Raw genomic sequence first — 72,089 nt, 5'->3', positions numbered from 1 at the left:
GTCAATTAAGTGTGTATACCAATTACAGCCCTAGCAGGAATATCATTTCTGTACAATGTCTGATGGCAGGCATGCTGGGAGGTTGTAACCTAAAACAGACACAGATGATTAGTGTAAAACAGGAGTGCAGGAGCTTGGGTACTGGATGGCATCCAGCTCTGAGAAATGGCTCTTCATCATTGCTGTCGTAAACACCCTGCTAGCACCCAGACATAGGCAGGTGTGAGTGTGTGTAGAGTATACAGAAAACATATTCAGATTACAAAACAACTGTTTAAAAGTTCAAAATGCATGTTAAAAAGGCAGTACACATTTTTGGCATTTAACAGACACTTTTATCAAAATTATAACTGAACACAATTTTTTGAGCAGTTAAGGGTTAAGGACCTTGCTCACGGGCCCAACAGTGGCGACCTGGCGTTGGTGGAGCTTGAAACAGCAACCATCTGATTAGTAGTCCAGTACCTAACCCACTGAGCTACCACTGCCTGTATACAGAACACAATAATTCAAATGCATAAAAGTCTTTTGTTATAATCTTATGTATTTGTAATTTTAGAATTTGTGTTGTATGTTACATGTCTTTTTAATGACTGTTTACATATAAGCAAAGGAAAAATCAAAGTTGTACTTAGTTGTGGTTTTAATAAGGGAATGCTGCATGTGAGCAGAGGTAAAACAATAAATATGACCCTCTTCCCTACAGCACGCCACATGAATTTGCAGATTGCGTGGCTTTTCTGTGGAATTACTGTAGGTAACTGAACAATATCAGCTGGTCTTGGTCAATTTGTCTGTTGATTGTCTGTCTAAAGACAGTTAAATTTAACTAATACAATATAAGCCACTGCATATAACCAAATATGATTTGCTAACCTACATGTGCTTAAATACAATCTGTTTTAACAATGTTAACATCATCTATTTAGGATTCAGGTTAATATTAGTGTATGTTTACATACCCATTTTTCACAGACTTGGATCATTCTGTAAAATGTAGTTACAACTAATTTGTTATTTGTTAATTCATTTGAACTTTTATTTAACTGGCAAAAGTATAAAGAAAATATTTCCACAGTTTTTTTTCTGACCAACTTAATTGTATTTTGAAAATATAAACAAATTTAGAATTTGTTGCCTGTGAAACAAAAAAGTTGGGACACAGACATGTTTAACCCTGTGTTACGAAACCTTTTTTTAATTGGACCTTTTTTAAATATTTGGCATATGGCATCTCAAAAGACAATGGTCACTGTGGCCATTCAAGCACTCGTGTCTATGAAGCCACACGAGCAGAATGAGGCTTAACATTGTCTTGATGAAATAACCATGGCTGTTCCAGAAAAATATGTCACCTGGACTTATCTGACCAGTCTTTTGGTCTGAGATAAACTAGGGCTAAACTAGAGTTTCTACAACCCCAAATCAGAAGTTGGGACAGCATAGAAAATGCATATAAAAAAAAACTTCTTACATTTACTTTGACTTTTATTTGATTGCAGACAGAATGAACCTGATATATTTCATGTTTTATCTGCTCAACTTCAGTTCATTTATTAATAAACATTTATTCCTGCATTTCAGGCCTGCAGCACATTCCAAAAAAAGTCTGGACAGTAAAGCATTTACCACTTTGTAATGTTGCTATTCCTTTTCACCCCACTTAAAAGACGTTTTGGCACCGAGGATACCAAGTGATTTAGTGTTATAGATTTTATTTAGTCCCATTCTTCCTGCAAACACGTCTTAAGATGTGCAACAGTACGGGGTCATCGTTGTCGCATTTTTTGTTTCAAAATTTCCCACACATTCTCTATTGGGGACAGGTCAGGACTGCAGGCAGGCCAATCCAGTACCCGTACCCTCTTTTTTCGCAGCCATGCCATGTAATGTGTGCAGCATGTGGTTTTGCATGGTCTTGTTGAAAAATGCGTGAACGTCCCTGGAAAAGATGACGTCTTGAAGGCAGCATATGTTGCTCTAAGATCTCAATGTACTTTTCTGCAGTTTCTCACAGAAGTGTTAATGACCTGACATAGGGCACTGACACAGCCCCATACCATGACAGACCCTGACTTTTTGACTTGTTGCTGACAACAGTCTTGGATGGTCCTTTTCGTCTTTGGTCCGGATGACATGGTGTCCATTTTTTCTAGAAAAGACCTGGAATGCTGATTCATCTGACCACAATACACATTTCCACTGTGTGATGGTCCATTCTAGATGCAAATCCCTTCCAATCTTTCTTTGAGGTACATTGTTTTTAAACATTTCAATAATTTTCTCACACATTTGTTGACAAACTGGAGATCCTCTGGCCATCTTTGCTCATCAAAGACTCAGCCTGTCACAACTTTTTTTGGAATGTGTTGCAGATCTGAAATGCAGGAATGGTGGTATATTAACAAATGAAATAAAGTTGAGCAGACAAAACATGAAATATCTTGAGTTCAATTGCTGTCTGCAATTAAATTAAAGTCAAAGTAAATGTATGGAACACTGCATTTTTAATTTATTTGCATTTTCCATACTGTCTCAACTTTTTTCTGATTTGGGGTTGTACATAGAATGGAGACTGAGATGTTTCTAATATTATGTACGGTAGATGGTATAGACTTAAAATTTTCAAAACCTTGCATTGAAAATGTTCTTTTTCAACTTATTGTTAATTCTCTCAACCCGTTTGGCCTAGAGTCGTGAGCCATGACCATTCTCTGCTTACAAAGACAGCCTTAGGTGGATTCTCAATTTCACTCTTTTGATTCACCCTTATACACAATGAAAACATTATTTAGAGTAACTCTCTCTAGACAGAATCTCACCTCTGCCAGGCCCTGAGGTGTGTGTTTCTGGATCTTCATTACTCATTACTGTGTGCAGTTAAATGCTATTGTCTGATCCTAATCCAGACAGGAGCAAGGTCATTTAGTGAAGTTAACCTTGGAGCAAAGCATTCTTCTTTAATATACAAATAAGCAGGTACATTGTAGGTATACACACACATTACATTTCAACTCATTCAACTGCATGCACTCATGCACTGACATATGTATGCTAACACATAATGGGGGCATTAGTGCATCAGTAGAAGAAAGGAACAGAATAGAGAAAAAAAGGAGGGGAAGAGAAACACTATACAGCTTTCGGAAGTGTGTTGTACCTGGCAAACATCGAAAAAATGTAATTAATGACCATGATTGGTTCCAGTTGCATAATATTTCAAGCTGAACTCAAGCCTCCAGCAAAATGTTTTAATTTTCGATCTCAGTGAGGCTGTCAGTGAACACGCATAATCTGCACTCTAATGAACATGAGGCTGCATGATCAGCTCTTGATCAGATATGAAAGGGTTGCATGCACACACCTGTTTGTTTAAGGAAAACACTCAAATATCCACATAGTGAACACTGCTGCTTTTGAATAAGATTGGTAAGAACCTGGAGGGCTGCTGGGCTGGAGGATGTTCCAAGCTTATAGTGCTTTGATTTTCAGTTCATCTCTTGGGGTCTCTTCAAATGCTGACATGCTGCAGGCCCACCCACACTGCCAGTTTCTAAAATGTAGGATGACGGTTTTTATGGGTCCTCAGGCTTTATGATTAATTAGTTGGCGGGTCTTTTAAATACTGACAGCTTATGATATGCTTCCAACAGGCAGAAATTAAACTCTCTGCTCTACCAGCCACACATGATGGAATACCATGTTAATTGCTTCCAGAGGCTCTACAATGTCAAACTAACATTTTTACACCTTTAATGGCACTTAACCTCAGTCTAATGTGATCCGGATCATTGGAGTTAATGAAGCAGACTTTTCTGATGCTACTGCTACAATTTACAAATTGGCTAAAATGTCAATCGTTCACAAACCCATGATTTAAACCACTATTACTTATGTTCTTTACTCTTGAATGAAATTTTGAAGGTGCAGTGGGTGAAACTGTGGCTCTGTTGTTTAAAAGGTTAACTACAAGAGCGGGTCATGTTAATAAAACAGATTTTAGCAAAAGAAGTCTGACGTTTTTATTTGTAAGTGGTGGCATTAATTAATTTTGGAAGCATCTCTAGAATGTGACTATTTTTTACATTTTTTAAAAGCTGACCTTTGTCTGTTTTGGAGATTCTGTTTTCTCAGTCACCTTCCATTGAAATGCACCTACAGTGAGAACGTGTTTTCCTTTTTTATTTACACTAATAAGAGCAATTGGTTACTGACCAGCCTACCTTCAACTGGCAGTGAATTGCTAAAGTCTTATTAATGGGCAAAATTGCCATGGCAATTGACTGTGACAGTTTGTGGCTGTAGGGTGGCACAGTGGCTCAGTGGGTAGCACTGTCACCTTACAGCAAGAAGGTCCTGGGTTCGATCCCCAGGCGGGGCGGTCCGAGTCCTTTCTGTGAGGAGTTTGCATGTTCTCCCCATCTCTGCGTGGGTTTTCTCCAGGAGCTCCGGTTTCCTCCCACAGTCCAAAAACATGCAGTCACGTTACTTGGAGACACTGAATTGCCCTATAGGTAAGTGGGTGTGTGTATGTGTGTGTGTGTGTGTGTGTATGTGTGTCTGCCCTGCGATGGACTGGCGCCAGGGTCTTACTGTGCCTTGCGCCCATTGAAAAGCTGGGATAGGCTCCAGCGCCCCATGACCCTAATTGGATAAGCAGTTAAGAAAGTGAGTGAGTGAGTGAGTTTGTGGCTGTATTGTCTAGGTTATTCCATTTGACAGTGTCTTTAAAAGCAAACTAATATTAATGTGTTAATACCTACAACCCACATTTCCATAAAAGTTGGGACGTTAAGCACCCAGGTGCCGCAGCAGGATATTCCGCTAGCACACCAGCACCGAGATTCTGAACTCCAGTGAATCTAACAAAGTATGTTCATCATTGTTTCCTATTTCATTTCAGTTAAGTAATTAACAGTAATTAACTAGTACAAACAGTAATCATTTGTACTAGAGATGCACCACTCTTTTTCTCTTTCTTTTACAAACAAATGTAACATTTTAGAACATTATTAATTGCAAAATAAATAAAATTTTTGTTTATGTATAGCACCATAAAAACATAAAATATACATCGAAATGAAAGGTATTGTACATTAAACACAGTAAGTATAATATGTAAATGTGCTGCATCATTCAGTGTTTCAATTAAATAATTTATTTTACATAAAACTCAAAAGTAAAGAAACAGGGAATAATTATTAATTATAAAAATTTTTAAGAAGATCAATCTAACCCTTTCACTGACCAATAGCAGAGCTGCTCATGATAAACAGTAGCAGATCTGCCAAAATTATTGTTCTTATTATTCTGAACCTGCATACTTTGTTTTATTCATAATTAATGTTTAGCAACTATGCAGGCTGGTAAGGTTGACATTATTAAAAAATGAAACATGACATTTAAATAGGTTCATTGCACTGCATATTTTAAAGGAGGTTAAGTCTTATTTCTAATGATACCACAATAACTGACTACTAACAAGAAGGTGCTTATGAAGAATTGTTTTAAAATGTTTTTAATGATTTGTTTATATTAGTATTGTTTAATACTTTATTTTAATAAAATAGCGTTTATGTTTATGTGCGATTAACATAGATAGCCAGTTTTACAATTACTGAAAAATATATTATTATAAATGACCTAATCTTTAAAAATAGAAAGGACAATTTACACATACTCTAAATTAAAGAAATGTGTTGTCGGCATAAAAGTGTATAATGACCATGCATAATCATGCACAATGGCTGCTTTGGCCCTGTTGGAGGACTTGGAGGTACTGGTTGGCTGTGGCACTGGTTCTGTGTGCTTTTGCACATTTCTGCCTCTTTTTAAAACTGGAAACTGGCTTAGGTTCTTTTACTGCGTGTATGCCAGAACTAACACTGGTGATTGTGCTAGTAATCCTCTGCTATTCTTTTCTTTTTCCTTTGTTGTGCAATGCCACTGTTCAAGCTTCCAAAAAGTCTATATTGTTTTTCCCAAATTAAGCTTGTATTTATATTTCTGTGAAACTGAATACTGGGTTATCAAAGTGTTTCCACAATTTATGGGAAAATAAGGGTGTGGATTTGGGGATACATTCAACATATGGCCATAAGTATGTAGGCATCTGACCATGAGCTTGTTGATCATACCATTCCAAAATCATGAGCGTTAATACAAAGTACCTCACCACATTTGTGGCTTAAACTGCCTTTCCTTAAGATTGTGAAGTATGTTTTTAAGAATTTGTGTTCAGTCAAAATATCATATGTGAGGTCTAAATTGGGATGATATGTTTAAAATGATCTCAGATATGTTTAAAAGAGGGAAGGGGTGGCACAGTGGTCAGTGGGTAGCACTGTCACCTTACACCTTAAGGTCCTGGTGGGGCAGTCCGGATCCTTTCTGTGTGGAGTTTGCATGTTCTCCCTGTGTCTGCGTGGGTTTCCTCTGGGAGCTTCGGTTTCCTCCCTCAGTGCAAAGACGTGCAAGTGAGGTAAATTGAAGATACAAAATTGTCCATGACTGTGTTTGACATTAAAAGACTTGAACTGATTAATCTTGTATAACCAGTAACGTCCTGTCATGAATGTAACCAAAGTGTGTAAAACATGCTGTAAATTCTAATAAATAAATAATAAATAACAGAGGGTTGTGGTAGGAAATCTCTGCAGGCTAAATGAAGTCCTCCACATAAAACTAATAAGTCTTTATTTACCTCTACTGTATATCTGTATAACAGCTATTAATCTAGAGGTTGAAGGCCAAGATATGTTTTTTTTTCTATAACACCCATGCAGGCTAGTGCATATTCCATAAGTACTATTTGAGCAACATCATAAGAAAGTTTAACATGCTTTGCTGAAAGTCCTAAGTACTTCATTCTGAATACATGGGCTCAGATATCCTGACTGTCACCCTGATTGACAGGGTAATAGGGTTTATTTATTAACCCCTACAATGACATCTAGCATAAGGTATAATCAGGACTGAATTACATCACTTTTAATACTAGAGCATAGCCCCAGATAATAGGGCTGTTTCTTATCTCATCACATTAGTCCATGTGGCAAGGTGTTGCTGTTTAGAGCTGCCATACAACTTGTCCGAAGTCCCATGTTCAAACTTTGTCTTAGTCTACACAGAATTGCCCCTAGGTTTCATTAAGTGTGAGTATAGTTTACATTTACATTTACATTTTCAGCATTTAGCAGACGCTTTTATCCAAAGCGACTTACACAATGAGCAATTGAGGGTTAAGGGCCTTGCTCAGGGACCCAACAGTGGCAACTTGGTGGTGGCGGGGCTTGAACCGGCAACCTTCTGTTTACTAATCTAATACCTTAACCACTGAGCTATCACTGGCCCCTGGTCAATATATAGTTGACTGTATAAATGAGTAAGTAAATGTGTAAAACCTTGAAATTGACTAATGTCCTATACAGGGAGTATTTCTGCCTTGCACAAGGTTCCCAGGATAAGCCCTAGATTACGTATCGCTATAGACAAGGTGCTTACTGAAGATACATGCATAAATGAATGAATGAATGCAGTGTTGGCCTCGTACTTAAATTGGAGGGAAACTTAAAGTGGAAAGAGATTCCCTATCTGTTTTATGGCTTTTTCTTATGCACTTTAAGCATGGGGAAAGAAAGAAAAGCATCCTTTTTCAGATTCACATAAAGTTTAAGATATTTGATGATTCATAGGGAGGGGAAGAAAGGGGTGAATGTAGTGTGGAGAGGGGGTTGTATGGGGGTTAAACATGATGCAAACCATTTGGAGAGGGGAGTGAAGACTGCCAGCACAGCCTGCTCTGTTTAAACTGGAAAGGAAGTGACCGTATATACAGCATGCCAACAACTACGCTACCCCCCCACCACACACACACACACACACATACACTTGCACTATTGCAGAGGTCAGTTCCTGGCCATTGGCTGCAGAGGGTGTTTGTTATTGTAATATTAAGTTTCTTTACATCACCATCCCAGCCACTGTCTCTATTATTATCATTATTCCTATTATTACAATCGCAGAGACTCAGGGCAGACAGCAGGGCAAAAAGAAAGAGAGCACAAAGAGGACAGAATGCATGAAAAAAAGACAAACTAAAAATGAAAGACAGAGCTCGAGGGAGGATAAGAGGTCAGTGTTTTCCCTCAACACCCCTCCATGACTTAATCTCACAACTCTTTCTTCCAGACCTTCCCAGGACCACAGACGCTCAACACAAAAAAGCAGAGGGCTGGAAGAGTTGGAGGAAGACATGGTTTGACCACCAATGAGGATAAGGAACCTTTAACACCTCCTTATGCCAAATGTACAGTGAATTAAGAAAGTATTCACATTTATAGACTTTTTGCACACATGTATGTTTAAATTTAATTTTAAATTGAAACAGCATTTTTATAATAAAAACTGATGTATTAAGTAGGGCTGGCTTGATACCACTTTTTATGTTTGATACAGATGTTTGATACTGCAAACTGAGTATCTGCCGATACCGATACCAATCCGATACCGTCATTTCTCCTCTCAAACAACTATTTGTTTTTATTTTAACTTTTACACACAGAACATTTAGCAGCATTTTTGGTTTCACTTACGTTCAAGCTGTTGTTCACGTGACACATCTCACTTTACGGCTTGTCAATCAAACGCAATGAAGAACTTTGTAGTTCTACAATTACTGAATGTAGTCCATCTGTTTCTCTGCATGCTTTGTTAGCCCCCTCTTCACCCTGTTCTTCAATGATCAGGACTCTTCCAGGACCACTACAGAGTAGGTATTATTTAGGTGGTGGATCATTCTCAGCACTGCAGTGACACTGACATTGTGGTGGTGTGTTAGTGTGTGTTGTGCTGGTATGAGTGGATAAGACACAGCAGTGCTGATGGAGTTTTTAAACACCTCACTGTCACTGCTGGACTGAGAATAGTCAACCAACCAAAAACATATCCAGTCAACAGCGCCTTATGAGCAGCGTCCTGTGACCACTGATGAAGGTCTAGAAGATGACCAACTCAAACAGCAGCAATAGATGAGCGATCGTCTTCAACTTTACATCTACAAGGTGGACCAACTAGGTAGGAGTGTCTAATAGAGTGGACAGTGAGTGGACACAGTATTTAAAAAACTCCAGCAGCACTGCTGTGTCTGATCCACTCATACCAGCACAACACACACTAACACACCACCACCAAGTCATTGTCACTTCAGTGCTGAGAATGATCCACCACCTAAATAATACCTGCTCTGTGGTGGTCCTGTGGGGGTCCTGACCATTGAATAACAGCATGAAAGGGGGCTAACAAAGCATGTAGAAAAACAGATGGACTACAGTCAGTAATTGTAAAACTACAAAGTGCTCCTATATGGTAAGTGGAGCTGATGAAATGAACAGTGAGTGTAGAAACAAGGAGGTGGTTTTAATGTTATAGCTGATCTGTGTAGATCCTGCTTTGTGCACAGGGGTACAGTCATGCTGGAACAAAAAGGGCCTTCCCTAAACTGATGCTGCAAAGTTAGAAGCGTATAATTTCCCTTATATAATAATGTATTAACTCAGAAAGTAATTAGAGGGGGTGTTCAAATACTTTATGTCCATGTAGTACTTTTAGTCCATGTCTAAAGCTCAACTGGAGTCCATCTATTGCAGTTTTAACTAAATGGACACATACCAATGTTTACACTGAACTATCAACAATAAACAATCCAGTCCAAGGAATTGTCTGTTGGTCTCCACTATCAAATTGTGTCACGGCAGAGCAAAGGTATAAAACATTATCTAAGGCTATGCATCTTCCCAGGACCACATAGGACTTTTCTCTGGGAATGTGGACAAGAAGGGCCTTGGTCAGGGAGGTAAAAATTAACCCAACTGAAACTAAATCTAACTGTCAACCTCAAAAAGTCCTGTTTAAGGATGGGAGAACCTGTTGGATGGGCAACAATCTCTGTAGAGCTGTGGAATTGCTAAATGGTAAAGTTCTAACCACATTAGAAAAAAGTCAGAAAAATTGAACTCTTTGGTGGTGCTTCTTAGTGGCGGGGACATGAGAAGTGGTAAGAATTAAGGGACAGATAAATACAGCCAAATATTAAATATAAAAATTCCTGGTTTCTAAGTTCATGTTGTGACAAGGTTAGATGGTGTGGAGGAACTTCAGTGGCCTGCACAGAGCCCTGACCTGAACCCCACTGAACTCTTTTGGGATAATGCCGGCTGCAAGCCAGGACTACTTATTCAACATTAGTGAATGACCTTACAAATGCTCTTTTAAATGAATGAGAATGAATTTCCACTGATACACGTCATGAAATTGTAACAAGACTTCCCAAAAGATTTGGAGGCTTTTAAAATCACAAAGAAATGGATTTTATGTTAATACCCATGGATTTGTGACTGGATGTTTAACAAACTCATGGCCAGGTGTCCACATAATCTGGCCATAGTGAAGATACATTTTTATTAAATTATTATTAAAGCATAGACAGAAAGTTCAGTAATTACTCACAAGAGTTTTTAATTCACTAGTTTCCAATGTTTTAGTTGAGTTCTTAGTTAAGACATAAATTAAAACTATCAATAGTAAAAGATACAGAATTTTCTGTGCATATTATTGTTATTATTATTATACAATAAACTAATTTGTGTTCTTATTATAAAAAAAATATTTACTAACTTTATTTAACTTTTACTGACTTAAAAAAAAAAGAAGAAACCAAGATCAGGGCACAGTTCTACCAAAAGCATGTTCTGTATGTGCAAACTGTAACATTCACCAGTTAGCCACGTTAAAAGGTTAACATGTTAACTTCTGTGTTTTCATTTTGGCAAGCAGAGGAGCACGGAGGCGCAGATGATGTGTCAGCCTCTCCTGATTGACTCCAAAGCATTAATTCAGTTCTGTATATCACGGTTTCTCCCTTTCACACTTGCCAACTTTAAACACTTGCATTTCTCCAAGGCCGTGATACTTGGTCACTCTATCCGTTCTGGTGTTCTGATGGTGTGCAAAACTTAAGTTTTTTGGAAACTCATGCCAGTAATGCAGCATTTTTGGGCCTTACTATGGAACTGCTCTTGTAGAGTACATTGCCCCAGAGGCAGTATAACATCCCTTTTCTGGTGCGTACCTCACCTGTAAATCCATATTTTGTGCAGGGAGCACTAGTGGGGTAGGGGTTCTTTTTGTGTATGGCCAAACTGGTTCTTTAACATGAAGGTTCTCTATCTTACCTTTTTTTCTGAGAGCTGGCTTGACACAGATAGTTGGAGAACCCTGTGATTTTGTTACATTCAGTTCTCTGTGCCATCTCTGTTCTATGCACTTTCTTTATTGTGGGATGCGGATATTTTTGTGTCCATCAATATTTACTTTGTTTTTATTCATTTGCCCCACTCATATTTGGCTAAAGCATTGGCACCTTGGGGTGGAATGGGGCAGCACGGTGGCTCAGTGGGTAGCACTGTCGCGATACAGCAAGAAGGTCCTGGGTTTGATTCCCAGGTGGAGCACAGTCCAAAAACATTCAAGTAAGGTAAATTGGAGACACAAAATTGTCCATGACTGTGTTTGACATTAAAATTTGTCATGAATGTAACTAAAGTGTGTGAAACATTAAAATCCTAATAAATAAAGAAATAGAAAACACTGCCACCTGGGTTATTAAATGTGTGTGGATTCGCCTCATGATTCAGTAGGCATGTCCTGCCCTGTTATGCAAGTGTAGAGTGCAAAACAAGCTTTGACTCTCCAGTGTGACATACCACCAAATAACAACTATTTTCTTTAACTTTTCATTAATTTACTAATTCATTCATCAGTTTTGAGCAGGGCCAGTGCAATTTGGTTGAAATCAGGCAATCAACAAGCCTTTGGTGATCTTTTATTAAATGATGTTAACATAAACTGGATAGTTTGGGGAACACTGTGTGCTGAATACTGAGAGGCTTCAGTATGCTGATAACAAGCTCTGACAGAGTGCTGGGTATAATATGACAAAACTTAATGGACAAAAGTGTTGTGGTTAGAAATGTCATTTTAATGACAGCCTGTGTCTATGTTTGACTAATGTACAATCTTTAAGTCTATGTATGACTGACAAATCTTACAAAATTTGGCAGGTGGCACGGTGGCTAAGTGGGTAGCACTGTCGCCTCACAGCAAGAAGGTCCTGGGTTCCATCCCATGGTAGGGCGGTCCGGGTCCTTTCTGTGTGGAGTTTGCATGTTCTCCCCGTGTCTGCGTGGGTTTACTCCGGGGGCTCCGGTTTCCTCCCACAGTCCAAAGACATGCAAGTGAGGTAAATTGAAGATACTAAATTGTCCATGACTGTGTTTGATATAACCTTGTGAACTGATGAACATTGTGTAATGAGTAACTACCGTTCCAGTCATAAATGTAACCAAAGTGTAAAACATGACGTTAAAATCCTAATAAACAAACTTACAAAATTTGGCACAAAGTGGTCATAACCCACTTTTGGATTGAGTGTTTGGTGGATCGTTCTTTTATATGTAATCAAGAAACCCAAACCTGTTACCAATTCACCTGCTTATTGTAATATTTTCCAAAACACTGTAACTTGTTTGTAACTTTTGTAACTTCAATATTGTGTAAGTTTTCATCCCCGTCCTGGTGAGAAGCTTTAGTATGCTGATGACAAGCTCTGACAGAGTGCTGGGTATATAATAGCAAATCTCACTCTGCTCTGCTTCTCCCATCTGACTTGACGCAACAGCCAGAGAATCAGAGGGGCCGCAGTGCAGGTGTCAGGTGCTGGCTGTGGAGAAATAATGGCATTAAGGGGACTTGGAGACCATATAATTTTCCAAAGGGTTTGGAAGCAGGTAAAGGGCAATTCCAAGCAAAAGTCAGTTCTAGACTGAAAATATTTAGCATACAATAAATCTATATGTAAAATTGTACACTTCTAACATATATATATATATAATATATATATAATATATATAATAATATAAATACACAGAGTTCTTCAAAAAGTCTCTGCACTCTATTTATTTAGAATGTTAAAAACAAATTACATCGTTTTCCCAGCATTTTTAATGCCACCAGCAAAAAATGTTGTAGCCACTGATGCACTGCTGGTTTCACATCATCATCACATAAAAATCTTCTTCCCTTTAAAGCTTCTTTGAGCAGTCCAAAAAAGTAGAAATCAGATGGCGCTAAATACAGACTATAAGCTCTCTCTTAGTCTCTCAGACACAACCAATTACTACTCCTCCCGCCCTCACCGTTTCCAACCAAAATATAAAAGTGCAGAAACCTTTTTTAAGATGCCACATATAATTATTCTGACATGGTTTAAAGCCACTTGTCCCTGTAGAAGGTAGAATCAGTGCAACTTATTACAAAATATTTTGACTAACAGACCTATTCTTTGATCAGGATGATGAAACATTAATATCTCAATGACGGTGTTCACATCCAGGTTAAGAATGATCTCAAGAATGATCTCAAGAATGATCGCTAAAGGCTTATTGAATGGTTCAGTGAGCATTTAGTCAGCTGATATTAAACATTAATTGGAGATCTGTTTTAGATCTCACATCTCACATTTTCCTCAGTGATATTACACTGACACATCATTTTAATGATGACACCCTGTCCAGTGTATTTCTGCTTTGTAGCCTTTATCTTGGATCCAATAAAACCTTGATTTACTTGTCAGACTGTCTGATGGTAAAGAGTGATTGCTCAATCCAGAGAATAGTTCCTGTTGTTCTTAAAACCACTCCACCCAATGCTTGGTGCATGGTGATTTAAAGGTTATGTGCAACACTTGAATGTACTGTATATCTCACAATTTTCCTTCCAATCTAGTTGTATCCAATAACCCTATTGCATTATGCTTCCTCTCTTCTAATGTTGATCTCCACCCTGGTTGAGGAGAGCCGAGCCCCCTCCGACATGTGTGCAGTAGCCAACTGAATCTTTTCACCTGCACTAGGCGAGTTCACATGTGCATCAGCTTTGTGTATGAAGAGCCACACCCTGATCAACGCATTATCCCCCATCTCTGTGCAGGCACCATCAATCAGCCAGCAGAGGTCGTAATTGCATCAGTTATAAGGTCCCGTCCGGCACCCCCCCAGAACAACAGCCAATCGTTGTTTGTTAAGGCACCCAGCCTGCTGGATGGCAGAGCTGAGTTTTGAACCGACGAGTTTGAAATGTCAGCTCTGGTGTGCTAGCGTGTTTTATCGCTGTGCCACCTGAGCACTCACAAAAGACTTTTAAAAGAGTTGAGGCTGTTACAGCTGTTAAAATGTTGGGCAAGTCCATCTTTGGCTATTTAGTGTACATGTGGGATTGGCGATAAAGTGTACATGTCCCTTTAAGGTGTAATGTAAATGTTTAACATTTATACCACATTCCTAATATGTTTCCTAGAACTAATAATTTAGATAAGAATGTTGAACATTCGGGCACTGAGATGCTAAGTTACTTCATATGGGAGTGAAATATGATGTTGAGATTGATGGGCTCTTATTGCTTTTATCCAAGGCAGCTGGCACAAAAATGAGCGAGAGGAGAGATAAGACAACCACTCACATTGCCACGTACAGCAGCCCACTGCCACACACACACACACAGACACACACACACACTCTGCCTCTCATTTCCTGGGTTTCTGGCAGAGTGAGTCATATCCACAATCAGGAAAGGATGGAGAGATTCATCTGGTTTCACAAGAGGACAGAGTGGAGGAGGCCAGGGTGGCACTGGGGATCAGTAACCATACTAAACTTCTTTAAACAGCCAAAGTTTACATCAGATACTGCGTAGCTACTCATAAACATGCATTTGATTAAATTTGCTGATTCTTAGCTGAGCCCTGGCACATACGTAATTGTTTTTGCATTGACACAATATGTGCACTTCAGTTTAAAAGTTTACATATACTTGTACGAGACGTGCATTGGTGGGATCAAATGTTAACCTGCTGATTTTGTTATTTAATGTAATTTAAGGGCATATATCCAGTTCAAATTTATACATAATGTCTGACTTATTGTTTGCAAATATGAATGAAAAAAATACGTACAAGGGATCTTCAAAAAGTTTCCGCACTTTTATATTTTGGTTGGAAACGGCGAGGGCGGGAGGAGTAGTAATTGGTCGTGTCTGAGAGATTAAGAGAGAGCTTGTAGTCTGGATTTAGAGCCATCTGATTTCCACCTTTTTGGACCGCTCAAAAAAGCTTTGAGGGGAAGAAGATGCTTATGTGATGATGACATGAAAGCAGAGGTGCATCACTTAACCAAGAACATTTTTTGCTGATGACATTAAAAAGTTGGTATGACACTGGGAAAATGCATCAAAAGGTGACTATGTAGTGTAATGATGTAATTATTTTTGAAATTCTTAATAAATAGAGTTTTTAAAAGTGTGGAAACTTTTTGAAGACCCCTAGTATTTATATGGATAAAGATTAATACAGATACAGTATGTTTACAGTTAAAATATTACATGACTCCTTGTTTCCCTGGTTGACTTAGGAGTGTGCTTGGAATTATTGTCTTGAATCCATGACACCAATCACACAGTTAAGCAGCAAAAAACATCCCCCACATTATCACTAACCTACCTCCATACTTAATATTAGTTTTAAGCCTGGCCTGTTGTGACAAACTGCTGGTCCATATGGCCAAACAGTTCCAGTTTTGATTCGTCACCACATAGAAATGTGTCCCAAATTCTTCTGTCCTTCTGTCGTATTCTAGTCAACCATACCTGTGCTTTTTGTTCAAGAGTGGCATGAGTCGTGGTTGCCACTGACACATTTGTTCCAGCCTTTATCAGGTCATCCAGTAAGTCTTTCACCCACGGCCAGGCAAGTTTGCTGCTGTACCATAAGTTTGCATCTTTTGGACAGTACCCCCAGTGGTGTCTTTAGTAATGTTTAAGGTTTTTGAAGTTTTCTTATACCCATTGCCCTTTTGGTGCAATAAAATGATCTCCTCTATTAGCTTTTGTGACAGCTTCTTAGTTTTTACCATGGTTGCAACACACATTGAACACATCTCTGGGTAGAGTTTATGTTTTAAACCTGAAACAAATTAGCCGTTATTGAGTTTCCAATGAGTTAATTATGTTGTCAGCCAACTTGATTAACCTACTGTTAGTCATACAGACAAGCAGTAGGTTTTAATATAAGCAAAAATACACCGATCAGCCATAACATTAAAACCACCTCCTTGTTTCTACACTCACTGTCCATTTTATCAGCTCCACTTACCATATAGAAGCACTTTGTAGTTCTACAATTACTGACTGTAGTCCATCTGTTTCGAATTCTTTGTTACCCCCCTTTCATGCTGTTCTTCAATAGTCAGGACCCCCACAGGACCACCACAGAGCAGGTATTATTTGGGTGGTGGATCATTCTCAGAACTGCAGTGACACTGACATGGTGGTGGTGTGTTAGTGTGTGTTGTACTGGTTTGAGTGGATAAGACACAGCAGCGCTTCTGGAGTTTTTAAACACCTCACTGTCACTGCTGGACTGAGAATAGTCCACCAACCAAAAACATCCAGCCAACAGCGCCCCATGGGCAGCGTCCTGTGACCACTGATGAAGGTCTAGAAGATGACCAACTCAAACAGCAGCAATAGATGAGCAATTGTCTCTAACTTTACATCTACAAGGTGGACCAACTATAGGAGTGTCTAATAGAGTGGACAGTGAGTGGACACAGTATTTAAAAACTCCAGCAGCACTGCTGTGTCTGATCCACTCATATCAGCACAACACACACTAACAGACCACCACCATGTCATCGCCACTGCAGTGCTGAGAATGATCCACCACCTAAATAATACCTGCTCTGTGTAGTCCTGACTATTGAAGAACAGCATGAAAGGGGGGTAACAAAGCATGCAGAGAAACAGATGGACTACAGTCAGTAATCGTAGAACTACAAAATGCTTCTATATGGTAAGTGGAGCTGATAACATGGACAGTGAGTGTAGAAACAAGGAGGTGGTCTTAAAATCATTACTTTTCTCAAACAACTGAATAATGCTTGCATTGCCCAGCTAATCTCCTGACTTAAATCTCATTAAAACATGTATGAAGAATTTTAAAATGTTAAGTAAATCAAGAGAATTATAAGAAGCAAATTTAAACCACAATGCTGTAAAACATGATGCTTTGAAGATGTAATTAAACTGTGCTACTAAACTGTGCAATGAAGAGTAATATTCATTTGAGTTGTCATTTTTAACACATTGTTACTGCTATAAAGGGAAATGATTTGGGCATTTTTATTAATACAACGGTTAATGGCTTGTGTAATTTCACACTGTACTTGTGTGAAATTAAAACTGTTATATTCACTGAAAAAAATGTAAATAATAAAACCAAAACTTAATATGTTATCCAGATTAAGAAAGGGGACAAAGTGGCATAGCTGCTAGAGTGGGAGCTGTGCAGCAACATGGGTCCTGGGTACTTTTCCCCCCTATATTTTACAACCATTTGAATGTTTTCTTGCATATTTTAAAAACATGCTGTATCGGGTCGGTGACACCAGGTGACAAGAAAAACAGCAGTTGAAATGAAAGATTTAAATAAAAGTTTAAAATGATTCATATACAATATGTAAGATTAAAAACAATACATTACCAAGCCAACTTCTTCAATTTGTTGTTGGTCTGTGTGTGAGTGTGTGTGTAAGTATGTGTGTGCTAGGCTGTTGTGCTGCTGGTGGCTGGGCTTCAGGATTGTGTCGAGGGTGTCTGTAATAAATGTGCCCAAGCATGAGGGCCCAAAAGATATATCACAGACAGAGGGGAGCAGGGAGAGTGCATCAGGGAGGGGGAGTAAGGAGGATAGATGGGTGAGGAAAAAAGAGGAGAGGAGAGGAGAAGTGGGGAGGGGGCCTGGTTTCTCCTGGGTCCTGCTATGTTTCCCATTATGTAAGCCCTGGTCACCGGCAGCATGCCAGCAGGCAAAATAAAAGAGTCTCTCTGGCTTGGCACGGCTCGTATTTTCCTATCCTCGGCGCGGGGTCAGGGAGGGGTCAGGCAGCTGGATGGGGCGCTGGGGGGATTGTGGGGTCTGGGCTGGCCTCCAAAACCCAAAAGGCCCGGGGTTCAAGTACCAGCTGAAAGCAATCAGGGGGAAAGCTGGGAGTGCCACAGCTGCTCCGTGCGGAGCTGTACTGTGGCCCAACTCTCGCTCTTTCTCTTTTAATTTCTTTCTCATTCTTTCTCTCTTTTAGTGGATAAAACAACAGCATACTTCTAACATGAAGCTAATCGTCTGTATGTATATGAGGTCAAAGAAAGCCAAAATGGAAAACAATAATTCCATTACAGCCTCATGAAACCATACTGAAAAATACATGCTGTATATTTGAATTTGTATAATGACCAACAGATCCTGTTGGTGTCAGATTAAAGCTAACAATTAGTATAGACTCTGTGTTAAATGGATACATACCATCTAGCCCACCGCACAGTATACACGAATCTAGGATAATCACTTAACGTTGTGGCTCAACTGATGGGTGGAACAGATACACCCACATATGGCACCTTAGACTAACGCCTAGTCTTGTGACCCAAATTTGACCCCTGTAGGTCACCAGTACCTCAAAGATAGAGCAGCCCAAATGAAGTAGAGTGTCGTGTGCCCTACATAAAGCACTCAGTCAGCATGACCACAGTCAAGTGGAGTGAGAGTGGGGGCAAACCCAGAGTTCACGTGAAATGATCCCTGTCACAAGTCCATATAGTAATTTTGTGGAGACAGACATGAGGTCGAGCACACGGTCAGGCAGACGCCATCTCTCCTCACTCGAAGCACAGAGAGAGACAGCTATTAGTATCTGCTCCCGTGCCAACACGTTATCCAGCAATTCACCACACTGCACAGCCACAGTTTGGTCAGGGAACCACCTCAGCATAACCACAGTGTGTTCTGTATACACTCAACAAACACGAGCAACCAAACAGTGCTGAGGAATGGGTTTGAAAATGAGAAATAATTACATAGACCAGTATACAAAAACAAAAACATAAGCACCACTGTACAGACATTATGGTCAATGAAAAACATGTTCTCATGGTTAATAAGCTTTATTGTACAGTATTACACTGAAAATATAAAAACCAGGATATTATGTTTACATATGAGGATGATAAACACTTGAGGAGATAGGGCAGTTGTAGCCTAGTGGTTAAGATACTGGGCTAGTAATCAGAAAGTGGCCAGTTCAAGACCCATCACTGCCAGGTTGTTTGTTTATTTATTAGGATTTTAATGTCATGTTTTACATTCTGGTTACATTCATGACAGAAACGGTAGTTACTCATTACACAAGGTTCATCAGTTCACACAAGGTTATATCGAACACAGTCATGGACAATTTTGTATCTCCAATTCACCTCACTTGCACGTCTTTGGACTGTGGGAGGAAACCGGAGCTCCCGGAGGAAAGCCAAACAGACACAGGAAGAACATGCAAACGCCACACAGAAAGGACCTGGATCGCCCCACCTGGGGATCGAACCCAGGACCTTCTTGCTGTGAGGAGGACCCACTTAGCCACCGTGCTGCCCTCACTGCCAGGTTTTCACTCTTTAGACAGTATACTGTCACAACTGTAAGTCTTTTGGGTAAAAGTGGGTAGCACTGTCGCCTCACAGCAAGAAGGTCCTGGGTTTGATCCCCAGGTGGGCCATTCTGGGTCCTTTCTGTGTGGAGTTTGCATGTTCTCTTTGTGTCTGCGTTTGTTTCCTCTGGGAGTTCCCTCCCACAGTCCAAAGACATGCAAATGAGGTGAATTGAAGATATAAAATTGTCCATGACTGTGTTTGACATTAAACTTGTGAACTGATAAATCTTGTGTAATAAGTAACTACCTGTCCTTTCACCAAAGTGTGTAAAACATGATGTTAAAATCCTAATAAATAAATAAATAAATAAAATCAAGATCATTCTTCAGGTCACACACAGATCGTATACAGTTTTGCAGCAGGAAAATAACCCTGTCTGACTGTTCTTCCCCCAAATAATAGCAGTTGTGATTGTGGCTCTGCTAAGTTTAAACACACTGCAATGCTGTGCTAGCCCATTAGACTGCTGCACCAACCAAGGTTAAATTAATTAGTGCACAGCAGTGCCAAGTACTGTCACATTTATTTGTTTAATATCAATTCTTTGCATACTGCATGAGTAGATTAACTGAATTCCTGAATTAGCTAAAAAGCTAATTATACACAGTCGAGTCACATTATTATGACCACTTCCTACTTTCAACGGTGGCAGTGTGTAGCCCATGAAGGAAGTCACATTTCTTGAGCTGGCTTGGTGGGTATAAGATGTGCGATAGGCTGTCTGCACATATATCCCTCGTTGCTGTCATGGGTGAATATACCATGGGTAAAATTGTCTTCCCGGGGCGGATGGGGTCATCCAGCAAGACAATGCTACATATCACATGGCTAGAAATGTCCGACATTGCTTGGAAGAGCATGACCAGGACTTCCAAGTACTACCCTGGCCCCCTATGTGTACATTGCTATATAGACTTTTCGCAAATTTTGGTCAGTTTACTGATATACAGTATAACTATTTAACTTTTAATATATGTAATTTGATTGACAAAGTTAGCAAGGAGAAGAAAAGAGAAGGCAGTGCTTCTATATCATCCATAAATTCCATAACTCATACATTTTTGGTAATTAGTAAGGACTGACACTGGTTATTTGACTGATCTAGTCCATGTCAGTTTAAACTGTTTTGCATTAGGAGTTTATTAAAAAAGGATATAAACACATATAAGGACAGTATAAGAACATCCCTCCTAATAATTGAGTTCAGGTGTTTCACTAACACATATTGCTAAAAGATGTGTAAACTAAATTCAAATATATATATACAGTGGGGCCAAAAAGTATTTAGTCAGCCACTGATTGTGCAGGTTCTCCTACTTAGAAAGATGAGAGAGGTCTGTAATTTTCATCATAGGTACACTTCAACTATGAGAGACAAAATGAGAAAAAAAAAATCCAGGAAATCACATTGTAGGATTTTTAAAGAATTTAATTGTAAATTATGGTGGAAAATAAGTATTTGGTCAATAACAAACAAGCAAGATTTCTGGCTCTCACAGACCTGTAACTTCTTCTTTACGAAGCTCTTCTGTCCTCCACTCGTTACCTGTATTAATGGCACCTGTTTTACCTTGTTATCTGTATTAAAGACACCTGTCCACAGCCTCAAACAGTCAGACTCCAAACTCAATCATGGCCAAGACCAAAGAGCTGTCGAAGGACACCAGGAAGAAAATTGTAGACCTGCACCAGGCTGGGAAGAGTGAATCTACAATAGGCAAGCAGGTTGGTGTGAATAAATCAACTGTGGGAGCAATTGTAAGAAAATGGAAGACATACAAGACCATTGATAATCTTCCTTGGGGTCAAGATCTCATCCCGTGGGGTCAAAATGATTATAAGAACGGTGAGCAAAAATCCCAGAACTACACAGAGGGACCTGATGAATGACCTGCAGAGAGCTGGGACCAAAGAAACAAAGGCTACCATCAGTAACACACTACGCCGAGAGGGACTCAAATCCTGCAGTGCCAGGCGTGTCCCCCTGCTTAAGCCAGTACATGTCCAGGCCCATCTGAAGTTTGTCAGAGAGCATATGGATGATCCAGAAGAGGATTGGGAGAATATCATGTGGTCAGATGAAACCAAAATGGAACTTTTTGGTAAAAACTCAACTCGTCGTGTTTGGAGGAAGAAGAAGAACCCAGGAACACCATACCTACTGTGAAGCATGGGGGTGAAAACATCATGCTTTGGGGCTGTTTTTCTGCAAAGGGGACAGGACGACTGATCCGTGTTAAGGGAAGAATGAACCGTATCGTGAGATTTTAAGCCAAAACCTCCTTCCATCAGTGAGAGCATTGAAGATGGAACGTGGCTGGGTCTTCCAGCATGACAATGATCCCAAACACATCGCTCGGGCAACGAAGGAGTGGCTCCGTAAAAAGCATTTCAAGGTCCTGGAGTGGCCTAGCCAGTCTCCAGACCTCAACCCCATAGAAAATTTGTGGAGTCCATGTTGCCCAGCGACAGCCCCAAAACATCACTGCTCTAGAGGAGATCTGCATGGAGGAATGGGCCAAAATACCAGCTACAGTGTGTGCAAACCTGGTGAAGACTTACAGGAAACATTTGACCTCTGTCATTGCCAACAAAGGTTATGTTACAAAGTATTGAGTTGAACTTTTGTTATTGACCAAATACTTATTTTCCACCATAATTTACAAATAAATTCTTTAAAAATCCTACAGTGTTATTTCCTGGATTTTTTTTTTTCATTTTGTCTCTCATAGTTGAAGTGTACCTATGATGAAAATTACAGACCTCTCTCATCTTTCTAAGTAGGAGAACTTGCACAATCAGTGGCTGACTAAATACTTTTTGACCCCATTGTATATACAGTATATATATATATATATATATATATATATACTGTATATATATATATATATATATATATACTGACTGTAGTCCATATATTTCTCTACATGCTTTTTTATGACAGATTAGACACAGCAATGCTGATGGAGTTTTTAAACACCTCACTGTCACTGCTGGACTGAGAATAGTCCACCAATCAAAAATATATCCAGCCAACAGCGCCCCGTGGGCAGCGTCCTGTAACCACTGATGAAGATCTCAAAGATGACCAACTCAAACAGCAGCAATAGATGAGCGATCATCTCATCGTGACTTTACATCTACAGGGTGGACCAACTAGGTAGGAGTGTCTAATAGAGTGTATAGTGAGTGGACACGGTATTTAAAATCTCCACCAGTGCTGCTGTGTCTGATCCACTCATACTAGCACAACACACACTAACACACCACCACGATGTCAGTGTCACTGCAGTGCTGAGAATCATCCACCAACTAAATAATACCTGCTCTGTGGTGGGCCTGTGGGGGTCCTGACCATTAAAGAACAAAATGAAAGGGGGCTAACAAAGCATGCAGAGAAACAGATGGACTACAGTCAGTAATCGTAGAACTACAAAGTGCTTCTATATGGTAAGTGGAGCTGATAAAATGGACAGTGAGTGCAGAAACAAGGAGGTGGTTTTAATGTTATTGCTGATCGATATATATATATATATATATATATATATATATATATATATATATTATATATATATATATATTATAGTTATAGGATATATAAGATTTTTGGCCCTTGTAAAACTGTTTTCATTTCCATCTCTGCAATGCCACCATGAACCTCTACTTGAACCCTGTATTAAGTCATCAGGCAGTCTCCCAAATTCACAGGAACAGGAAATCACCATTTATGTTTCATGACTTCTGGCAAATTCAACTCAATTTTCAATGTAAATTCCACATCACAGTGCTTATTGCACACAAAGCTAAGCAGTCTAAGCCTGGAGGGAAGGATGTGCTGCAGAGGAAGAGCAGAAAGAGGACAGATAGGGGAAAGGGGTTGCAAAAAGAGAGAGAAAACGAGATATGCTAGACATCAGGAGGATGACTGAGTGGGGCAGAAAAAACACAGGAAGTGATAGAGACAGAACCAGGGAGGCTCAGACACAAAAGTCAAGCCGTTATGTGGACGTGTTAACGTGCGCATGTGTGTGTGTGTGTCTAGGTGTGTGTGTGTGTTTTATCAAGACAAGTATAAGTGTGAGAAAACGTTTCTATGGCTGGCTGGCTGGCAGCACTAAAGGCTTGATGTTGTCAGCCTGGGCCTGAGAAGGAAATGTGGTGGGGATAAGGCAGCCATGTGGCAGGATGTTATGGATTTCTAATTAGAGCAATTCATCTGTCAGCGAGGCTGCGCTTTCACTGTAGCTTTCACTGGGCAAGCTGGCTTTTGGGACCGCACCACACATCAGCGCCAGTTACATACAGTACACTGTACACGCTACTGAACATGGCTTAAGCAAAACACTCAGAAACCAAACACAAAGGTCTCCTGTAATAGTGCTACTTAAAAAGGTCCAAGCTATTACTGATTTAAAAAAGCATTTTTTTAAAAAAATAAGAGAAGTAAAAATCTGACTGACTGATCTAAGCCATGAAAAGCTTATATCAACTTTTCTTCTTTACAGTGACCAAGAAATCCACGTCAAAATGTAATTTGTAATAAAGTGAAGTCAACCTATTTATTTATGCATTTATCTTCGCGTTCTGCTGTTTTGCTAATGAATCTCCAAAGCAGGAATGGCATATGCAACCTGTCCAAAATGTTACTATGCCCTTGCTTTACAGCTAGGTGAGCCAACATCCTCTGACATATGGTCCTTTATAACCAAGTAGTCAGCATCTGAACCTCTGTAAACTGCACCCAGGGTTGTGGATGCAAGACAAGGGTTGTAATGCAAGAAAAATCTGGCAACCACTACTCAACATTCTTGACTGGCCAGTGTACTGTACAAATAATGCCTAGTTCACACTACATGATTTACTGGTCGCTGCTAGATGTGGCAGCTCGGAGGAAACTCACGATTCGCTCGGGGCTCGAAACTCAGCTCTCGATCGCTATGTGTTAACTGTTCAACGATTCGATCCGAGCTGAACCTGTTGAGTGAAAATCAGTTAAAATCGTGTAGTGTGAAAGGTGTTGCGAGCAGGTTGCAAGCAGCAGTGAGTTCTATGTCAAACTACAGCCAATTAGAACGCAAGATACGGGGTGAGGGGAAACCCGGGGGAGGAGGTGTAAAAACGTGGGACAGGGGCATAATATGATTTCTATCTGAATACATCAGCACACACACAAGCTTTACAGTATTTGTGATCACATCGTCCACACCAAACCATCATACCCATGCTGCATTGCAAAAAAATATTTATTAACCTTCAACTCACTACAGAACAGAAAATCCCTGCTGGTTGCGTTGCCCAATCCACTCAGATTCATTTCTTTTTCCTACTTGCTTTTACGCTGCACATCCCTCGTCACTTCTTGTGTGTGTTTTCGTGACAAAACGTAGTTTGGAAGACCAGACAGACTCGTCTTAGATTCCTACTGGTGATAGATTGTGTAGTGTGACCCTATCACCGATTAGTCGTGTAGTGTGAAATCCACAGCGACTTGAAAGACTCCTGATTACAAGAGATCCAGCTGTGTAGTGTACTATACAGCGATCTGAACAACTGGAAAGTCATGCAGTGTGAACTTGGCATAACAGACTTTCTCAACATAGTTACTTAATAAAATTACTTTTTACAATATTGCAGAAACATTAAATATTTATGCAAAAAAATGATAAATATCTGATTGATATATAGCTGTGTAACTAACTCCAATACTTAAAACTTTGTCTTAGTTTTAGTCCCTACAGACTTTTTAATAAAGTGCGTGATCCAGACTGTGTTTCCAAAATAATTAAAACCAAGTAGTTAAAGTATGAGAACTATTGCTGCAATAATTTAACAATGAATATTTAGTATAATATTTAAAAATATCTGTATTGGGAATGGGTGGCACGGTGGCTCGGTGGGTAGCACTGTCGCCTCACAGCAAGAAGGTCCTGGGTTCGATCCCCAGGAGGGGGAGTTTGCATGTTTTCCCTGTGCCTGCGTGGGTTTCCTTCGGGAGATCCGGTTTCCTCCCACAGTCGAAAAACACGCAGTCAGGTGAATGGGTGTGTGTATGTATGTGTGTCTGCCCTGCGATAGACTGGCGCCCCGTCCAGGGTGTTACTGTGTGCCTTGCATCCCCGCGACCCTAATTGGATAAGCGGTTAAGAAAGTGAATGAGTGTATTGAGTATCAGACAGAGCTGAGGGGAGCTACTGCTTTAGCTGTTAAGTTAGGGGGCTTTATTATAATCTGTCCTATATGTTCTATACATAGTGCTTATATTAGTAACCTCGCCATTAGCATAAAGTAATTTAACATTAAAAAACAGCTGCTGCGATTTTATTCTATACCTTTTTTGTCCACTCTCAGCTATGGGCTGTTTCATGGTTATGGATGTCTACTGGCTGGTTTCTGTTATTTAGGCCACCCCTATCTTTTGTCATGTCCCTTTTTGGGTGTGGCCACAGCATTGTTCTACCTTCATCTTGCATATTAGGTTCATTTTTAAAATATTGCAGGCAGGCCTGCACCTGAGGCTTCTGTAACAGGTTGTGTCTTACCCCATTACACTAAGTAGAACTAGAAAGTTCACATTACTTTTATCTATTCTATCTTCTATTCAGTGGGTAGCACTGTTGCTTCACAGCAAGAAGGTCCTGGGTTTGATTCCCAGGTGAAGAGGTCCAGGTCTTTTCTGTGTGGAGTTTGCATGTCCTTCTTGTGTCTGTGTGGGTTTCCTCCGGAGTTCCGGTTCCCTCTCACAGTCCAAAGTCATGCAGTCAGGTTAATTGAAGATCCTAAAGTCCCCCTAAACATAAATCTGTGTGTGTGTGAATGTGTGTATGTGAGTTTGTCCTGTGATGGACTGGCGACCTGCCCTGGATGTTTCCTGCCTTTCGCCCAGTGAATCTTATCCACTGTGACCCTGAATAGGATAAAGCAGTGGTTAAACAGACAACGAATAAATGCATGAATGATATATAAGTGCTATATGGCCTGTCTCTACAATATTTGAGTGATTTTGAGCACGTCAACCCAGTGCATTTACTTTATTTACAGGGTGCAAGCCTGTAGGTCCTTTTAATTTCTATAATTAAAAAAAAAAACAATTACAGCAAATACAGAATAAGAATTTCAGTGTACTGAGTTTCATCCCTTTAGGACAAGGACTGACCACTCCTGCTGTAGACAAGGATGAAGAATTTTAGGGTTTATTGTCATGGAGACTTGCAGGGATCAGGGATGTTGGGTTGCTGTCGTTCTGCCTCTCACATATGATCACTCAGGTTTGTTGACAGTGGAGGAGGTGGGCACTGATGTCCTGAAAGATCTTTTATGCCTATGATACCTTCTAGTCTTCCCTTTTGTTTAGGCTGTAATAATTAGGGGCCCCAGAGTCTCGTGTCATTCTCTGCACAGTTGACTTCATATTGTTAATTATTTTGTTTATATCTTATTTTAACTACAGCTTCTGTTTTTCCCCTGAGATGGTTCTGATGTTTATCTTTTCACACAGGTGAGGCTAAAGGCCATAGGTCTGAGGCTACCAGGCCAACGAAGCTGTTCTTTCTGGACTGCTAGATGTAATGGCAATATGTGCAGAAACTGTGTCCTGAAAACCATCAGACTTTACAACTGAACCAAAGCATTATTAAAGCTTATTAATTATTGTTATTGTTATTATTAAAATATGCTTTTTTATTTATTTTAATTCTTGTAGAAATGTATTATGTTTTTTAAATTTTTTCTATCTGCTTAATCACATTTTATTTAATTGAAATATTCTCTATTTTACTCAAAGAGGATGGGTCCTTGTTGAGTCTGGTTCCTGTCGAGGTTTCTTTCTTATAATATATAGAGGGTTTCATAGCCACTGTTGCCCGCAGCTTGCTCATTAGGGATTTTCTGACCTGGAATCTGGGAAGTTGTTTTAAGACAATGTCCATTGTAATAAACGTTACACAAATAAATCTGACATGACTTGGCTAGTGCTGGCTTCTCGTCTTGTTGCCTGCTTTGTTTGTCTGGGTTTTTTTTTTTGTTGGTTCATTAGGTAGCTATCCTGAACTGAGTGGTGGACTCTGTCTGGCTTTTCCAGTGGGTCCTTTTGCCAGTTTCCTTTTGATCCTGTTTGTGTTTTGGTGTTATTTATGTCCACCATCGGTGTATTGAGCTTCCCTTTCATGGGTTGGTTTCTTACTCGTTGGTATATTGAGTAGCTGGCACAAGCGGCAATCCAGCTCATCTGGGTCCCAGAGTCTATATTTCTGGTCATTTACTACTAGACTGCTGTAGAGTGATCCTCTACTTTTTTTTCTTTTTTTTTTTCTTGTTGATCACTGGGAGTTCATCACACTGCTCCTACCATGTGTGTTTGTCTCCCTTTGCTATTCCCTAATAGGAGACAGTGATAGCCTAGTGGGTAGAGCTTTGTGCTATCAACTGAAAGGTTGAGGGTTTGAATCCCAGCTCTGCCATGCAGCCACTGTTGGGTCCTTGAGCAAGGTCCTTAACCCTCTCTGCTCCAGGGGTGCCGCACAATGGCTGACCCTGTGCTCTGACCCTGGCTTCCAAACAAGCTGGGATACCCGAAGAAAGAATTTCATTGTACTGTACATCTGTGTGTGTATAAATGACAAATACAGGCATTCTATTCTATAATACAGTTTATGCTTTGGTTGTGTTCTGTGTTTATCTAACTTTTAGTATGTTGTTTCTATTCTTTATTTTACTGATCCTTAGCCACATTGTTGATATTGGTTGCCTTGGTTAGGTATCCTGCAATTGGATTCTATTCCTCAAAACATGGGTTATACCTAGAGCCACTGTTGCTTACCATCCTATTACAATTAACTTCTCAAGCAATAAATGTTGGTTTAAAAAAAAAAAAAACTTGTATCTCACTTTGTTCACATAGGCAGATACCGTAAAAGGCAGTTCTCAGAAAGCACCCAGTTATCTATAATATAATTGTTTTGTAGTATTAAAAGTTCCATTTACACAAGGATTCACAAACAAACAAAAAAAAAAACAGACCATTATTCATCTTTTAACATAACATTAGCCACTGTATGGTTGACACATGTTAAGCTTTACTAGTATCATCCCAGATTCAGATGTAAGACTGCTATAGCTGATGGATGAGGTTAAGGTCTGTCTCTGTACCAATCTTGACAACCGATTTATTTAGGGCATTCACCAAACACAGATTTATCTGCCAGACTGCCAAATAGTAAAACTTGCTTCATCATTCTAGAAAATACTCATCCACTTCTTTGGAATCCAAAAACAGTGTGTTTTGGACACATTCATTTTGATGCCTAATCAAATACAGTCTTAGAAAATTTAGTGTCTCCAATTCACCTCACTTGCATGTCTTTGGACTGTGAGAGGAAACCGGAGCACCTGGAGTAAACCCACGTGGACATGGGGAAAACATGCAAACTCCACACAGAAAGGACCTGGACCACCCCACCTGGGTATTAAACCCAAGAGCTTCTTGCTGTGAGGCGACAGTGCTACCCACTTAGCCACTGTGTCGTCGAATTTTAGGCTCCTGGTGCTCCTAATTGAACAGTGGGCTATATAAATTTGGCCACATAGTGTACTTTGTCGTGCATAATGATATGTTTATTCTGAAATCTAAGCTTAGACTGGCTAAGAAGAAATGGCAGTTTTTTTTTCTTTCTATCTTTCTAGCAGTTTAATTTTACTTATTTTAAGCTTTTATTTCTAGAAATGGTACAATGGTACAAGTGTTGCTCAAAAAGATGGGTCCTGGGGACCTAGATTTGATCCTGGTTTTCCATTCTATTTGCCTAAGAGTAGTTTGACATGATCTTTGTGTGTCTGTGTGGTTTTCCTCAGGAGTCCTTACACTGTTCACAACCATGCAGAAGGGGGACCTGTTTTTGAGAGTGTCAATGGGTAAATACCTGTTGACCAGTTTTGTACTGGGTCTCTGTCCAGAGTGTATTCTTGCCTTGGTGTACCCTCTGCAACTCTGACCAGTATAAAGCACTCAGTAAAAATGAATGTTAGTTTTAGTCATTAACTCCTTAGTCAAACTGCCCAATCAGTCTACCCAGGACTTTGATTCCTGTTTATTTTTACACCTATTGATAAATGAGTCTTGTGTAAAAGTGCCACTGTATACATGCTCTCTTATCAAGTGTACATAAGAGACTGACAGTGTGCAAGCTGGCTGCCTGAAACTGAGGTAAAAACCTTTCATTGAGAAGGAAGACTGGAAGTCAAAATGGATGTGAGCTAAGCAAACTAATTCCTGTGAAAGAATTCTGTCATTTTTTAAGAAATCTCTTTCACTCTGCTTTTTCCAAACATTCCAGTGAAGCCAGAGGAGATAGAGTGGGAAAGAACGGGTGAGAGAGAGAAATAGAGGCCATGCGAGAGCGGGAACATAGAGCAGCGGCCGGGGGGATGTTTAGATAGGTGCAGGCTGCCACTAGGAAGTCCAGGCTCCAACATAAACATAGCCACACAGCCCAGCGTCCATGAGTGTGGGAGAAATCTGCCCTGAACTGCCAGTGAGAGAAAGGGACAAAGAGAACAAGTAAGGGGGAGTAGAGAGGATGGGTATACGGCCACTTTCGGATCCCTACGGAATATACACACAGCTGACCGCACACTCAGGGGCTGTTTTGTACCCCTGTCTTTGCCACAAGTAATACACAAATCTTTATGGGATGCCTCACATACGAATGCATTTATACACACTAATTCTCATTCCCATACACAGTTCATACACAGTTCAGTTTTTTTTACTGTAATATTATGGATCATCTCATACTTGTCAGTAAAATAAATGTCAGTAAAAAGAAAACCCACATAAAGAGTGCAGGGTTAAAGTGAGTTCAGTTTATGCAGAGATGGAAACCTATTAAAAGTTGGATAAATGATAATACATACACTTTACACCTTTCAAAACAGTAGTTTACTACTATGTCATATAAACAATTACATCCAATAAAATAGTATCAGATTGTAGTAAACTACGAATGGTAACAAAGCCCAGTCAATTGAAAGTTACTTTCCAAGGATGGATCACAAATATTTATGTAAGATTAAAATTCTTTTCCCAGTTTGATAATGATAGTCACATTTAACATGTCAATATAGAAATTATATATATATTATATATACAGTATATATATATATATATATATACACACACACACACACACACACCAATCAGCCATAACATTAAAACCACCTCCTTGTTTCTACACACACTAGTCTATTTTATCAGCTCCGAATACCAAATAGGAGCACTTTGTAGTTCTACAATTACTGACTGTAGTCCATCTGTTTCTCTGCATGCTTTGTTAGCCTCCTTTCATGCTGTTCTTCAGTAGTCAGGATTCTCCCAGGATTTATTATTATATTATTTGGGTGGTGGGTCATTCTCAGCACTGCAGTGACACTGACATGGTGGTGGTCTGTTAGTGTGTGTTGTGCTGGTATTAGTGGATAAGACACAGCAATGCTGATTAAGTTTTTAAACACCTCACTGTCTGGACAGTGCTGGACTGCGAATAGTCCACAAACCAAAAATATTCAGCCAACAGCGCCCCTTGGGCAGCATCCTGTGACCACTGATGAAGGTCTAGAACAGAGGTCACTAACAGGCGGACCGCGGTCCGGATCCGGACCCAGAAGCTGTCCCATACGGACCCGGAGCTACAGCCAAAACAGAAAGTTATTATTTGAAACCTGACGGAGCGCTTCTATTTTAACCGGCGCAGCTTTTGTAGTCTTTACGGTAGCGGTTTAGCGGATGAGAAAACGCACAGACCAATCACGTGACACCACTCAGCCAATCAAGTCTGTGCATTCCAGCCGGTAAACACTGCGACTCTACAGTGCAGACAGATGAGAGAGTTAGAGGCGAGTTACTGTACATGTGGAAAGACGGTGGAAAGAAAAAGAAAGATAGCGAACGTAGACAAAACGAAGGGAGCGATACAGACGACTGTGCAGGAGAAAGTTGAGAAAAAGACGAGTGAGACAGGAGACAAATAGCGCTCTCCAAAAAAGAAACGTGTACAGCGAAAATACAGCATTTAATCCGTGATGGAGAGACTCATTTCTGTTCTTACTTCCCACTGGAGCACAATTTATTTTTATTTTCTCTTAATTTGATAAGAGAAAGGTTTGATAAGGTGGGGCGGTCCAGGTCCTCTCTGTGTGGAGTTTGCATGTTCTCCCCGTGTTCGTGTGGGTTTACTCCAGGTGCTCCGGTTTCCTCCCACAGTACAAAGACGTGCAAGTGAGGTGAATTGGAGACACTCAATTGTCCATGACTGTATTCGATATAAACTTGTGACCTGATGAACCTTGTGTAATGAGTAACTACCGTTCCTGTCATGATGTAACCAAAGTGTAAAACACGGTGTTAAAATCCTAATAAACAAACAGACATCTGATTTGACAGTCAGTTATTGATTACATGCAGATGTTGATACAACTACTAGGCTATTTATATATAATATATATCAATATATATGTTATATATACTGTATATATCAATATATATGTTATATATATATATATACAGTGTATCACAAAAGTGAGTATACCCCTCACATTTCTGCAAATATTTCATTATATCTTTTCATGGGACAACACTATAGACATGAAACTTGGATATAACTTAGAGTAGTCAGTGTACAGCTTGTATAGCAGTGTAGATTTACTGTCTTCTGAAAATAACTCAACACACAGCCATTAATGTCTAAATAGCTGGCAACATAAGTAAGTACACCCCACAGTGAACATGTCCAAATCGTGCCCAAATGTGTCGTTGTCCCTCCCTGGTGTCATGTGTCAAGGTCCCAGGTGTAAATGGGGAGCAGGGCTGTTAAATTTGGTGTTTTGGGTACAATTCTCTCATACTGGCCACTGGATATTCAACATGGCACCTCATGGCAAAGAACTCTCTGAGGATGTGAGAAATAGAATTGTTACTCTCCACAAAGATGGCCTGGGCTATAAGAAGATTGCTAACACCCTGAAACTGAGCTACAGCATGGTGGCCAAGGTCATACAGCGGTTTTCCAGGACAGGTTCCACTCGGAACAGGCTTCGCCAGGGTCGACCAAAGAAGTTGAGTCCACGTGTTCGGCGTCATATCCAGAGGTTGGCTTTAAAAAATAGACACATGAGTGCTGCCAGCATTGCTGCAGAGGTTGAAGTCGTGGGAGGTCAGCCTGTCAGTGCTCAGACCATACGCCGCACACTGCATCAACTCGGTCTGCATGGTCGTCATCCAAGAAGGAAGCTGACGCACAAGAAAGCCCGCAAACAGTTTGCTGAAGACAAGCAGTCCAAGAACATGGATTACTGGAATGCCCTGTGGTCTGACGAGACCAAGATAAACTTGTTTGGCTCAGATGGTATCCAGCATGTGTGGCGGCGCCCTGGTGAGAAGTACCAATACAACTGTATCTTGCCTACAGTCAAGCATGGTGGTGGTAGCATCATGGTCTTGGGCTGCATGAGTGTTGCTGGCACTGGGGAGCTGCAGTTCATTGAGGGAAACATGAATTCCAACATGTACTGTGACATTCTGAAACAGAGCATGATCCCCTCCCTTCGAAAACTGGGCCTCATGGCAGTTTTCCAACAGGATAACGACCCCAAACACAACCTCCAAGATGACAACTGCCTTGCTGAGGAAGCTGAAGGTAAAGGTGATGGACTAAACCCAATTGAGCACCTGTGGCGCATCCTCAAGTGGAAGGTGGAGGAGTTCAAGGTGTCTAACATCCACCAGCTCCGTGATGTCATCATGGAGGAGTGGAAGAGGATTCCAGTAGCAACCTGTGCAGCTCTGGTGAATTCCATGCCCAGGAGGGTTAAGGCAGTGCTGGATAATAATGGTGGTCACACAAAATATTGACACTTTGGGCACAATTTGGACATGTTCACTGTGGGGTGTACTCACTTATGTTGCCAGCTATTTAGACATTAATGGCTGTGTGTTGAGTTATTTTCAGAAGACAGTAAATCTACACTGCTATACAAGTTGTACACTGACTACTCTAAGTTATATCCAAGTTTTATTTCTATAGTGTTGTCCCATGAAAAGATATAATAAAATATTTGCAGAAATGTGAGGGGTGTACTCACTTTTGTGATACACTGTATATATATATATATCAATATATATATATATATCAATATATATATATATATCAATATCAATATATATATATATATATATATATATATATATATATATATATATATATATATATTAGGGCTGTCGAAGTTAACGCGATAATAACGCATTAACGCGACCTCAATTTAACGCGATTAAAAAAATTAGTGCCATTAACGCAAATTCTAGTTCATGTTGACACTTGACTGGTAGAACCAACGTTTTAATGTCGGACTTGCCACCGTTTTTCATTTGCGGTTTGTTAACATAATGTAACCGATCGTGGTAGTGATGCACTTGCATAATAAAGAAATAAATACACGCTATATTCACAAGTTGTCGGGAGCAGAACACTTTATTACACTTAATTAACTTCTTCTTCTGTACCGAATACCGGAAAGCTGAGTCGAGCACGTTAGTTCATGAACTATGGAAGCCCCAAAGGGTCAAAACACACTCACTTCGTGTAGAAACGTCCATCAAACCATCGTCACGATACAACCACAGACAAGTCTGATACAATAACTACGCCTTATTCCACCTAAAGCACCGCTGATCTACAATGTTTGCTGATGGAGAAATTCTAACCTACAATCTGACATTTACTGCCTAGTATGTGAGTAAATAAAACTCCCTTACAGTTTTCTCTTGTTCCAGCAGTTTTTAACATAAGTACATTTAGCATAAAATGTGTTCACCATTTTAATTGTAACATTTCACTTAAAAATCCTTGTTTTCTATAACATTTACACAGATTTTTTTTAATGCGATTAATCGCGATTAACTATATGAAATTCTGAGATTAATCGCGATTAAAAATTTTAATCGTTTGACAGCCCTAATATATATATATATACAGTGTATCACAAAAGTGAGTACACCCCTCACATTTCTGCAAATATTTCAATATATCTTTTCATGGGACAACACTATAGACATGAAACTTGGATATAACTTAGAGTAGTCAGTGTACAGCTTGTATAGCAGTTTAGATTTACTGTCTTCTGAAAATAACTCAACACACAGCCATTAATGTCTAAATAGCTGGCAACATAAGTGAGTACACCCCACAGTGAACATGTCCAAATTGTGCCCAAAGTGTCAATATTTTGTGTGACCACCATTATTATCCAGCACTGCCTTAACCCTCCCGGGCATGGAATTCACCAGAGCTGCACAGGTTGCTACTGGAATCCTCTTCCACTCCTCCATGATGACATCACGGAGCTGGTGGATGTTAGACACCTTGAACTCCTCCACCTTCCACTTGAGGATGCGCCACAGGTGCTCAATTGGGTTTAGTCCATCACCTTTACCTTCAGCTTCCTCAGCAAGGCAGTTGTCATCTTGGAGGTTGTGTTTGGGGTCGTTATCCTGTTGGAAAACTGCCATGAGGCCCAGTTTTCGAAGGGAGGGGATCATGCTCTGTTTCAGAATGTCACAGTACATGTTGGAATTCATGTTTCCCTCAATGAACTGCAGCTCCCCAGTGCCAGCAACACTCATGCAGCCCAAGACCATGATGCTACCACCACCATGCTTGACTGTAGGCAAGATACAGTTGTCTTGGTACTTCTCACCAGGGCGCCACCACACATGCTGGACACCATCTGAGCCAAACAAGTTTATCTTGGTCTCGTCAGACCACAGGGCATTCCAGTAATCCATGTTCTTGGACTGCTTGTCTTCAGCAAACTGTTTGCTGGCTTTCTTGTGCGTCAGCTTCCTTCTGGGATGACGACCATGCAGACCGAGTTGATGCAGTGTGCGGCGTATGGTCTGAGCACTGACAGGCTGACCTCCCACGTCTTCAACCTCTGCAGCAATGCTGGCAGCACTCATGTGTCTATTTTTTAAAGCCAACCTCTGGATATGACGCCGAACACGTGGACTCAACTTCTTTGGTCGACCCTGGCGAAGCCTGTTCCGAGTGGAACCTGTCCTGGAAAACCGCTGTATGATCTTGGCCACCGTGCTGTAGCTCAGTTTCAGGGTGTTAGCAATCTTCTTATAGCCCAGGCCATCTTTGTGGAGAGCAACAATTCTATTTCTCACATCCTCAGAGAGTTCTATGCCATGAGGTGCCATGTTGAATATCCAGTGGCCAGTATGAGAGAATTGTACCCAAAATACCAAATTTAACAGCCCTTCTCCCCATTTACACCTGGGACCTTGACACATGACACCAGGGAGGGACAACGACACATTTGGGCACAATTTGGACATGTTCACTGTGGGGTGTACTCACTTATGTTGCCAGCTATTTAGACATTAATGGCTGTGTGTTGAGTTATTTTCAGAAGACAGTAAATCTATACTGCTATACAAGTTGTACACTGACTACTCTAAGTTATATCCAAGTTTCATGTCTATAGTGTTGTCCCATAAAAAGATATAATGAAATATTTGCAGAAATGTGAGGGGTGTATTCACTTTTGTGATACACTGTATATAGTTATATACATATATATATAGTTATATATATAGTTAAACATTCTGGACCTTTGCTTCAAGAAATTTTCTCTAACTGGACCTCTTTAAATTTTAGTTGAATACCCCTGGTCTAGAAGATGACCAACTCAAACAGCAGCAATAGATGAGCGATCATCTCTGACTTTACATCTTCAAGGTGAACCAACTAGGTAGGAGTGTCTAATAGAGTAGACAGTGAGTGGACATGGTATTTAAAAACTCCAGCATTGCTGTGTCTTATCCACTCATACCAGCACAACACACACTAACACACAACCACCATGTCATTGTCATTGCAGTGCTAAGGATGATCCACCACCTAAATAATACCTGCTCTGTGGTGGTCCTGACCATTGAAGAACAGGGTGAAAGCAGGCTAAAAAATATGTAGAGAAACAGATGGACTACAGTCAGTAATTGTAGAACTTCAAAGTGCTTCTATATGGTAAGTGAAGCTGATAAAATGGACAGTGAGTTTAGAAACAAGGAGGTGGTTTAAATGTTATGGCTGATCGATTTTATTTTCATTGTTTTTTCCTGCTTTCTCCTGACAGTTCCATGCCAATCCATTGAAAGGCCTTAGCCAGTGCCCCTTGCTAAGACAAGTATGTCTGTATGGTCACCTGATAGCACCTCTGGGGATACAAATCCTGGATCACAGTAGTAGTGGGCTAGTATAATTTACTAATGCACCACTGAGTGCTAAATCTAAACTTGAATACTAAAATCTCCCTAATTTCAACCCATAAGAATTGTAAACTAGTTTGTAAGCAGAATTGTGAACATTGAAATATTTTGGAGTCTTAATGACTGATTGGATTGCTGATCTGTTCAGGCAGCTTTCTATTTAGTCAGTGATTGATTGGAAAAAGGCCTGGAAGTAGTTTAATGTGCACTATACTAAAATGATTAACAGATAGATGATCTTCACGTATTATTAGAAATGTAACATACAAGTTAAGTTGTAAGTTGTAATGCTTCCTATAGCCATACTTTTTTACAACTATTTTTGATTAGTTTTTAACTTTTTTTAATTGAAGTGTTATTCATTCCTTGAGAAGTTTAGAGAATTATGTTGTAATTACCATGATTATTATTTTATTTTCTTACAAAACCAGAAGCAATTGGCATAATCAAATTTTTGTTGCATAGGGGTATTCTTGCCTCGTACACATTGATACTTGGTAGAACTGGACCTGCTGTGACTCTGACCTGAATAAAGCAGTTGATGAAAATTAAATGAATAAAATCGTTTTTTTTTTTCAAATTTAATTATTTATGTTAATTTCTACAACATTTCTAAGATATTTTAAATAATAAAATAATTATTAAAGCTTGTATGAAATAAATAACTTGCATACATTGCTGCATTATGAAATAAATGATAAATGTGCACATTTATTAATAGAGGTCTTGGCATAGCAGACTGAGAGATAAATATAGTGCAAAGTGTTGGCACACTTTAAAAATGCAATAAAAACTAATCTAATTTGTTAAACTGCTTGAACTTTTATTTAACTGATAAAAATACAAATAAAAAAATGTCAGTGCTTTTACTGACAAACCTAATTGTATTTTGTAAATATATAAAAACAATTAGGAAAATTAAAAGCAAATTAGGACAAGGTTGTGAAAGTAATACTGTTCTGGAAGGTTCCACAATCAGCAGTTTAGCTGGTTACAAGTGAGGTCAAGAGTGAGTATAAATGGAGTGCAGTCTTTGCAAGCAAGGATGGGTTGTGGCTCACCATTTTGTGTCAATGATAGAATTGTCAGTAAGTTTGTTCAGGTGGCGCAGCAGTAAAAAACACGCTGGCAATCCAGAGCTGACAAACTCAGCTCTGCCATCCGGCTGGGCTGGGAGCCTACATGAACAACGATTGGCTTGTTGTTCTTACAGGGTGGGAAGCCAGATAAAAACCACATAACTGATGCAATTATGACCTCTGCTGGCTGGTCGATGGGGCCTGCACAGAGTCAAAGGGATAATGTGGACAGGGTGTGGCTCTCCGTACACAAAGCATATGAACTCGTGCAGGTGAAACGATGCAGTTGGCTACAGCACACATGTCAAAGGGGGCGTGTGTCAGTCCCATTCTCCTCAATCAGAAATGGAGATCAGCATCAGTAGAGAGAAAGTGTAATGCAATCGGGTAATTGGATACAACTAGATTGGGACGAAAATCTTTGGGAGGAAAAAAATAAATAAATAAATAAATAAAATAAAAAAAGAAATAGAATTGTCAGTCAGTTCAAATGCAAAAATAAATAAAGGTTCAAGTGAATTACAAATATAGAATTTTATTACATTTTTAGAAAGTGTCCTAACTTTTCTGGAAATGAAGTTTGTATAGAATACAACAACATATATGTGGACCCCGATCATTCTATTCCAATATCATCGGCATTAATGTAAATTTGTCCCTTCTTTGTTGCTTTCACAAGATTTTGGGAAATTTCTGTTAATCACAAAAAAGCAGTTGTGACATCAGGCACCAGATGTTGAACAAGAAGGCCTGTCTCGCATTGGTGTTTAAATTTATTTTTAAAGTATTCAGATTGGAAAAAAAAACGTCTGGAAGTAGTTTAAAGTGCACTAGACTAAAGTAATAAACAAATCGATGATCTTCACAAATTTTATATATTAGTAATTTAACGTATTTGTAAGGAATGTGTATGTTGTGGCAGTCTTGAGATTTGAATATTTCCTCTAACCATATTATTTTTGTTGAGTTTTTAACATCTTTTTTTAAGTGCTATTTTTCCCCAAGTCTGAAGAATTCTGTTGTGATTACCATGATTATTATTTCATTTTATTATGAAACCAGAGGTAATTTGCATAATAACATATTTTGTTGCATTAATACAGCCCTGACTGGAGGTGAACACCGACATGATTCGATTTGGTCAGGGGACTGTGCAGGCCACTAGAATTTATCCCAACCAAACTTATCAAACCACTTCACAGTTGGAAGTTTATTTATTACAGTTATTTATTATACTTATAGCAGTTACAAATTTTTTTTAACTCAATATATAGGAGTAGTGTTCACATGTGGCCATATATTGTAGTTCAAATGTCTACTAAGGATTGTAAAACTGGTTATAGAAAGAGTAATTTCTCACAAAACAAAGATTCCACAGGTCACCTTGAGGCACAGTTTATGTTGGATGTTCTCGGTTTTGACCTGCTCTATAAGGAAAGCCAGCAGATGATGGGGCTGTTCGTCTCCAAGACAGGTGTGTGTGTGTGTGTAGACTCCTCAGATTTGGGTGAAGCTGGAAGAAGGCCAGCCTAAGCATGTTTAGTCTGGACAGCGGTGAGAAGACCCATGTGCACCAAAACTGAGAGGATTGCGTGAGGAGAGAGACCATGAACATACATCTATGTCCACAAAAAAGCCATTACACACTAAGTACAGTGAGACAAAGATACAGCAATATATTCTTTGACGCCATCCTGCTTGATGAGTCCTGCTTGCTTCCCAACCCACGACAAAGTCCTGACTGACAGGATGACACATCACATGCTTCAGAGAGAAGGCGAGGACACATACAGTAAACACTTTGCACATCTAGATTTTCCCGGAACGGCACCATGTAACAGCTGAGAAGCCTTGCAGCACCCACTCTCTGTTAAACAAACACACACCCACACCCTGTTAGAAATACATGCCTTTATCATTATCTTTACCAAAAGCCCAGTGTGAATTCAACATGAATGTGAAACCTTGGGTAAAACAAAATATTGCCTAATGAAAAAAAAAATACATTCGTACACAAAGGTTTGGACACTCTTTTCGGAATCCTAGCCAAATTATCCATAGTTAAGATCGGGAAAAAAAGAAGTACCCTTCAAGCCACAAGTCTGGCACTCTTTAGTACTTAAGGAGGACAGGCAACAAGTCTATGGCACTATCAATCATTTCAATTCTAGTTGTACTGTGTATGACTTTGAATGTAACAAATAACTCTGATTTGATTTGAAGTCTCCTCTATGTACTTGCACCCAGGTAATGAAATGAACATTCTGTGTCTATAGGAAAGGCTGATTCTCCTGCTATCTTTAAATGTTTACTAAGACCCACCATTTAACACTTTCTAGCACTTAAATAAATAACTAACCTTGCAAGTAACAATGTAAAATAAATTACTGTTTGTTCTTCTACTTATTTTTCAATAGGGTTTTAATACAACCCCAAATCAGAACAAGACAGCATAAAAAAAACTCAAATAATAATAAAAAAACACAGAGTTTCTTACATTTACTTTGACTTTTATTTCATTGCAGACAGGATGAACCTGAGATATTTCATGTTTTATCTGCTCAACTTCATTTCATTTATTAATAAACATCCATTCCTGCATTTTAGGCCTGGAACACATTCCAAAAAAGTTAGGACAGTAAAACATTTACCACTTTGTAATGTTGCCATTTCTTTTCACCACACTTAAAAGACTTTTGCACCGATGATACCAAGCGTCTTAGTGTTTTAGGTTTTATTTTGTCCCATTCTTCCTGCAAACACGTCTTAAGATGTGCAACAGTATGGGGTCACCATTGCCGCATTTTTCATTTCAAAATTCTCCACATATTCAGAAGTGTAAATGACCTTTGCCAAGGGCACTGACAGCCCCATACCATGACAGACCCTGGCTTTTGGACTTGTTGCTGATAACAGTCTGGATGGTCCTTTTAATCTTTGGTCCGGAGCACACAGCGTCCATTTTTTTCCAAAAAAGACCTGGAATGCTGATTCATCTGACCACAATACACGTTTCCGCTGTGTGATGGTCCATCCTAGATGCCTTTGATCCCAGAGAAGTCGACGCTGCTTCTGGATATAGTTAACATAAGGCTTCTTTTTTTGCACAGTAAAGTTTTAAGTGGCATTGGTGCATGTAACTCCAAATTGTAGTGTTTGACAAAGGTTTGCCAAAGTAATCCCTTGCCCATGTTATATCAGCTATTGTTGAGTGGCGGTTCTTGATGCAGTATCGTCTGAGGGATCGAAGATCACGGGCGTCCAGCTTGCTCCCTGGGCCTTTACGCACGGAAATCGTTTAATGATATCATGCACTGTAGAGGGAGAAATATGCAAATCCTCTCCAATCTTTTTTTGAGGTACATTGTTTTGAAACATTTCAATAATTTTCTCACACATTTGTTGACAAGCTGGAGATCTGGCCATTTTTGCTCATCAAAGACTCAGCCTTTCCTGGATGCTGCTGTTGTACCAAACCATGATTACAGTCACCTGTTGGCATCACCTGTTTGGAATCACATTATTATTTAGTTTTTTCATCTCATTACTGGCCCTAAAATGCCCCTGTCCCAACTTTTTTTGAAATGTGTTGCAGGCCTGAAATGCAGGAATGGAGGTATATTAACAAATGAAATGAAGTTGAGCAGACAAAACATGAAAAATCTTAGGTTCAAACTGTCTGCAATAAAAAAAAAGTCAAAGTAAATGTAAGGAACAATGTGTTTTAATTTTATTTGCATTTACCATACGGTTCCAACTTTTTTATTATTTGGGGTTGTAGAAATGTACAGTAACCTTTTATTAACCAGAAGACATAAACCCAAAATCCTCTTTGGCAGGCATCCCAGCCTGTAAACAATGTTTCTAGCCAGCTAGGTGTCATTCCTTTCTAATATTAGGAATTTTCACCCACTCTTTCCTGCAAAACAATTCTAGATCTACCGTAAGATACGCTTGGGCCATCATGTTTAATGATGTTCAGGTCAGGGGACTCTGTGGGCCATTGTGAAACTGTCAGTTCACTTTCTTATAGTACTAACATAATTTGTTGTTGATGTTTTGGATCATTGTTGTGCCATCCTCATATCAGATTTAATTTCAGTTTCTATCTCCTTGAATCTGTTAATGTTTTGTGGAATATATTTTTTCATCTCAAATGCTAATTCTTTTTTCTTTCAAACTCACGTTTTGTGATTGTAGCCAATAAATTATTTGTTTTACTTTATAATGCATCTGGATTTTAAAAATGTTGTTTTATGTACTGCAAACATTGACTTTTGTGATAAGCTTGCATGTAAGGTTTTAAAATATGTTGTAGCAAAGGTAGCACTTGCTAATTTTCTGCTAAAATATAAGATGTTCCATTTTTCATGGGTACCCATACTTTTACCTTGTATAATACAATAGAACGCCTTTATTTGTCATATATACATATACAATTGTACAGTACATCAAAATTATTTCCTCGCAAGCTGGGGTCAGAGCACAGGGTCACCCAATGTACAGCACCCCTGGAGCAGAGAGGGTTAAAGGCTATATGGCAGAGCTGGGATTCAAACTCTCAACCTTTCAGTTGATAGCCCAAAGCTCTACCCACTAGGCCACCACTGTCTCTAAGATACACCGACCAGGCATAACATTATGACATTATGATGATGAAGTGAATAACACTGATTATCTCTCTCATCATGGCACCTGTTAGTGGGTGGGATATATTAGGCAGCAAGTGAACATTTTATCCTCAAAGTTGATGTGTTAGAAGCAGGAAAAATGGGTGAGTGTAAGGGTTTGAGCGAGTTTGACAACGACCAAATTGTGATGGCTAGACGACTGGGTCAGAGCATCTCCAAAACTGCAGCTCTTGTGGGGTGTTTCCGGTCTGCAGTGGTCAGTATCTATCAAAAGTGGTCCAAGGAAGGAACAAGTCCGATTCATGGAGGCCCCAACCCACAACTTACAGGAGTTAAAGGACACCTTCAGGGGTCTAGTGGAGTCTATGCCTCGACGGGTCAGGGCTGTTTTGACAGCAAAAGCAGGACCAACACAATATTAGGAAGGTGGTCATAATGTTACGCCTGATTGGTGTATATAATTGCATTGTACCTTATAAACATTTTAGGCGTAATATATATATATATTATAAGCTTCAAAAACAATACCCCACAATCACATTGTTGTGTTCTTACTCACAAAAACTAGCTTTAACACCTAGCCACAAAAATTGACTGTTGCAACTATGAAAAACCCAGCAAACAGCTTCTTTAACCTCAAATACATGAAGGACAACAGGCCAACTCGTGAAGCACAAAAACTGCTGCAACAGGGTTGATTCAGAAATCCTCATCAGCCGTAGTTTCTCACCACAGGATCCATATTGCACCTTCTTTTACACCTCCTTCATGATACACACAAACCTCCTTTACTGGGTTCCGAGGAAAAATAGTAGTTAATACAAGAATAATTGCTGACTTATTAATTGGTAAGCACTAAGATTGTTTGCAGTAGAAGCCAGGGGTAGTAAGAATCACTCCTGAAATGCTTGAACTAAGAATAATTTTACTGAATGCAGGAGTCACATTAGCCTGTTGTAACAAAGGCTGCATAAGTGATGGAAGAAAAAAACTGTTCAGACATTGGGATCCCATTCATAAATGTCAAATTAAATAAATTCTGTGTGTAAATTCAACAATTAATGCAAATGCAAACATGCAAAAACAAGTGCTTGAATGTGCTAGCTGTCGCTGATAACCATGGCAGGTTCAAATCACAAACACACTGGGATGCTAACTACAGTGGTACCTTGAAACTTAACGTCAATTTGTTCTGGGAGTAGCATTGAGTTTACAAGGCGTTGAGTTTCAAGGTATTTTTCCCATAAGGATGTATGGTAAATCTGTTAATTCATTCTGTGAACTGCATATATTTTAGGCTAATTTAAAATTGTTTTTGACACTAAAAATAACACAAATATAACATAAAAAACACTGAAATACAATTGACAACAGTTTAAAATAAATTATAAAAACAATAAAACCTGCACTTTACTTTACTTCTTTATTGTTTCCTTATGCTTCTTTATTGTGGAGATGCTTGATCTTGGAATATCGTATTCTATTTAGTAAAGGTGCATTCACATGAGAAGTGACAAAACCGCTTTTGTGCTGTTGTTTCCTATGGAGTGTGGTGGTGCACAAAGCTTAAAGTGACTTATTGTACTAAAACAGGAATCGAGGAAGTTTGTTAGTGCAGAAAATGAGCAGTAATAATTAAGAGAAGTTTAGTGTTCCTATGTCATTCTTTTAACACATTAAATCACATTAAGCTCTTTTTTATGTGTTTTAAACTCTCTCTGAAAATCTGATTCTCACAATTTCTCAGAACCCCGAGCTATACTGCAAGGTTAAACGTGAAACAGGAGAACATTCCAGCTAAACACAGATAGATGTGGATGCTTTCAGAGTGGATTTGACGGTTATTCCACACAAATGCAGATTCGTCTCATATGCGCACTTTGAAGACGTTTTACCACACCGCTCAAGCCAAGCACTGAACAAAGCGGCTGTTCATTGTTAATTTGAAATTAAATAAATAAATATATTTTTTAAAAAGATAAAGCGTCACTCGCACACACACGTGTAGTTCAAGGGAAACGTCGAGTTTAAGAGTACAAATTTCTCTAAGAAGTGCGTCAAGCTTCAAAGATTTTGAGTTTAGGGGACGTCGAGTTACAAGATACCACGGTACCTCTATTAAATATGAATGAAATCAATCAATAAAATATTTATTAAAACAATCATATGAAAATCTTTCACATATATAATTTTAATAGTGTGATTTAATTAAAATTTTCTCATTTTTCTTTCAGCTGCGACTGTATTTTAGGTTTCGCTACAGCATATAATTCTGGTCCAAATACCTGATTTGGCTTTGGTTTGAATTGACTCTGCTCTGTATTTTGCACCCACCCTAAAGTAGAAATATACCATATTGCATATTCATCAAACAAACATGCACAATAAATTCTTGTTTTTGTTCAGTTGAAAATTTGCTATTAATAATTAGCTTTTAGATTTTTGTGTCTTATCAAGCTTATATTAGATGGATGGACGGACGGACGGACGGATAGATAGATACTTTATTGATCCTTTGCAGGAAATTTCTTTGTTACAGAAGCTTACATCAGCCAAACAACTTCTTACATACAACAACTACTGACACAGTATAGAAGAACAAGCTACAACAATTCACAGGAATATCTATATACATGTAAACATTAGAAGTTGGTGTATGCATAGCATACAATAATGATAGGTATTAATGATAAATTATTAAACATTACTGAATAGTCTAATTGCAACTGATAGGAAAGACCTCCTGTAGCATTCAGTCCTGATTCTAAGTGGTGACACAAGTAAGGCAACTCCTCAGTACATTAAAATGTTCAATATTTTACTAATACTGATACTAATGAGTTATTAAAGTGATCCTTCGAACTGCACTTTTTCAATGGTTAACAATTAAATGAGTCTAGTATTCCAGTTTTTTTTTTTAGCATCAAGACAATTGTAAACACTTCTATAGAAGAATTAATCACCATTTGTGAGAACTAGGCATCAGTTACATATCAACCTGGGTCGTTATATTATTAGATAGGCTATAGCAAAAAAAAGTATTTTATAATAAAATACAATTATCGGGCAAAACATTGCTTTTCTTAGTTTTCTATTTTGTGTCAAAACTATCCCATTTGTGCTTGTTTGAATACATCTATTCATGTATCATGCAATGTACATGGCTGTTATGACAGAATCTATTTGCAATTCAGCAAAGAAATATATTAAGAATAGAATCTTACTGCTACAAAATTATTAATAAAATAGGAAAACTACTAATCGATCATAGAATTTGACTATTATAAAATGCTTACCGTATGTCGACCACTGTTTATTAATTTGACCAGCATACAGTATGTAGTAATATGTAAGTAAGTAAAGTTTATTTATATAGCGCTTTTCTAGGACCAGGCCACAAAGTGCTTTACAATGAAGTAAAAAAAATATATCATAAGATACAAAATTAAAACTCATAAATAATACACAATAACATAACATAACATAACATCCAGAACTTAGTTTATATGATAAAATAAGTAAGACACACACGATTAAACCAGTAAGTACTACAGGACTAAGACAGAATAAAATATAATAAGACACAGAGAATAATATATACATACGTACAGTATATACACACATACATATACATACACACATACAGTATACCCATTACACAAACATACACATACACTTTGTACAAAGAAATTCAGCCCCACTGCTTGAGATCACTGCTCTGAAATGCTAAAGAATAAAAGTGTGTCTTAAGACATTTCTTAAAGGTCAATGTAGACTCAGAGAGTCTGACATCAAGTGGGAGACTATTCCATAATTTAGGAGCCTGGACAGCAAATGCATAGTCCTCTTTCCGCCTCCGTTTGGTACGGGGCACAACCAGAAGCTCTTTATTTCTTAGCTATAACTTTTGTGGGGAACCAGCAATTCACAAATATAATCAAGTGCTTCCCCATGTAGAGCCTTATAGGTAAGTGAGGCCAGAACTGGACTGATGTGGTCCCTGCGTCTAGTTTTTGTTAAAAGCAGGGCAGCTGCATTCTAAACCATCTGTAATATGTAATGTCATAATGGAAAATTTATGCATTTTAACATCAAAATTATGTTTTTCTTGTTTTCTTTTTATTTAATTTCTAATAAAACTACTGAAACATCCATTTTGGTATGCAACAGCCTTTATAGTATGACAGAGCCAAAGACGCGGCTCTGGAAGGACTACACACAGAACGGTCCTGTGCTGTGTCACTGACACTGTCCTAGCCCATCGCCTGCTGCCACTTAGGCATGGAATGGGTTCCTCACAAAGACAAAAAGACGCCCATGCACAGACATACATGTAGACATAGCAAACCACTGTGACAGAAAGCACTCACGGAACAGTCAAGCACACTTGCATTAGAAGAAAAATTGTGCATTCATACACACTTCAGCAATTATTCAGGTGTTCACACATCCCGTACGCCCTGTTTCCACACGCAGTGTATTCACACACACACACACACACACACACACACACACACACACACACACACACACACACACACACACACACCTTACACTCTGCATAAATCCCAGTAAACACAATAAATGTCTTCTCCCTGCTCTGTAAACAGATCTGGTTTGTTGGAAGAGCTTCAGAGAGAGGAGTCAAGTTGGAGACGGATGAGCGTGTGCTGCCTTTCAGTGCTCTATCACATCGAAGGAATATACTGGCCAGGCTCGCTCCTACACAGGCTACAGCACAGTGAGACAAGCCAGGACTAGCTGGTTTACAATCATTCAAACACAATGCAGGCCGGCCAGGCCTTGTGTCTCCTAATCTGAAACTCTGTAGACATATGTGTGCACAAAAGAATCCAGGACTGCATGAAGGTTCACTGTACTGACTGTATTATTGTCAGTCAATTTATTCTCAAGACCTATGGCAAAACAACCTAAGAAAGAATGTCAGCTATGGTTGCTCCGACCTTATTCGCAAGCGTACACACCATCAGTGTATTACTCATGTAATTGAATTTGAGTTAGAGTTGATCAGTGATTTTGAAACTAAAATACTTGTGGCTGTGAAAGCCCCAGATTCTGTAAACAGGTAACTGGCCATATTTAACCAATTAACACCTAACGAGAGGAAAGAATGACTGCTTGTCAGTCTTTTTAAAACGTATTACATTATGTGCATTTAGGACAGCTTTAGCTATATTAGCCTTAGCTAAAAATAGTAATAGTAATAGTAACACCAACAGTCCAAAAACATGCAGTCAGGTTAATTGGAGACACTGAATTGCCCTATAGGTGAATGGGTGTGTGTATGTGTGTTTGTGTCTGCCCTTAGATCGACTGACACCCCGTCCAGGGTGTTACTGTGTGCCTTGCGCCCATTGAAAAGCGGTTAAGAAAGTGAGTGAATAAAAATAGTAATGACAAGTAATTCTAAACTGTATCATTTGTTGGGCCTCAAGACCCATCTTGTAAAATAAACTCGAGGTATACAGTGGAACCTTGAAACTCAACGTCATTTGGTTCTGGGAGAGGCAACAAGTTTAAAAGGCGTTAGGTTTCAAGATATTTTTTTCCATAAGGATATATGGGAAACCTGTTAATGCGTTCAGTGGTCCCATGGAACTGCATTAATTTTAGACTAATGTGAAATAATGGGGTTGTTTTTGACACAAATGTAATATAAAACATTGTAATACAGTTAAAAAAACAGTTAAATACAATAAAACCTGCTCTTTATCACCTACTTCTTTATTGTTTCCTTATGCTTCTTAATTATGGAGATGCTTGACCTTCAGTAAAAGCACATTTACATGAGACATGGCAAAATAGCTTTTGCACTGATGTGCCATTATTTCCTATGGAGTGCAGCAGTGCACAAAGCTTAACTAAACAACATTATTGTACTAAAAACAAAAAGCGAGGAATTTCATTAGTGGAAAGAGAACTTAGAATCAGTAATAATTAAGAGATGTTTAGTGTTCCTGTGACGTTCTTTTAATACATTAAGTCACATTAAGCTTTTTTAACGATAAGCGTTTTAGAATCTCTCGGAAAAGCAGATTCTCAATATTTCTCAGCACCCCGAGCTATAACACAAGTTTAAAGGTGAAACAGGAGAAAGATCAAGCTAAACACAGGTACATGTAGACGCTTTCAGAGTGAATTTGACAGTTATTTCACACAAATGCATATTTGTCTTATTTGCACACTTTGATGACGCTTTACCGCACCACTCAAGACAAGCACTGAACAAAACAGCAGTCACATGCACATGACGTTTAGGGTCAATGTTGAGTTTACTGGCTCATGAGATTCTGTATTAAGTTAAAAAAATAAATAAATACAACCCCAAATCAAAAAAAGTTGGGGCAGTATGGAAAATGCAAATAAAATAAAAATGCAGTGTTCCTTACATTTACTTTGACTTTTATCTGATTGCAGACAGTTTGAACCCAATATATTTCATGTTTTGTCTGCTCAACTCCATTTCATTTGTTAATATACAGTTTGGACGGTGGAAATTAAGGGCTAGTAATGAGATAAAAAAAACTAAATAATGATGTGATTCCAAACATATGATGTCAACAGGTGATTATAATCATGGTTTTGTACACAAGCAGCATCCAGGAAAGGCTGAGTCAGAGGTTCTCCAGTTTGTCAACAAATGTGTGACAAAATTATTGAAATGCTTAAAAACAATGTACCTCAAAGAAAGACTGAAAGGGATTTGCATATTTCTCCCTCTACAGTGCATAATATCATTAAACGATTCAAGGAATTGAGAGGAATTTTAGTGTGTAAAGGCCCAGGACGCAAGCTTAAGCTGAACGCCTGTGATCTTCGATCCCATCAAGAACTGCCACTCAACAACAGCTGATATAACCACATGGGCAAGGGATTACTTTGATAAACCTTGGTCAAACACTACATTACAGAGTTACATGCACAAATGCTACTAAAACTGTGCAAAAAAGAAGTCCTATGTTAACCATGTCCAGAAGCGACATCGACTTCCCTGGGCTCTGAGGCATCTAGGATGGACCATCACACAGTGGAAATGTGTATTATGGTCAGATGAATCAGCATATATATATATATATATATATATATATATATATATACTGTATATATATATATATACAGTGTATCACAAAAGTGAGTACACCCCTCACATTTCTTCAGATATTTAAGTATATCTTTTCATGGGACAACACTGACAAAATGACACTTTGACACAATGAAAAGTAGTCTGTGTGCAGCTTATATAACAGTGTAAATTTATTCTTCCCTCAAAATAACTCAATATACAGCCATTAATGTCTAAACCACCGGCAACAAAAGTGAGTACACCCCTTAGTGAAAGTTCCTGAAGTGTCAATATTTTGTGTGGCCACCATTATTTCCCAGAACTGCCTTAACTCTCCTGGGCATGGAGTTTACCAGAGCTTCACAGGTTGCCACTGGAATGCTTTTCCACTCCTCCATGACGACATCACGGAGCTGGCGGATATTCGAGACTTTGCGCTCCTCCACCTTCCGCTTGAGGATGCCCCAAAGATGTTCTATTGGGTTTAGTCTGGAGACATGCTTGGCCAGTCCATCACCTTTACCCTCAGCCTCTTCCATAAAGCAGTGGTCGTCTTAGAGGTGTGTTTGGGGTCATTATCATGCTGGAACACTGCCCTGCGACCCAGTTTCCGGAGGGAGGGGATCATGCTCTGCTTCAGTATTTCACAGTACATATTGGAGTTCATGTGTCCCTCAATGAAATGTAACTCCCCAACACCTGCTGCACTCGTGCAGCCCCAGACCATGGCATTCCCACCACCATGCTTGACTGTAGGCATGACACACTTATCTTTGTACTCCTCACCTGATTGCCGCCACACATGCTTAAGACCATCTGAACCAAACAAATTAATCTTGGTCTCATCAGACCATAGGACATGGTTCCAGTAATCCATGTCCTTTGTTGACATGTCTTCAGCAAACTGTTTGCAGGCTTTCTTGTGTAGAGACTTCAGAAGAGGCTTCCTTCTGGGGTGACAGCCATGCAGACTAATTTGATGTAGTGTGCGGCGTATGGTCTGAGCACTGACAGGCTGACCCCCCACCTTTTCAATCTCTGCAGCAATGCTGACAGCACTCCTGCGCCTATCTTTCAAAGACAGCAGTTGGATGTGACGCTGAGCATGTGCACTCAGCTTCTTTGGACGACCAACGCGAGGTCTGTTCTGAGTGGACCCTGCTCTTTTAAAACGCTGGATGATCTTGGCCACTGTGCTGCAGCTCAGTTTCAGGGTGTTGGCAATCTTCTTGTAGCCTTGGCCATCTTCATGTAGCGCAACAATTCGTCTTTTAAGATCCTCAGAGAGTTCTTTGCCATGAGGTGCCATATTGGAACTTTCAGTGACCAGTATGAGAGAGTGTGAGAGCTGTACTACTAAATTGAACACACCTGCTCCCTATGCACACCTGAGACCTAGTAACACTAACAAATCACATGACATTTTGGAGGGAAAATGACAAGCAGTGCTCAATTTGGACATTTAGGGGTGTAGTCTCTTAGGGGTGTACTCACTTTTGTTGCCGGTGGTTTAGACATTAATGGCTGTATATTGAGTTATTTTGAGGGAAGAATAAATTTACACTGTTATATAAGCTGCACACAGACTACTTTTCATTGTGTCAAAGTGTCATTTTGTCAGTGTTGTCCCATGAAAAGATATACTTAAATATCTGAAGAAATGTGAGGGGTGTACTCACTTTTGTGATACACTGTATATATATTTATACAACAGGTAGTTCCGACCTTACAATCTGATTGGTTGAGAAGCGTTCGAACTGTGCTGATATTTGTGATAACAGCACGGCCTTTTCACACCACAACTGTATTACTCCGCTGACGCGTTGCCAGTAACGACAAGCTTCATGCACACAAACGCGCACTCAGGCAACACAGCCTTTTTTCCCGATCGCGTTTTAGATCCGTTATCTAATATACAATCTAGCGCACTGTGTAGGAAACATAAATCCGCGATCTGATACACAATCTAGCGCACTGTGTAGGAAACATAAATCCGCGATCTGATACACAATCTAGCGCACTGTGTAGGAAACATAAATCCGCGATCTGATACACAATCTAGTGCACTATGTAGGGAACAAATCCGCGATCTGATACACAATCTAGTGCACTATGTAGGGAACATAAATCCGCGATCTGATACACAATCTAGTGCACTGTGTAGGGAACATAAATCCGCGATCTGATACACAATCTAATGCACTATGTAGGGAAAATAAATCCGCGATCTGATACACAATCTAGTGCACTATGTAAGGAACATAAATCCGTTATCTGATACACAATCTAGTGCACTATGTAGGGAACATGAATGTGTTTGTGACACGAACAGTTAGTTTAATAGCCCAGTTAGCAGCTCCTAAGAGTTCTGTTATCATCCATAATCCTTTGGTGTGTGTGAGAGGTTTTTTATTTCTTTTTTTTCCCTTCGGAGGTTCTTGCCTTTTTCTTCTTGTTGTTCTTACCTCCCTAAAATGAGTTTTTGCAACTTGGGATGTTTGCTTTGTAGTGTTAAACTTTATATTTGTTGTGGAACTACTTTTTGGCGGAAGGTATGGTCAATATTAAAGCATATTTATTATGAAATTCAGGGCTTCTTTGATTTATTTTCTTTCTTTATTTTGTAAAAACTGTTGTATAAAAGCAATAGAACACTTGAGGTCGTGTGTTATCGCGAATAACATCACAGCTGTGATTTGGTTGCAGGCACGAGCCGAAGGCGAGTATATTATATATATATTTTTATATTTATATATATATATAATATACAGTATATGTATATATATATATATATATATTAGGGCTGTCACACGATTAAAAATTTTAATCGAGATTAATCGCGATTAAAGAACAAAATTAATCTAGATTAATCTCGATTAAAATTTTTAATCGTGTGACAGCCCTAAATATATATGTATTCATCTCAATTAATCGTAAACTAATAATTAAGCAAAATTTGAACAGTTATGCACATTGTTATTGCAAGAACGTGTTTACCAATAAAACATTCATAAAATATGATAGAATTATTAAATCTAAATTCATTGTAGAAAGCACATTATCTGACAAAAGTGAGGATCTTTTTCTGTTCATGACCCTGACACTGAAAACAGGTGCACCAATCATAATGTTTTGATCTAATATAAGGCATCAATAAAGCATCAAAACACAGATATGATTATTTCATAGATCAATTAAGAAAACCCTTTAATACTGTGTTTGTGCAGAAAGAATACTGGGAAATACTGTTCTAAATTACCATTTAAACATCTATAAATACCTGAAACAGTCAAGTTAGCAGACATTATCTATAAGTAATTGACTGTAGCTATATAAAAAAAGTGTTAATTAAAACAGTCCATGTAAACGCTTAGTCCATATAAATATCAGATACGAATGTGTTTTTAGAAAACTACAAACATCACAAATATAAATCATGTTTATAACCATGTGATAGAATAACATGAATGAACTGTAGAGTACGGTGGCCGAGAAGTGCAAAACTAATTTACAATTCAGAAAACAAAATTACAAAAAAACAAAAACAAATTTACAACGAAAGCAAAAACAAATTTACAAGTGTTTGGGTACCCAGTGTTTGTAAATTTGTTTTGGCATATGTAAAAGTGTTTCAGCACTTGTAAATTTGTTTTCGGCATATGTAAATTTGTTTTGCACTTCTCGGCCGCACATTTCTGACGGAAAAGGTAGGGACAATAACACCGGAAGTGCGTGTTGCTTACCTGCTGTCAATCAAACTGTTTGTCAGCGGTAAAGTGAACGGAGTTTGTGATGGTGACGATAAACAAGGTTTTGTCTAGTTTGTGGAAATCATTTTATCCAGTTGATCCGCTATTGTTTTTCTTGTGGAAAGTTATTAGATTGTGCAGACGTTTAGACGTGGTGTGTGCATCTCTATCTACTGTCCGCTCTTCTAAACATCTAAGGAATTCCCACAAGAACAACAAAAGCGAAATAATGAAAATAATTAACACAAAATGGACAAAACATTGTTTATTAGGGACGGAACATTTGATACCGAGGCTTTAAAGCTTGTTTCACTTTTGTAACACTGGACTCGGAGTGTATCGGAGCTTATATTAAATCAGCAGAATGTGTGGGACTGATGAAGCTTTGGTGCTGTGTTTTATCTCACTCACTATATAAGAGAGGGGGGGCACCTTACACAGTCATTATATTCTTTATAATAATAAGTCAGAACCATATTTTAGGCAAAACAACGCACTCTGCCCACTGCGCTACTCATACAGCGGTGTATTAAACAGGTTATGCTGCTATAACCAGCGCACACACACCGTTACTAAGAATAAAAGTGAATACTACTTAATATAATTCCCACAGTCTCCCATTGATAAAAATACGGAACAAAGCGTCCTGTATCAGTTCAATACTGAACGCGGCGTTTAGTCTCCAAATAAAGAAGGATTGTGTATGTTACAGGACGGTGGGTAACCCTGGTTTGATTGTCTCTTATATAGTGAGTGAGATAAAACACAGCACCAAAGCTTCATCAGTCCCCCACATGCTGCTTTAATACGAGCTCCGATACACTGTATCAAATGTTCCGTCCCTAATAAACAATGTTTTGTCCATTTTGTGTTAATTATTTTCATTATTTCGCTTTTGTTGTTCTTGTGGGAATTCCTTAGATGTTTAGAAGAGCGGACAGTAGATAGAGATGCACACGCCACGTCTAACCGTCTGCACAAACAATTTAATAACTTTCCACAAGAAAAACAATAGCGGGTTAACTGGATAAAATGATTTCCACAAACTAGACAAAACCTTGTTTATCGTCACCATCACAAACTCCGTTCACTTTACCGCTGACAAACAGTTTGATTGACAGCAGGTAAGCAACACGCACTTCCGGTTTATTGTACCTACCTTTTCCGTCAGAAATGTGCGGCCGAGAAGTGCAAAACAAATTTACATTTTAGAAAACAAAATTACATATGCCGAAAACAAATTTACAAGTACTGAAACACTTTTACATATGCCAAAACAAATTTACAAGTACTGAAACACTTTTACATATGCCAAAACAAATTTACAAACACTGGGTACCCAAACACTTGTAAATTTGTTTTTGCTTTCGTTGTAAATTTGTTTTTGTTTTTTTGTAATTTTGTTTTCTGAAATGTAAATTAGTTTTGCACTTCTCGGCCACCGTAGTAGAGATGAAACATCACACAGAGTTTCACTTTTTACCGGAGGGGGAGGAGGCGGAGCTACGCGGTTTTGATGGACAGCTCTAGCAGCCAATGAAAATACTCGTTACAGAGATCGCGTGGTTTCATTCATCTTTTCATCAACACGTAAAAAAAGTGAAAACCGCTAAAAGTAGTTTATCATCGGACAGTTCATGTGCTTTACATCCTAATTCATCTGAAATACAGATAATTACCACAGAGACACACATGTATATGCCAAATAAAAATAGTTAGATTAAAAATTTGAATCTTGATTAATTTTTTTAATCGCGATTAAAATTTTAACGCGTTAATCGCGTTAATTAACGCGATTAACGACAGCCCTAATATATATATATATATTCTCCTCACTGAAGGCATCAAAACTATGAATGAACACATGTGGAGTTATGTACTTAACAAAAAAAGGTGAAATAACTGAAAACATGTTTTATACTCTAGTTTCTTCAAAATAGCCACCCTTTGCTCTGATTACTGCTTTGCACACTCTTGGCATTCTCTCAATGAGCTTCAAGAGGTAGTCACCTGAAATGGTTTTCCAACAGTCTTGAAGGAGTTCCCAGAGGTGTTTAGCACTTGTTGGCCCCTTTGCCTTCACTCTGCGGTCCAGCTCACCCCAAACCATCTCGATTGGGTTCAGGTCCGGTGACTGTGGAGGCCAAGCCATCTGCCGCAGCACTCCATCACTCTCCTTCTTGGTCAAATAGCCCTTACACAGCCTGGAGGTGTGTTTGGGGTTGAAAAATAAATGATGGTCCAACTAAACGCAAACCAGATGGGATGGCATGTCGCTGCAGGATGCTGTGGTAGCCATGCTGGTTCAGTGTGCCTTCAATTTTGAATAAATCCCCAACAGTGTCACCAGCAAAACACCCCCACACCATCACAGCTCCTCCTCCATGCTTCACAGTGGGAACCAGGCATGTGGAATCCATCCGTTCACCTTTTCTGTGTCTCATAAAGACACGGCGGTTGGAACCAAAGATCTCAAATTTGGACTCATCAGACCAAAGCACAGATTTCCACTGGTCTAATGTCCATTCCTTGTGTCTGGCCCAAACAAATCTCTTCTGCTTGTTGCCTCTCCTTAGCAGTGGTTTCCTAGCAGCTATTTGACCATGAAGGCCTGATTTGCGCAGTCTCCTCTTAACAGTTGTTCTAGAGATGGGTCTGCTGCTAGAACTCTGTGTGGCATTCAACTGGTCTGTGATCTGAGCTGCTGTTAACTTGCGATTTCTGAGGCTGGTGACTCGGATGAACTTGTCCTGAGAAGCAGAGGTGACTCTTGGTCTTCCTTTCCTGGGTCGGTCCTCGTGTGTGCCAGTTTCGCTGTAGCGCTTGATGGTTTTTGTGACTCCACTTGGGGACACATTTAAAGTTTTTGCAATTTTCCGGACTGACTGACCTTCATTTCTTAAAGTAATGATGGCCACTCGTTTTTCTTTAGTTAGCTGATTGGTTCTTGCCATAATATGAATTTTAACAGTTGTCCAATAGGGCTGTCGGCTGTGTAGTAACCTGTCTTCTGCACAACACAACTGATGGTCCCAACCCCATTGATAAAGCAAGAAATTCCACTAATTAACCCTGATAAGGCACACCTGAAAACCATTTCAGGTGACTACCTCTTGAAGCTCATTGAGAGAATGCCAAGAGTGTGCAAAGCAGTAATCAGAGCAAAGGGTGGCTATTTTGAAGAAACTAGAATATAAAACATGTTTTCAGTTATTTCACCTTTTTTTGTTAAGTACATAACTCCACATGTGTTCATTCATAGTTTTGATGCCTTCAGTGAGAATCTACAATGTAAATAGTCATGAAAATACAGAAAACGCATTGAATGAGGTGTGTCCAAACTTTTGGCCTGTACTGTATATACTGTATATATATATATATATATATATATATATATATATATATATATATATATATATACTGTATATATATATATATATATATATATATATATATATATATATACAGTGTATCACAAAAGTGAGTACACCCCTCACATTTCTGCAAATATTTCATTATATCTTTTCATGGGACAACACTATAGACATGAAACTTGGATATAACTTAGAGTAGTCAGTGTACAACTTGTATAGCAGTGTAGATTTACTGTCTTCTGAAAATAACTCAACACACAGCCATTAATGTCTAAATGGCTGGCAACATAAGTGAGTACACCCCACAGTGAACATGTCCAAATTGTGCCCAAATGTGTCGTTGCCCCTCCCTGGTGTCATGTGTCAAGGTCCCAGGTGTAAATGGGGAGCAGGGCTGTTAAATTTTGTGTTTTGGGTACAATTCTCTCATACTGGCCACTGGATATTCAACATGGCACCTCATGGCAAAGAACTCTCTGAGGATGTGAGAAATAGAATTGTTGCTCTCCACAAAGATGGCCTGGTCTATAAGAAGATTGCTAACACCCTGAAACTGAGCTACAGCATGGTGGCCAAGGTCATACAGCGGTTTTCCAGGACAGGTTCCACTCGGAACAGGCTTCGCCAGGGTCGACCAAAGAAGTTGAGTCCACGTGTTCGGCGTCATATCCAGAGGTTGGCTTTAAATAATAGACACATGAGTGCTGCCAGCATTGCTGCAGAGGTTGAAGACGTGGGAGGTCAGCCTGTCAGTGCTCAGACCATACGCCGCACACTTCATCAACTCGGTCTGCATGGTCGTCATCCCAGAAGGAAGCTGACGCACAAGAAAGCCCGCAAACAGTTTGCTGAAGACAAGCAGTCCAAGAACATGGATTACTGGAATGCCCTGTGGTCTGACGAGACCAAGATAAACTTGTTTGGCTCAGATGGTGTCCAGCATGTGTGGCGGCGCCCTGGTGAGAAGTACCAAGACAACTGTATCTTGCCTACAGTCAAGCATGGTGGTGGTAGCATCATGGTCTTGGGCTGCATGAGTGTTGCTGGCACTGGGGAGCTGCAGTTCATTGAGGGAAACATGAATTCCAACATGTACTGTGACATTCTGAAACAGAGCATGATCCCCTCCCTTCGAAAACTGTTGAAAAACAGTTTTCCAACAGGATAACGACCCCAAACACAACCTCCAAGATGACAACTGCCTTGCTGAGGAAGCTGAAGGTAAAGGTGATGGACTAAACCCAATTGAGCACCTGTGGCGCATCCTCAAGTGGAAGGTGGAGGAGTTCAAGGTGTCTAACATCCACCAGCTCCGTGATGTCATCATGGAGGAGTGGAAGAGGATTCCAGTAGCAACCTGTGCAGCTCTGGTGAATTCCATGCCCAGGAGGGTTAAGGCAGTGCTGGATAATAATGGTGGTCATACAAAATATTGACACTTTGGGCACAATTTGGACATGTTCACTGTGGGGTGTACTCACTTATGTTGCCAGCCATTTAGACATTAATGGCTGTGTGTTGAGTTATTTTCAGAAGACAGTAAATCTACACTGCTATACAAGTTGTACACTGACTACTCTAAGTTATATCCAAGTTTCATGTCTATAGTGTTGTCCCATAAAAAGATATAATGAAATATTTGCAGAAATGTGAGGGGTGTACTCACTTTTGTGATACACTGTATATATTGTTCGGATGAATCTTTTAGTTCAAAAGGTCCTGAAGAAAGCAGTCGGGAAGTCCAGAAAGTACTCTTTAAAACACTTTATTAAGTGTAAAAATGATCTGTGAATATAGGTCAGAGCTAAGCCGATCAGCGCTCCTTTCTCCTGCAGTCTAGAAAAACAACCACCAAGCAAGAGAGCGGCGTCTGAGCCCGCCATTCTTTTAAACTAGTCTAGGCTCCTCCTCCGCCGCTGCTGTTGGAGCCAATGAAATGTGCTAAAAAACCCAGGGCTCCGCCTCCCCCCCTTCGGTAGGAGTCAGGGAGGGAGCCTGGCCGGCGCTATTTTGAACAAAAGGCCATGCGGCATGCATGTCGTAAAACTTGGAAAATGCCGTAAAACTTCCCATATTAAATGTACGTTTTTATGTTCTGAAAAACCTAACAATACAGGTCCTTCTCAAAAAATTAGCATATTGTGATAAAAATTAAACTTTCATATATTTTAGATTCATTGCACACCAACTGAAATATTTCAGGTCTTTTATTGTTTTAATACTGATGATTTTGGCATACAGCTCATGAAAACCCAAAATTCCTATCTCAAAAAATTAGCATATCATGAAAAGGTTCTCTAAACGAGCTATTAACCTAATCATCTGAATCAACAAATTAACTCTAAACACCTGCAAAAGATTCCTGAGGCTTTTAAAAACTCCCAGCCTGGTTCATTACTCAAAACTGCAATCATGGGTAAGACTGCCGACCTGACTGCTGTCCAGAAGGCCATCATTGACACCCTCAAGCAAGAGGGTAAGACACAGAAAGAAATTTCTGAACGAATAGGCTGTTCCCAGAGTGCTGTATCAAGGCACCTCAGTGGGAAGTCTGTGGGAAGGAAAAAGTGTGGCAGAAAACGCTGCACAACGAGAAGAGGTGACCGGACCCTGAGGAAGATTGTGGAGAAGGGCCGATTCCAGACCTTAGGGGACCTGCGGAAGCAGTGGACTGAGTCTGGAGTAGAAACATCCAGAGCCACCGTGCACAGGCGTGTGCAGGAAATGGGCTACAGGTGCCGCATTCCCCAGGTCAAGCCACTTTTGAACCAGAAACAGCGGCAGAAGCGCCTGACCTGGGCTACAGAGAAGCAGCACTGGACTGTTGCTCAGTGGTCCAAAGTACTGTTTTCGGAAATCAAGGTGCCAGAGTCTGGAGGAAGACTGGGGAGAAGGAAATGCCAAAATGCCTGAAGTCCAGTGTCAAGTACCCACAGTCAGTGATGGTCTGGGGTGCCATGTCAGCTGCTGGTGTTGGTCCACTGTGTTTTATCAAGGGCAGGGTCAATGCAGCTAGCTATCAGGAGATTTTGGAGCACTTCATGCTTCCATCTGCTGAAAAGCTTTATGGAGATGAAGATTTCATTTTTCAGCACGACCTGGCACCTGCTCACAGTGCCAAAACCACTGGTGAATGGTTTACTGACCATGGTATTACTGTGCTCAATTGGCCTGCCAACTCTCCTGACCTGAACCCCATAGAGAATCTGTGGGATATTGTGAAGAGAAAGTTGAGAGACACAAGACCCAACACTCTGGATGAGCTTAAGGCCGCTATCGAAGCATCCTGGGCCTCCATAACACCTCAGCAGTGCCACAGGCTGATTGCCTCCATGCCACGCCGCATTGAAGCAGTCATTTCTGCAAAAGGATTCCCGACCAAGTATTGAGTGCATAACTGAACATAATTATTTGAAGGTTGACTTTTTTTGTATTAAAAACACTTTTCTTTTATTGGTCGGATGAAATATGCTAATTTTTTGAGATAGGAATTTTGGGTTTTCATGAGCTGTATGCCAAAATCATCAGTATTAAAACAATAAAAGACCTGAAATATTTCAGTTGGTGTGCAATGAATCTAACATATATGAAAGTTAAATTTTTATCATTACATTATGGAAAATAATGAACTTTATCACAATATGCTAATTTTTTGAGAAGGACCTGTATATATACTGTATATATATATATATATATATATATATATATATATATATATATATATATATAATTTCCCAGGACCTAAAGTGGGAGTATAACATCAACTCCACTCTCAAGAAAGCCCAACAGAGAATGTTCTTCCTGCGGAAAATGCCCAAGCTGGGTCTGCCACAGCAGCTGCTAAGACAATTCTACACTGCGGCCATCGAATCAGTTCTGTGCACTTCCATCACAGTCTGGTTTGGAGCAGCTACAATACAACACAGGAACAGACTGCAGCGACTGGTAAAGTAAGCCGAAAAAATCATTGGTGCTGCTCTGCCCTCTCTCCAGGACTTACTTCAAGAACCAAGAAATGGGCAGAGAAAATGATTACTGACTCCTCACACCCTGGCCATAGCTGCATTCAACCCCTCCCCTCCGGCAGGCGCTATAGGTCCATTCCCACTAAAACCACCAGATTCAAGAGCAGTTTCTTCCCACAGGCCATCATAAATAAATAAATAAATAAATTACTATACAGACCTAAGCGCAATAATATGCACCTGCTGTCTACACTGTGGTACTCATCCCACATGCTGTGCACTTTACTGTTTTGTAAATATTCCACATGCTGTTAAATTGCATATCTGTATATTGCCTGTATGTAGTCTCATAGTTTGTATATTTCTGTGTTTAATGTTCAATGTATAAATTGCTTGTACACTGTATTAATACTAGAGAGATAACATCAGCCGAAACAAACAAATTCAGTGTGTATATCCACATACTTGGCCAATAAATCAGATTCTGATATTTATATATATATATATATATATATATAATCTCTAAAGACAAGGAAGGTTTGTGCAATAAAGTGTTGGTGTACAATGCTACTGTATCTAATACACTAGTACTTCTACAACACACTACCACATCATTATCATTGTAATGTTATTGCTGTACCCTGGCAGTGGCAGCCACACTATATTCTCTTTTCATTTACGCACAGGGTAGAAAAAAGCTGGCCATTGAATGTAGGTCCAAGTTACAGTAAGTACTTCAAATCTTGGCAATACGCTGTGCATTAGTCCACACACACACACACACACACACTCTCTGAATGCCAACTCTTCATTGGCACGCTAGAAAAAAGGTAAAAGAGAGCCAGCCAGAGGAGGATAAAAAAGAGAAAGAAGAAGGGAGTGTTAAGGAGGATTTTCAGAGGAAAGAAATAAGGAGGTAGTAATTCATTCTGGAAAAACCCTTCTTTCCATTCTATCCCAGCTCCAGGTAGAGGGGGAACTTTCTGTCCCTGTGAAAGGCCAGAGGTTAGGAAAAAGGCAAATCGGAAAAAAAAGGAATAGCAATGCAATAGCAGTCATATCTAAACTTTTGGTCTGTTCTGCAGACATGTTTATTTATTCTAGGCTAATCTGTGCATGTGTGTGTAGACAGGTTCATCTGGATCTCAACCAATGTATGAGTCTTATTTGATATGAAAGAACAGACACACACAATCAGAATGAGAAGGGTGGGGGTGTTGCAGGTGGCTTATTCCTGAATACTGCCAAGTAAACTGAGTCCTCTGGGTGGGGGGAAAATAATAGGGAGGGGGAGGCAGTGGGGCTTGATTTAGGCCGGGTGTGTTTTTTTCATATTGATTTGGAATGGGCTCTCGATTACATTGCAGCACGCTCTGCCTTTTAGTTGAACTGGGGTGTGACTTGCAGCAAAGCCCAAATGACTTAATTCATTTTCTTAATCCACAACACTCCCCACTCAGTCAGCTGCACTCCACCATGCCCATTTCCCCTGTGATAGTCACTGTTCCAGAGAACAACACATGCCCCGCGTCTTACACAAAAAACCACACACACACACATTGACCAGACCACAGTATGTTAGCTCTTCAAAAAGGAATGCTTACTAGGACCAATATGTGCAGAAAATGAAGCACTTCATCAATCTCTGACATATCCAAGTTTTCCTATTTGCAGTTAGTCAGTAATAAGCACCACACTAGCGAATACAAATATTTGTAAACATTTTACTGTGGAATCTTAACATGGATAAAAGATGACTAGGCGAGTTATGAACAGACATAAGCAAGCTTGTCAATTACCACTCCTTCCAGACACTTTTCTGTCTGAAAAATCTGATGCTGAGCCAGATTCTAAATGATACTGCTCAACTTAAGAAAAGTAGAAACAATTAAATGGCAATTTTAACATGAGTTGTTGCTTTACTTACAACCTACCAATCTGATTTCAGCATGGCAAGTCTTAGAGCAAAATCATTTCAACCTAATTCTTAAAATGCAATTACATCTGGATAGCAGTGGTACAGTGGTACCTTGTAACTCGATGTCCCGCAAACTCAAAATCTTTAAAACTTGATGCCCTTCGTCGAGAAATTTGTACCCTTAAACTCAACTTTTACCTTAAACTCGACGTGTTCAGCTTTTTTTTAAATTTATTTATTTAATTTCAAATTAACAATGAACAGCCACATTGTTCAGTACTTGACCTGAGCGATGCAGTAAGAAGTCATCAAAGTAACCATTTCCTCCTGTTTCACTTTTAAACTTGTGTTATAGCTCGGGGTGCTGAGAAATTGTAAGAATCAGCTTTTTTCCAAGAGAGCATAAAATGCTTATTGTTAAAAAGCTTAATGTGACTTATTGTATTAAAAAAACGACACAGAAACACTCTCCACTAATAAAAATTCCACGCTTGTTTTAATACAATAAGTCACGTTAAGCTTTGTGCACCACCACACTCAGGAAATAAAGCCACAGCCAGTTATTTTGTCGCTTATCATGTAAACGCCTTTACTGAAAGGAATACGGTGTTCCAAGATCAAGCACCTCCACAATTAAGAAGCACAATTTTTAACTGTTTTTAATTGTTATTTCAGTGTTTTTATATTATATTTGTGTTATAGTTAGTGTATAAGTGTCAAAAACAACCCTATTATTTTACATTAGCCTAAAATATATGCAGTTCCACAGGACCATGGAACGCATTAACAGGTTTCCCATACATCTTTATGGGAAAAACAAAATATCTTGAGACTTAACGCCTTTTAAACTCCCAGAACCAACTGACGTCGAGTTTCAATATACCACTGTATATTTGTTTTGGTGCTAACAGTCACTTAACATGCAGTTGTGCTTAAGCCTTGAGTGGCTCCACATTTATATGGATTCATGCTATTAAGCATTCTAGATGCAACTTTCATTATGTGAAAACTCATTATAATAATAATAACGCAACAGATTCCAGCAATCCCAAAAGAAGCAATTACACATGTATTGTACAGCTGTTTTAAATAACCAACCTACAATTAATTATGCATTTTTTTTCTGTAGGAATATTTTAATAATAACCACATGATACAGTCCCAACAAAAGCATTCCAAATAGCAGTTCACTCAGAGGTCACAATATATGAAACTATGCCTACATTAGCAGTCATTCCATGTATTTGCACTTGTCCTATCTGTTACCACACAAGCAATTGCTCCTATGCCAGCAGACATGATAGATGAAATTACAGATATGCCCATTTACCAGTCACCCTTGATGCAAATACCATATACCTGGGCAAGGAATTGCCTATGCTTGCACTTATCAAGCAATTACAGCTCCAATAGCAATTACTCTAGATCAGGGGTTTTCAACCTTTTTGGACATGCGCCCCCTTCCATGTGCCAACCTCGAATTTGTGCCCCCCCAAACCCAAACCCCCCCACAGAGCGTCTCCCACTATACACCTCTCCTAAAGACACACACACACCCATGTCCTATAACAGCAGTTAGTCACTGTTAGCCCTATTTTTAAGTTTTGCTAGCCAACGGTCCTTTTTTCAGATTGAACTGAATAAAATTAAATGTGCATGTGTGCGTGGTCAGCGAGACTAATCAAATATGTCTCCTGTGGGTGAAAAATGAATTGCTTTAGTTTTAGAAGTAAAAAATCTTGTAATGTCATGCCCCTCGGACAGGTACTCGATTGAAAACCCTGCTCTAGAGGCCGCTCAGGTGGTGCAGCGGTAAAAACACACACTGGAACCAGAGCTGGGATCTCGAATACATCGTATCGAATCTCAGCTCTGCCTGCCAGCTAAGGCTGAGCGGCCACATGAACAACAATTGGCCTGTTGTTCAGATATGGGCGGGACTAAGCCGGATGGGGTCTCTCTCTCTTATGACTGGTGCAATTACAACCTCTGCTGGCTGATTGATGGCGCCTGCATAGAGATAAGAAAAGAGTGCTCTCAGGGCGGTCTCTCCGTACACAACACTGAGCTGCACTGCACTTGTCAAAGTGTAGGTGATAAGATGCATACAGCATGCTGCCCACTTGTCGGAGGGGGTGTGGGTTAGCTTCGTTCTCCTCAATTAGAGCAGGGATCGGCATTGGTGGAGAGGAAGTATGACAATTGGATGCGCTAAAAAGGGAGAAAAAGGGAGAAAATGCATAAAGAGAATATACAGTGTATCACAAAAGTGAGTACACCCCTCACATTTCTGCAGATATTTAAGTATATCTTTTCATGGGACAACACTGACAAAATGACACTTTGACACAATGAAAAGTAGTCTGTGTGCAGCTTATATAACAGTGTAAATTTATTCTTCCCTCAAAATAACTCAATATACAGCCATTAATGTCTAAACCACCGGCAACAAAAGTGAGTACACCCCTAAGAGACTACACCCCTAAATGTCCAAATTGAGCACTGCTTGTCATTTTCCCTCCAAAATGTCATGTGACTCGCTAGTGTTACTAGGTCTCGGGTGTGCATAGGGAGCAGGTGTGTTCAATTTAGTAGTACAGCTCTCACACTCTCTCATACTGGTCACTGAAAGTTCCAACATGGCACCTCATGGCAAAGAACTCTCTGAGGATCTTAAAAGACGAATTGTTGCGCTACATGAAGATGGCCAAGGCTACAAGACGATTGCCAACACCCTAAAACTGAGCTGCAGCACAGTGGCCAAGATCATCCAGCGTTTTAAAAGAGCAGGGTCCACTCAGAACAGACCTCGCGTTGGTCGTCCAAAGAAGCGTGCACGAAGAGTGCACGTGCTCAGCGTCACATCCAACTGCTGTCTTTGAAAGATAGGCGCAGGAGTGCTGTCAGCATTGCTGCAGAGATTGAAAAGGTGGGGGGTCAGCCTGTCAGTGCTCAGACCATACGCCGCACACTACATCAAATTGGTCTGCATGGCTGTCACCCCAGAAGGAAGCCTCTTCTGAAGTCTCTACACAAGAAAGCCCGCAAACAGTTTGCTGAACACATGTCAACAAAGGACATGGATTACTGGAACCATGTCCTATGGTCTGATGAGACCAAGATTAATTTGTTTGGTTCAGATGGTCTCAAGCATGTGTGGCGGCAATCAGGTGAGGAGTACAAAGATAAGTGTGTCATGCCTACAGTCAAGCATGGTGGTGGGAATGCCATGGTCTGGGGCTGCATCAGTGCAGCAGGTGTTGGGGAGTTACATTTCATTGAGGGACACATGAACTCCAATGTGTACTGTGAAATACTGAAGCAGAGCATGATCCCCTCCCTCCGGAAACTGGGTCGCAGGGCAGTGTTCCAGCATGATAATGACCCCAAACACACCTCTAAGACAACCACTGCTTTATTGAAGAGGCTGAGGGTAAAGGTGATGGACTGGCCAAGCACCTAAACCCAATAGAACATCTTTGGGGCATCCTCAAGCGGAAGGTGGAGGAGCGCAAAGTCTCGAATATCCGCCAGCTCCGTGATGTCGTCATGGAGGAGTGGAAAAGCATTCCAGTGGCAACCTGTGAAGCTCTGGTAAACTCCATGCCCAGGAGAGTTAAGGCAGTTCTGGGAAATAATGGTGGCCACACAAAATATTGACACTTCAGGAACTTTCACTAAGGGGTGTACTCACTTTTGTTGCCGGTGGTTTAGACATTAATGGCTGTATATTGAGTTATTTTGAGGGAGAATAAATTTACACTGTTATATAAGCTGCACACAGACTACTTTTCATTGTGTCAAAGTGTCATTTTGTCAGTGTTGTCCCATGAAAAGATATACTTAAATATCTGCAGAAATGTGAGGGGTGTACTCACTTTTGTGATACACTGTATATATTCTAAAAAAAAGAAAACCCTGCTCTAGATGTACGCCTACAGGAGCAACAATCTTTTCTTTGGTGATTTGATGTTTGGATAAACGTGTGAGGTTTTGGCTTAAGGGTGGGTAAAAAGCAAGTTTTATTAGAACAGGACCAAACTCAGATAAGTCAATATTTGCATCCTGGAAAAGTATTGTATTGCTCCAAATTATTAATGTTAAAGAATGTTACACGTCGAATGAGGAATAAGTTGCAACCAGAAAATCAAGAGTATTTGTCTGTCATAATCATGGACTTAATGACATCATCTGATAAAAAGTGTTGAATTGTCTTGCAAGTGAGAAGATCACAGGGATAGTAAAAATAATAATAATTATTATTATAATAAACATTGCATAAACTTTTTAATTACAGAAGTCTGTCCTGGCACATTATTTGCTTCTCTGTACAGAAAGTTAAAGTAAATAATTGGTGCATCAGAGCTCCCAGTGTGCTGTCAACCATAAGAAAAGATGCATAAAAAATAAATCAGTGCACCAAAACATCTGATTCTTTGAGAGATTCCAAATTGTAAGTCATTCTGAAATATTTAAGACTTAGCTTGTTTACTAAATGTTAAGATACTTTGTGAATTAAACTCATCTGGTGTTTCACAGAGGTTGGTTTAGAAAAAAAAAACTAGGCAGAGTCCCTCTCATTTTAGTGGTGCTCGTGCGGTAACTTAAACCAAATGCAGACTTCTTTGAGATGAGAACTGACCTTGCCAGCAGTCACTACAGATGCAATTATTCATTTCTTGGCAGTCTCTAATGATGTCATTATTCCTTTGCTTGCAGTCAGTCCAGATTTAAATATACCTGTGTGTTAGATATTCCATCTGTGCTGCAAGTCACAAGCAAAACAATTACACCTGCTAAGAGTCACAACAGATGCAATGACACCACTGTTAACAAAAATGAACCCATGCCTATTTTATCAGACTAATTCTGAATCTGTGCAAGCATTCCTAACACATGACATTATACCTTTGCTAGAAATCATTCTGCATGTCCTCGCTGTCAGTACAGATGCAATTACATCTGTGCAACCCGCCACTCCAGCTACAATTCTGCTGTCACTTCAGATGTACCCCAGTACTAGCAGTCATATATCACATATTCCTGTAATTGACATGTCTACAAGCAGTCAGGTATTCTGGTTGGCTGAGGTATGGTCCATTAAATGAGACTAGGTTTTGATAAGATGTAGTCCTACACGGGATGAAGGGGAATGAAAAGCCAAGGCTTTGCTATGGGTGCGGAGCTATTGACGCAGCCGGTCGGCAATATGGAACACATTACCAGTGTGTCAGAGTCAAGACAGAGACACAAACAAATACATAAATCCTCAGGCAATGACACACAGACATGTGCTGAGACAGACAGGCACCCTGTGCCCTAATTCCATTCTCTTTCTCCTTATCCCACTGTCAGTTTCCATCTGCTCCATCAATTCTGCCAGCGATCTCATAAGCTCATTTCTCTGTCTGTCCTTCACCTGTCTATCTCTTTCATGACTCTATCACTCACTTTTACAGCCATCTCTGGCTTTATCATTCCTCCAGATACATTGTTAATCTCTCTTGCTCTCTTTGCGTTTGATTTGCCATCTTTTCCTAGCTTCATTCTTTTATGCTGAGTCTCAGGGTCTCTGTGGGTGCCTGTAAATGGCCTGGTATTGCTTGCAATCAGGGGCCAGAGTCAGCGAAAGTATTTGCCCAGTCCCTGCCCTGCTCCTTTTCTTGCTGTGTCTTGGCTGCACTATAAAGGTTAGTTGTAGCATGGTGTGGGTGTTGAATCTTGCTCTGAATTATGGGTACTGCAGTCAGGGGACTCTAAAAAGAGTAAAACGGGTGTACCGCTGGGAGCAGGATGAAAGGGAAAGATGGAGGGAGGAAAGCAGGGATGCAGGGCAATTCAAAGGTTTGCAATTTACAATGCCAAGTACTGATGTGTTTGTTTTATAGGAATGGGGGTCCAGGCGATAATGAACAAAGCAAAAAAAAGTGACAGTAAAGCAAATAATGAATGTTTCCAACAAGCTGGCTGGGAGTATGTTATGGTCTGTTTATCATGTGTTTTTCAGCCAGTGGGTTACACAGAGTATATACAGTGCTGTGAAAAAAGTATTTGCCCCTCCCAATTTCTTTATATTCTTACATATTTATTATGCTTATATTTTTCTGATCGTCAAATTATTTTAATATCAGGCAAACCTAACCCAAAACTGCTTTTTAAATTATGTGTTTATTTATTAAAGAAAAAAATGCTGTTTAGTCAAACCTAGCCTTGTGAAAAAGTGCCTAATTGTGTCTTAATTGTCCTTTCAGCTATAAATCAACAAGTTAATTTAGTTAATTTGACCAGCCAAACCAAGCCATAATTACCTGAACCTAAATATCACTTAAATAGAACCTGCCTGTGAAGCAGAGTAAATCTACTAATCTGAAAATTTTTGCAAAACTAGGGCTCTGAAATTGCAGTGATCCATTATACACAAATAGAGAACCCTTACGGTTGTGAACCGTCCCAGGTGTGGCCAGCCTACCAAAGTTTTATCAAAAACACATTTATGACTCATCCAGGAGGTCACAAAAGAACCCAGACAAACATCTACAGAACTATAGGTCTCACTTGCCTCAGTTAAACTCAATGTACATGATTCCACAAAAAAGAAAGACACTGGTCAACAATAGCATCAATGGGAGAGCTGGTCTCACATTTAACCAAAAAAATCAAGGTCACGCCCAAGACAATTAAGATAATATTCTGTGTGATAATATTGACGAGTCATCTTTTTGGAAGACACGGGTCCCATTACATCTGGTGTAAAGCTAAGACTCATTCCACCATATAAATCAATAGTGTTGAGGGATGTTCTGGGCCTTCAGACAATCATGTCATAACTGATGGAGTTGGAGTTCTGCTCTCAAAATTTCCTGAGGGATAATTTCTGCCCATCCGTTTGTGAGCTAAAGCTCAAGTGCAGTTGGGTTATAAAGCAGGGCAAAACTCCTAAGCACACAAGTAAGTCCCAAGTATCCAGGTAGCACTATCACCTCACAGCAAGAAGGTCCAAGGTTCGATCCCCAGGTGAGGCGGTTCGGGTCCTTTTTGTGTGGAGTTTGCATGTTCTCCCCGTGTCTGTGTGGGTTTCCTCTGGGAGCTCCGGGTTCCTCTCACAGTCCAAAGACATGCAAGTGAGGTGAATTGGAGATACAAAATTGTCCATGACAATGTTCGACATTAAACTTGTGAACTGATGAATTCTGTATAACGAGGAACTACCTGTTCTGTCATGAATGTAACCAGGGTGTAAGTGTGTAAAACATGACATTAAAATCCTAATAAATAAATAAAATGTATTAATTAATTACTTAAAAGATCCGAAACATTTAAATGTGACAATTTAGAAAAAATTGATGAGGGGCAAATACATGTTCATAGAACTGTATATGTTCATCATTTAATGAAAGTACCTATTTACCTTTCACTTTACATTTTACTCTTTACCTGTCAGTCACATTACTTGGTTCTTGTTTGTCATAAGGATCAACATGTGGCACTGAAACAAAGCAGAACAGAACTGACCGCTGTTTCACAGGATTGGCACAGGATTTTTTCCCCAATGGATGGCCTGCCTCTTTTCAGTATATAGCATGAATGAATAAATAAATGAATGCTTTAATTGTCATTGTATTGAAAAATACAGCAAAATTTTCTGTGCAACTCCAAGAAACATGAAACATACACTGTCACATACACTAAAAGGGTAAAAAAAAATACACAACAATTAAGTCTTTAAATATTAAGGTCTAAAAACGTTTATATATATATACAGTATATACTGTATATATATATACTCATTAGCCATAACAATAAAACCACCCCCTTGTTTGTTTTTACACTCACTGTCTATCACTTACCATATAGAAGCACTTTGTAGTTCTACAATTACTGGTGTGTTAGTGTGTTTTGTGCTAGTATGTGTGGATAAGACAGCAGTGCTGCTGGAGTTTTTAAACACCTCACTGTCACTGCTGACTGAGAATAGTCCACTAACCAAAAATATCCAGCCAACAGCACCCCATGGGCAGCGTTCTGTGACCACTGATGAAGGTCTAGAAGATGACCAACTCAAACAGTAGAAACAGATAAGTGATCGTCTCTGACTTTACATCTACACGGTGGACCAACTAGGTAGGAGTGTCTAATAGAGTGGACAGTGAATGAACACGGTATTTAAAAACTCCAGCAGCGCTGCTGTGTCTGATCCACTCATACCAGCACAACACGCACTAACAGACCACCACCATGTCATTGTCACTGCAGTGCTGAGAATCATCCACCACCTAAATAATTGTAGAACTACAAAGTGCTTCTATATGGTAAGTGGAGCTGATAAAATGGACAGTGAGTGTAGAAACAAGGTGGTGGTTTATATGTTATGGCTGATCAGTGTGTGTATATACAAGTCATTGCACTTCTGTTTACAATGGTAGTGAGGTGGGTGGGAGGGGTATTAGTGCATTATTTATTTAAAGCAACAATGGCACTTGAAAAAAAACTGTTTTTAATTAGGGAGGTGTTTGTCCTGGAACAGATGGTAGAAGAGAAAAAAGATTGTGTCCAGGGGTGAGTCGCATCTTTCAGAATCCCTCTGGCTCTGTTTAGACAGTGAGTTCCAAAGATGTCCTCCAGTGTGGTGAGGGACTGACCAACAATTTATTGGGCAGTGTGTATAACCCTTTGGAGGGTTGGAGGACCCCTGTCTTCTACTGTGCAGTTGGCATACCATGCATTAAATCAGTACGTCAGTATTGACAGTATGACAGTGGTTTAGTAGGATTGGGCTTTGCAGTAGAAGAGCTCATTGTTTAACAATAGTGAGCACGAGTGATGGTGATATGATATTTTATCTTAGAGCTTGACATAAACGTAGTCATCACATGCTGCTTCAAAGCTGACATCAACCACAGACTAACAGTACATGTTCCCTTGTACTGTTGTCTTGGTTTTCATGCATGACAAAACCTCATAAGCCAGACAAGTAGGTCTGCTGCATTATGTATAGTTAATCAGGCCCAGGCTTTGCGACGTGAAGGGCTTTTGATTCAAGAAAACCAAACCAGAATAAATACCATAGAATTTTAGTCTTCAGTTACAGTTGTGCACCATGCAGATGAGCTCAAGGGGGATTTTTAAATAAACCTTTAATATTGAGGTAAGTGTTTAAAGTCACAATTTTTAGAGGAGAGTATTTTACCATATGTGAAAAAAAGTTTAAACTTTCCTGATCTTTAAGCAGGCATTACAAAACACAAGTGTGGTTTGGTTAAAAACTTTTGCCATAGAAAACATGTACAACCTGGAAACACTGGAACAAAAATATGCCCTGGAC

This window comes from Trichomycterus rosablanca, chromosome 20 (genome assembly GCF_030014385.1).
Source record: "Trichomycterus rosablanca isolate fTriRos1 chromosome 20, fTriRos1.hap1, whole genome shotgun sequence".
Lineage (NCBI taxonomy): Eukaryota > Metazoa > Chordata > Actinopteri > Siluriformes > Trichomycteridae > Trichomycterus > Trichomycterus rosablanca.
The sequence above is the reverse complement of the archived record's forward strand: the minus strand, read 5'-3'. Positions refer to the sequence as shown.